Source organism: Lycorma delicatula, chromosome 11 (genome assembly GCF_047948215.1).
Source record: "Lycorma delicatula isolate Av1 chromosome 11, ASM4794821v1, whole genome shotgun sequence".
NCBI lineage: Eukaryota > Metazoa > Arthropoda > Insecta > Hemiptera > Fulgoridae > Lycorma > Lycorma delicatula.
This window is the reverse complement of record NC_134465.1, coordinates 79,428,865-79,500,953: the sequence shown is the minus strand read 5'-3', so window position 1 is coordinate 79,500,953 and position 72,089 is coordinate 79,428,865. Positions and strand designations below refer to the sequence as shown.

Below are 72,089 nucleotides of genomic sequence, written 5' to 3'. Positions count from 1 at the left end.
AATTCAAATCGTGTACGTATTTGGCGTTAAAAAACCAATCGTAAAAAGTACTACACACGATAGCGAGTTACATTTTATCGACTTGAAGAAGGTTTTTCATAGGGTAACCGTATGGAAATTTCCAAAAACTGTGCCTTATGGATGTCTATTATCTCCGGCTCTCTTTAACATGTATATTAATTATTTTTTGCAAGCTGAAGAGAGAAAATGTAGAACATACGATAAGAAAGGTTATTGAGGAGTACGATATACAAGCGGACTGGAGGTGAATTCAGGACAAAAAAACAAAATATATGATAGTCGGAGGTAAATGACAGGAGAAAAATTTATTTGGCGGGTTTAAATATCCGTGTTCTAACATCGGATGGAAGTGCAGATAGTGATATTTTGAGAATAGCGCGTAAAAGTAGATAACCGGCTCTTAAATAGCTGGTAAATCTTAAATTTACGGAATTCTCGAATATCAAATAATACAACGAAACGGCCCTTCAGTTCTTTCATTGAAAGCTGTACAAAATACGGGTACGAATTATGAATCCGTACATTAAAAAACAGAATGACCGCTAAGGGGTTAAGTTCTTGGGGAAGTTATCGATCGATTACCTTAGACCGAGTAAGAAATGACGATATCTTAAAGAAAACGGTAAGAAAATCATTTTTAGCGGATAGAAAGAGAAAAACACAAATAATACGAAAGATATTTGCGACCTATGATCGTATCGATTCTGAGAGATCCGATCCTGGATCGTTGCTACAAGGAGAAAGTAGGGCCGCCAAGGATGCGCGATGTGATCGTTACGGGTAAACGAGAACTGGGAGATTAGGGAAGAAGCTTACGGTGAAATTGGTGTCTTTACACGGAAAACGACCTTGGCTTACTGCAAACCGCTAAAGAAGAAGAAGAAAAAGAAGAAGAATTAAATATATATTTGCTTGATTTGTTAAGTCGTTAATAAAATAAATATTTATTTTCGTTACACCGGCGATATATTGATACGTACTACGATACGCACGACAGGTACTTAGTATTTTACTAGCGAAACTCAAAAATGTTTATAACTTTTTTTTTGTTTATTTTTAAAATATATTTCGTCACAAAAGAAATGCTGAAACGCTCGTCTTTTGTTCTTTTTAGTCGAAGGAATATAAATCGCGCATAAATTCGACGAATCGCGTTAATAAATCAAAAAGGTTTTTACGTACACGTCGGTTAGCGCGTTAATATAAGGTGTGTTGTGCGTAATAAATTGTGAGGTAGAATGTTTTGCCGATGATCTCATAACGTAGATAAGAAAAGGTTGAAGGTTAAAGAACAGAGGGAGTGAAAGCGACACAGCGACGACGAAAGATTTCGAGAGAGATAATACGATAAAGCAGAGAAGAACAGAAGGAGCGAGCGTGTTACTCGCCGGGTAGGGATTGCGGTTTAAATTTGGGAGCGAGAACACAAGGCATTGTCTTGTGTTGCGCCTGCCAAGGGCAGAATGAGCTTTTCGTCATACCGTTATTAATAATAATAATAATAATAATAATAATAACGTAGCAGAACTGTCTCCGTTATTACCGAGTTCTGTGCCAGCTGGCCGAGCCGACCTGCGTCTTTTCTATGTAAATTCCCCTCTTGCCTACAATTACCGCTTCACCATCCATTAAGTCTTCCTTCGATAACCCCTCCCGCATTTTTAACTTAAAACTATAAGAAATTTAAAAAAATAAGTCCGCGAGAAATACCGAACTATCTCGCGCTATCGAATTTTTTTATTTAGACTTTATCTCTCGGTAATATTAATAATTTCCGTAGGAATGTTTTCAACAAACCTCTTCGTCGTACCATCTCGTGATTTATTTTTGTACGTTTCTTTTTTTATCTTCATCTTTTTCTATTAAGAATTTATCCTTACTCCGTTTTCTTTTTTTGGAAAGAAGTCCGTTACAAAATAAAATTAAAAAAATAATAATAAATATATCTACTGTAAGCGAGCCAGATTTTAATACGCATGCTAATACATAAGGAATGCAGAAAAACAGAACTCTTTCAATCCTTTCCCTCCCCTGTCCGCCTATTCCACGACTAAACGTAAAACAAGCCGATTCATTTTAATCGGTTATTTCCACGCAGGTTATTCCAATTTTTTTTTTTACGAAATATATATACAGGAACGATTTCAAAAGTATACAAAAAAAACCAAACGCGTTTGATAAGAGTATAAGAGTGTACGATAGAAAGGCTGCACTGCACCGATTTTTTTCATAAAATACCTATCAAATATTCGTTTTAATTATAAAAGTAATATTATAGGTATCGTAATAGATAATATTAACATCGATAAGGCCACACGTACGTTAAACGAGCTGAACTACTCACCGACTGAAATACGTTTATCGATTTTTAGATTTTAAATTACAACATAATTTTTAAGGTAGTAATAATTTTGCTATATTTATTTCCGAACGATAAGTTGTAACACGTATCGACCGATAAGACCGGTCCGGCCTAATTTTAGCTTACTAGCAAGAATACAAAGAATTTATATAAAACAAAAATATATTAATAAATGGACAATTATATCCTTACAAATAATTTATTCGTTGTTTAAATAATAAAATAAAACCTGAAAAAACATTTGTAAAACTGAGATTTTCCAAGTATTAGCGAAGTACGGCAGATCCTTAAATGAAATTTAGCAAATGTCGCTACCTTTAAACGATCATTTTCGGTAGGAATGTTTGATGTAATGCGTTATTTTATGTTTAACTGTCGAAAAATCACTAAAGTGTTTCCGTACTTTAATAGTTGTATATAAATACTGAATAATTTGTATGAACAATGATATACTTTTTTTTAATACAGTGTAATAATTTTTTTATTAGTTGTAATAAGACATCAGAAAATTAAAACAAAAATTAGGCATTAAGTTAAAACGTACACTAATTAACAAGGGAAATAGTAAAATAAAACTAAAAAATACTTCCATAATAGTCATTTGTTTTTAAATTTCACATTTAACAAGAAAACAAAAATTAAAAGAATATTCAGATAACAAAAATAATTACTTATCACGTAGTATAAAATAAACAAAAAATAATAATAATCTGGCAGGGTAGACAAAAAAATAGAAGAAAATAAAAAATTACAGAACTATAAAAATAAATAAAAAAGTCATAAATTATATAAATATTATTTATTGTTATAATACAAATATACAAGTAACGATTTTATTTATTCTGAAAAAAGTAAGCAAACCTAAATAAAAATGCTAACAAAAAGACAAATAGAAATCATTTGTAAAAAAAAAAATGGAATTAAATTAAAATTAAAATTAAAATTAAAAAAAAAATTATATAAAACTACACACGCTTAAACAACAGACCTCGTATTTATTTATTTTTTTGTAGCGAATTTAACAAATTTAACTCGACAACAAAACTTAATAAATACATTGAATAATGATTAAAAACCGAAATAGTCATCCGAAGTCGACTGTAACAGGTTTAGCGATACCAAAAAGTAATTCTAACGTATTAACGATATCGTTAGCATTTTTCCAGCGATATAGGATATCGTAGATCAGTTGCTGTCACTGCAGTATTTTCACTATCGCCTCGAATTATTTTCTTTCTTTTAAACGATTAAGTATTTAATAACGAGCTGAAAAAACTACGACGCGGTATTGTAATAGTATGTAAAATCGTTACGTACAAACTTTGGACTTAAGTGAAACAGAATATGAAAAAAAAAAAGTATCTAACGCGTAGCCGTTTGCCACGCTTTGGAAAAAATATACGTTAACAAAAGTACAGGAAAGATAACCTGTTTTTTTTTGTTTTATTTTTATTTTTAACTATTAAAAACACTGGTAAATACGCGGGTCTTAACGACGGAACCTTATTTTACTATACCTTTATTTAACCTCACCCGATAGCCAATTACCAGTTTCAAACGGAAACGTATATGAAAAATCATGATAATATGTCGTCTCGCATAACTGCGCGGAACCTTATTAAAAAATGTCAGAACGGCTATCGGGCGAAACCGTATCATAAACAAATCCGTCGTTCATACTGAAGCGTCACAAGATGGTAAGAAGAATCCGTGAATTAACATAGTTTGCAGTAAATGCTGACGACAAAGTTCACGGTTACTGACTCTTACCGACCCCCCCTAGAATTTGTCGATACGGGTCTAGGGCGATACGAGCCTTTACTGTTTTCTCCCGCGATGGTTTTTTACGTTACATATTATACTTTATATTTTTTTCCAAATCACTGAGAAGAGGTATTTGCAGAGAAACGATAAACAATATCTAACCAAACCAAACCTAACCTACGCTCGCTAAACTTGATTAGCGAACGAAGGTTAAGTTTGGTTAATTTTATTTAACCTCCGATTACCCACTGATTTGAAAGAAAAAATTGAAATAAAGTGGCTACCGGATTCCGAAAAAGTAACACAGGATATTAAATAAGTTGATATTAAAACATAAAATTGTTTTGTTATCTAATTTATAATGTCAATATGAAGCTGAGTTACTAAAAAATGAAATTATTATTTTCTTCGTGAATTTAAATAGTTATTCTTTAAAAAAACATAGTGCAGGAGAAACAGAAAAGACCAAGCGATACACTAGATTTAACATCACGGAGTTTTTCATCGACAGCTGACATTCAAATCCTACTTAAAGTAGTTACTTTTATAAGGATTTGAATACCGGATATTTAAATACTAGATTGTGAATACCGGTATTTTTTGGTAGTTGGGTTTCAATCAACCATCTCAGAAACGGTCGACCTTTTCATTCTTTATTTTTCCTGTTTAGCCTCTGGAAATCACCGTTCAGTTATTACTTCAGAAGATGAATGAGGATGATACGTCTGAGTATAAATGAAGTACAGTCTCAGTTCACCGTTCCTGAGATGTGCGGTTAATTGAAACCCGACCGTCAAAGAACACCGGCATCCACAATCTAGTATTTAAATCCGTATAAAAGTAACTTCCTTTACTAGGACTTGGACGCTGCAACTCTTGACTTCCGAATCACCTGATATGGAGAAACGTCGACCTCAGACTGTACAAGACTACACTTCACTTACACTCATAACTATCTTCCTCATTCATCCTCTGAAAAAGGTGATTCCACGCATTCTGCCACGATATTTTTCAGTTACGTAGGGCGAACTGCCTTTAGACTATTTTTGATAAACCGTGTACAGATAGAATGAATACCGTTTTTCACGAAAATTGGCTGACCGATTTACTTTAGAGGCCGTCATTTTTTTTATTTTAGATTATTACGCGGCTAGAAAACTCAGCAGAAACTGATACGCATACGGGAAAAAAAATATTTGACTGTCCGTAATTATTATTCGGGTAGGCATTTCTGTTCCTTCGACGTCGTTATAGGTTTAGTCTATTCGGTCTTGTTTAAGAACCGAATGATGTGATTCGTTTGAGTTCCCCGTACGCAGTAGTACACCGATGAAAATATCGCTTGCGGCTTTCGCATCGGCGGCATCCTGGCTGAGGCGGACTGAAATATGTCATATTTCGAGGTTTGAAGAAGACCTCCTGTAAAGCCCATAAGGTCGGAGGGGGTTAGTGGAGGGAGTCTTCCTCTATGGGGTCAGGATATCCGTAATTATTTTTTTTTTTTACCTCGTTCTAAAATATATGTTATAATCATTTTTTATATTATAAATAACCTAATGATTTAAAGATAATCTGGATAGATACGTTATCAGACAATTCTAGAATATTAGACTTTTAAGCAAATTTAAAATAGTTAAAAAAAAACTACTTTTTTTACTACCGATTATTTAAATTACATTAAAACTTAATTTTTCACCAAGAAAACTCGAATCTAACTTTAATATTAAATATTTTAATTAAGAACACTTAATCTATATAATTAAATTTATGGAAATTTTTAAGAAAAAAGAAATCTACAAGAAAATTATTACCTACTATCAAGTTTTATACTTTGTGCACATTAAGTGGTGTGTTATACGGGACGTCCATTAATTACATATGCATAAAAGGTCGTGAGGCAAGGATTAAGTAAAATCTTAAGAGGAGGCAAGGATTAAGAAATGGTGAAGAGGTAAACAACGTTTTTACCTGAAATCCACGGTAAAAATCCGTAGAGCATCCACTTATTTAAAAAAATTCAAATCAAAAGACAAAAAACATTATTTTACAGCAAATAATTTTACAATAATAGTAAGGTAAATAGTTGAAGTTCAAATTCAATTTAAAAATCATTTCCTTTGATTTCTACTTTTATTTACCAAAAGTGTACGACGTAATTTAATAGGGATATTAAATTCCCAACTTCATATATATAAAATATTCTGCGTAATGTATTTTAAATGGGCTACCTGATTTGAGTCACAAATCTCTTCCGAAAATGGTAAATCAATTATCAAGTTAATAAGCATAAAATTTCAGACTTAAAACTGAGGAATGTTCCCTTTGCCTTGTTCACAAAGATAAATACACTAACGGTATGATGACACATTCACTAGTTAATTGTAGAAACTTGCTACATAGTGAACATCATTAGTCTCATATAAAACAACGATTAGTGACCGATCGTATAAACTGCTTCACCTCAGAAAGTAAATCCTTGCGTATAAACTGTAAAATATAAAATCGATTATGTTTAAATATTTTTACTAGAACCTAATGAAAAAAAAAACCAGATAACGTTTTACTAAAAAGAATAATGCTAAAATTAACAAAATTATAGTACGAGTATATTTATAAAAAATTCAATATTTTGGAGCATTAATTGCATAACTCAAAAATGAAAATATCCTTGTAATGTTCATGTAAACTAATAAATAACAAGAAATCTTGAAATAATTCAAATAGATACATAAAATTATTGAAATAATATTACGTAATTAATAATTTTATATATATATATATATATATATATATAACAACACATACGTTACGTTTATATATAAATGTTACTTTCCCATCTAGATACAGCTATAACAGAGCTACAGCTGCAGAAGGGAAAATATTGTAATCGGTCCATTTGAACATATGCGGTTTTCACCGGCTCTTGACAAATAAGGAACCCAAAAAAGGGGATAGAAATATTCCGGATGTTAATGTTCGTGTTTACGTTTGTGTTCGGTATCCTCTAAATCACCTTATATCTCCATAACTACTGGACCGACATTGACCAAACTTGGTCAGATTACCTATTCATATGGAGCACTGATTACATTAAATTTTCAACTTAAAAGCTGTAGAGCAAGGTCACCCTCAGTATTTCGAAATTTCGCCTAATTAAGGTCATACTTTTCTTAGGCACATCCTGTTAACAATTAAAAAAGTAAAAATATTTGAAAAAAAACAAAATCGCAACTCCACCTCAAAAGATGCTCTCAATTAATGACTATGTGGGTATACTGCGTCAATATTACACCCTGTCACCATAAGAAGCAGCACTGTCGCAGTCCACCATCTTGAAATTTCCCTTATTCCCTGTGGAACATTCCCTTTTCCCTCGTCCTCTTGGGCCGAGATATTTAAATAAAATAAATAATTAATATTTAAAATATAACAAATAATTTGTTGCCAATCCTGTGAAATTTCAAATATCTCGGCCCAAGAGGACGAGGGAAAAGGGAATGTTCCAGGAATTTCACAGGATTGGCAACAAATTATTTGTTACATTTTAAATATTAATTATTTATTTTATTTAATTTAGTTAATATTTCAAAGGTCGGTAGCATTGACGTACAGCTGTTGTAGTCGTTTTCAATGTTATGACGTCACGGGTGAGCGACAGAGCCCACCGGGTTGGTCGAGTGGTGAACGCGTCTTCGCAAATCGGCTGATTACGAAGTCGAGAGTTCCAACGTTCAAATCCTAGTACAGGCAGTTACTTTTACACGGATTTGATTACTAGATCGTGGATACCGGTGTTCTGTGGTGGTTGGGTTTCAATTAACCACACGTCTCAGGAATGGACGACCTAAGACTGTAGAATACTACACTTCACACATTCATATATATCATCCTCTGAAGTAATACCTGAGGGTGATTGCCGGAAGCTACACAGGAAAAAAACAATATTTAAAGTATAAAAAAGTAACTCGGTCTGGCCGGGTCTCGGAACTCGATCGCCCGGTTCACTGGGTACCTGGTGCATGAAGCCTCCCGGCTACACCAGCCAGCCGACCGCACGAGCGCAATTTGTTCAATGTAAGTGTGAAATACCATTAGTCTAGTTAGTGCCGACCGTCGCCGCTAGTACCGCCACACCCGCGCGAATGAATTACGGTAAGGGCGCGCACTTTAGTAAGAATCATTGAATTAAATAAAAGAAATATTATATTTAAATAAAATGATAAATATTTTAACTTAAGTTGTGTATGTGTGTGTGTTTGTAAGCCGTCCATCGGAAACATTCCACAGTTGTAGTATTTTACCGGAAAGCGGCTTTACCCGCGTGACGGGAAGTAGTACCACTGTTGTCAGATTTTTTGTATATATAATTTATTTTAATGATTGTGTTAAAATATTGATTATTATCAGATGATGTTTCAAATGTTAATTTATTAATAAAGTACGAGAAAAGTTTACAATATTAAATAACGAATCGAATAACAAATGAACGACAGATTTTTTTACAGAAAAATAAACTAGCGTAAAAAATTAAGGTAAAAAACGTCAAAAAAAGAGATAATATATAATAATCGAATTTTGAATTTCATTTGATGAATTAGTTTTAGCCCACGTACAAATACATCGGAATGGAATTTACAATATGAAAAATACGAGAGAACTAAAACCCGATTGTTTTAATTAAATTTTCATTTAAGAAGTACATTATACAGAATCGTAAAATAATATTCAATATTAAAAATTAGTCATTTTATTCAGAATAAAAAGTCATATATTTCAGTTTCAATTAGATAGAACACGACGGTAAATTCATAAATGTCATTCTAGAAATGATCTTGTAAGCGATGAAATGAATAGAAGACGAGAAAAACAGGGGAACGGTTAACGCGGCGGGGAGGGTGGCAGATTCGGTGGGGTTAAAACGACAAAGACGGGAGTTAAATAAAAGAGAGGAAGATTTAACGCCATCAAGACGCCGAAGGCAGCGGTGGCGTCTCAGTTAACATCATTATTTATACTGTCAAGAATATAAAGGACTGGAACATTTACGAGTAAGTTAATAGTTCAACAGTCATATTAGGCTATCTTGTTCACGAGCCTATCGTCACGGATGTGTCCTATAGTTTGGCTAACGAAAGAAAACACCTTACTTTTCAGAGATATAATTTTATATAAAAAACCGTTATAAATCAAACTAAAGTCTGTTCTTTTCACCAGTATTGTATAAAGAACTCGTAAGTACGTGAAGATATCGTTTTTAATTTAAAAAATGAAATAAAATACGATTTTTAAACTTTTTTTTGGATACATATACCACTTCCAGATCAAATCGTTACCCGTAAAAGAAATTGGACCGTTTATAAAGTAATCCCCATTAATTTCAAATAATTTCAGGGGCGGTAAGCTTTAAAAAAATTATATCTCAATTTCCAGATTTATTTTTTACGGGACCTGAATGTCCATTATTGTGTCTGCCAAGAACAGCAGCATTACGACGAAAAGAGCGGTAATTAGCACATACTTATAAGCAGTACGATTTAATGAAACTACGTCGACTCCACGCGGACGGCTAAATCTTGATCGCAACACCTCTTATTTTGGACAGCGACCAAAACGGACGCGATTAGTCATTTCTCTAGGCAAGAGACAGTATTCTTACGACTAAATATTCCTATGAGACGTGACAGATTATTAAGAGATTGTATTTAAAAACAACCCTAGCTCGACAATAATACCGCTAAAATGGAACGATATTATTTTACTGCAAAAAAAACGTAAATTTTCTAAAGTTTTATCCAGTGTCTTTGTGGAATTAATATTTTCGATCGCCCAAAATAAAATAAAAATCGACTGAAATTAACATGGTATTAATAAGAAATTAGAATATTTTTACATTTTGTATTTACAGGTCGAGGAAAAAAATAAAATGAACTACAAAATCGGTTTGTTAGATCGAGCCCAAAATAAAGCATTAAAGAGAATTCATTCGCCTATAAAAAAAAAAAAAAAAAAAAACCAGCAAAATGTATGTAAACTCAGAACTGTACGTTATGCTGCCACGTCTCTAATCCCAGAAGGCGGCTTTATCCGCGTGATGGGAAAGTAGTACAACTATGTTATCAGCTTTTTACTTAGGAAGTATTACGATCGCGAAAAAATTTCGGTTTCAGAATTTCAACGGAAATATCCATTTTGACCATCCCTGAATCCATTTTGACTAGTTTCGGTGTGATGTCTGTACGTACGTATCTCGCATAACTCAAAAACGATTAGCCGTAGGATGTTGAAATTTTGGATTTAGGAGTGTTGTAATATCTAGTTGTAAATTTCCCCTTTGATTGTAATCGACTGAACCAAAAGTGTCCTAAAAAGCCCAAAACCAAAAAAAAAAAATGATTTTTGACTTTTAAGCACTCATCCAAAGCTTTTCAATGATACATTATAAGCGGTGCTTATTTTCATCGGTTCCAGAGTTTAGGCAAATAACATTTTAATTATTGAAATATTTGGGTCTTAGGGGAAAGCACATCGGATCGAATCCGAATTCATCTCTTTTTAATTTTTTTTTTTTTTAATTTAAATATATCGATTTATAATTTATTTATTAACCTCTCGTTGTAAAAATATTTTTACGGTGAATAATTCAATAATAACAAAAATAAAAACACTAAAAATATCAGAAAGTTTTTAATGAAATAAAGCGTTATATACTTTAAAAAATGCGTATATGTAATTTAATAGGCGTACAAGGATCGTATGCTGTTCGCATCAGATTTTTATGTATATAGTTTATTTTAACGTTTATGTTAATATATCGATGATTATCGAATAAGCTATTAATTATTAATTTATTAATAAAATACGAGAACGGTTAAACATATTAAATAACGAGTCTAACTACCTTCAAAACATACATCCCAGGGACTAGCGATTAAACCTTCGCAATATTCGATGGATATCAACCGAAAGGAACGGATTATACACGCGGCGTACACGGACTAAATATTATCACTAGGCTTCGGCACCGTCGACCCGACTTAATCGAAATTACTCCACACGTCGCGAACGGCAAACCCGCTAGGCCGATGAACAAACCGATGATCACGTTTTTTAAAGCTCGACCTTTGTTCCTATCCGCAACGATTAGGACAACATATCACTACGCAATTCCATACCCCGATCCGCCGATAGAATGGTCTGTGTGGCGTACGGTAAACTCCACTAAGTTCCGGCTAAGACCATCGACACACACACAGTATTTATCGAATCGATAATAATCGATTCGATACATCGTTCGGTCGTTTTGCATTAAACGAAACGGTCGACGCGTTTACTAAAAATACATCTTCATTAAGACGGGTAAATATGAATTCCCGGGTCGATCGTCAATGCTTTAAAGATCTGTGGATGCATCGCACTAGATTTTTCCCATCAGACGCAGGACTTTTTTTTATTATTTCAGTTACCTCTTTCTGTTATACGTTTAGTTATTTTTAATAGATATTTTGTAATTAAATCGGAGGGAACGTTTTTTTATTTAAATTAAATTTTTAAAATAATGAAAATTTACAACGGTAATAAAAATATTTTTGCTTCAGTGTCATCGTACATTCTATATTTACTTCCTTGTACGAAGTAAACTAAGTACTGTGATTGCGAAAAATTTCCGTATTCTCATTTCAACGGATATATCCATTTTGACCATCCTTAACACATTTTGACTACTTTCGGCGAGATGTCTGTACGTATGTATTCCGTATAACACAGTAACATCTACTTGTGCACCTCCTCTTTGATTACAATTGACCGATCGACTGAGCCCTTATTGAGAGCTTTTCAACGATATAATTGGTGCTTATTTTCATCGGTTGCAGAGTTACAGCCAAATAAAATTTTAATTAATGAAATATTTGGATAACGGGAAGGCACATCGGTTTGGAGACTTCTTCTACGTTACGTTAACTTTTTTCTTTTTTTTAAATTTAATTATATCGATTTATTAATAATTATTAACTTCTGACATTAAAAAAAATTCACGATAAATAATAATTCATAATAAAAAAAAAATATGAAGAAATATCAGTAAATAAAGTTATTAATGAAATAAAAATTTTATGTACTTTTCATTAAAAAAAAAAGTGTATATGTAATTTAACAGGCGTACAAGGAAGTCATGTGGTGTCCACATCAGTTATTTTTTTACTCTACACGCCTAATTTCCTTTCGCGGTCAGAGCGGCAGTCTGATCGTCGAAGGAAATATAAACGATACATCTGTCACCGCTAAAGAACGAATCGATAAACGCTTCGGTTTACACAGCTGTGTATGTCATTTACCCTACATCGGTTTGTAATACCAGATATTTTGGTTAATTAGCGTTCATTTACGGTCGTACAACGCCCGGTCACGTGTTCTTTGAATTTACACGTTTGAACGGATCTTACTTCAGTCGCAACGAGTCCTCGAAAGGTAAAAAAAATACATCGATGTATATTATAAACGTGAAAACATAAAACTGTTCATCTTATAGCGTTTACTAAACGTAAATTTGTTTGAAATTAATTACTAATCTACGTTAAATACATAATTATAACTAATAATGTATAAAAAAAAAAATTCCATTAAATAATTGTCGAACAGCTATAATTTTATTAGTATATTATAATCAACACTTAGGAATTTCTAAAGAAAATTACTTTTATATATAAAATTGCAAAATCCTCAAAATTAAAAAATAAATACAATTTGACCGTGAAAAGTGTAAAGTGAAAGTAAAAGTTCAATTTACAACACGATCTACAAATCTAGACTTTCTACGTTAACGACAGTATATTAAAAGGTTTAGTGGTGGACAGTCAAGGTAGTGTGAGTTTTAGACGTACTGTTTATTTTCAACCTGTTCTCCTAAAGAACATGTTACCTTTTGATTAATGCTTTACGACTTAGTAGTAGCTACCGTATCGGAGTAAACTTAAAACCGGTTAAGTCATAGCTTATTGACTGTAAACCGGTAGTTAAAATTTTTATCTTTCGATAAGAATCCAACGTAAAATTTAGGTCCTTACTTCAAGATATAGACCGTGGAACGCCTCAAATAAGTGATAAGTGTTTTAGGTAAATCGCATAAGAAATCTACCTACTGTAACGGGTACCATGATTCGACTTATGAAAATTTCGACATATCTTCGCGTTTCACATCCCCCAGGCCCCAAAACCACCGTCAGCTCAAAAGTTTACATGTACATTTATATGTATATGTATATATATATTTCACTTTCTTGTGGACACGATAACCGCCGTAATTTTGTGCCAATCACTTTCCCTAAAAAATTGTTCCCTTTAAAAATTACTCGAAACAAAATCTGGGGGGAATTCGTTAACGGCCAAAATCAGACCATGGCGGTGGATATGGGGTGGTTTTTCGAAAAAACAAAATATTGCTATAACATTTTTATTAAGTGAAACATTGAATTCGTTTAAAGTTCCTACGATTCTTTGGATAAGGGCCTAAAACGTATTTCAATGAAGTTATTTTATATCACCAACCGCTGGCTCAGAGGCAGGAAAAAGGGGGTTCTGAAGCCAAAAAAATCATATCTCCCTTAATAGGCACAGTATCGCATCGGTTTAAAGTGTTCGGTAATCCTCTAAACATTACGTGAATCTTTTGTCTGAAGTAATTTTTGATACGACCACGGCAAGCAACGACCAGAATGTTGCTGGAATTCTAAGATGGGGCTTGTTGTATGCTAAACGTGTGAAATTTTTTTCAGATGCAAACATTATCGTATCGAGTAAATTTGAAGTTTTTCTTAACTTTAAGGTGGAAATATTTTTACCTCCTCCTTAGCACCGGTGAATTTTTTTAAAAATTTAATTATATTGATTTATAGATAATTATTAACCTCTGATTGTAAAATAGGTTTTACGATAAATAATAATTTAATAATAGCAATAAAAAAAATATATGAAAACAAATTATTAGTGAAATAAAAATTTCATTTCAAAAAAAAAGTAAATGAAGTCGGATTCGAACCGATTACCTTCCCCTTGTAAGAGCCAAATATTTAACTAATTAAAATTTGATTTGACTATAACTCAGAAACCGATGAAAATAAGTACCACTTATGATATAAAATTGAAAAGCACTCTATGAGGGCTTACTACTGCAATTAAGAAAAATTTCAAAATCAAAATGATTTGGATTTTGAATTTCTTTAAGACACCAATCAAAATTGGTCGATTGCAATCAAAAGAAGAAGTGAACAATCAGGTGTTACAACAGTCTTAAATCCAAAATGTCAACGTTTTACGCGGAACTGTTTTTGTGTTATACGAAATACATACGTACAGACATCGCGCCGAGAATAGTCAAAATGGATTCAGGAATGGTCAAATGGAAATTTCCGATCAAATCTGAAAACCAAAGTTTTCGTAATCACAATACTTCCTTTACTTCGTACAAGGATGTAAAAATCAATATTTATAAATAACAGTTCATTATTTTGATCGGTCCCAAATTATTCTTACCGGTAACTAGTTTCAGGTTATTGAATTCACTTCTGTAACAATTCCATTTCACAGATCTTGAAGAGAGCGGGCTTAATTGGTAAACCCACCGCGTTGGTCTAGTGGTTAACTCGCCGTCGTAAATCAGCTGATTTCGAAGTCGGTTCTAAGGTTCAAATCCTAGCAAACGCAAGAGTAACGTTTTTACGGATTTGAATAGTAGATAGTGGATACCAGTATTCTTTGGTGGTCGGAATTCAATTAACCACACTCCTCAGGAACGATCGACCTGACACTGTACTAGACTACACTTCATTTACATTCATACATATCATCCTCATTCATCCTCTGAAGTAATACCTTACGGTAGTTCTGGAGGTTAATCAGAAAAAAGATGACAACCCTGAAGTAAAAGGTTACATATATATATATATGTGTTTGTTGTTTATATTCTAATATCGATATATTACAAATTAGAATTATAAAAGAGTGTTACAGTCTAAATAATAAAAATATTGTTACACTTGCTATTTAAAAATTAAATCTGCTATATTAATATTAAAGAGATAAAACAATTCATTTAATAGCACGTAATAATATTAAAAATGCCTATCTTATAAAAACAAAATTTATAAAATAGTAAAATTAATATACGTGTTATACGCTTATAATAAATTATAATACGAAAAAAAAACAAGTTAAAATTTAATATTGCATTATAATACAATACAATTATGATAGGGCAGCGTACACTTTAACTTTAAATGACTTGTAAATTGAGGTGGTATTTAATAATTAAAGCTCCATCACTCTATCTCTCTCTATTGAAAGAAGATGAAAATAATGAAGTGGTATTTAAAAATTAAATACCCGATGTTTATTCTAATATAAACGATGTGATGGATTTAAATGGACTTTTATTTAAAATCAGTAAGAGATAGATATTTAATAATTAAAAATAAATTATCGTTTTTATTTTTACGTAAAATATTTAAGAACTTCAATAATTAAAAATAATTATTGTTTTTACTTTTACGTAAAATATCTATTTTTTAAACCGATTAAACTATCTAATTTTAAGGGGTTGAAAATGGGTAAAACCCCGCAAATTACAAAATAGTTTATTTCATTATATTTTTGACAATCTAATGTTTTAGGCAGATTCATAAGAAAGCTACCTTTCTAATGGCCACGATTCGACTTCCGGAAAATTTCGACATATTTTTACGTTTCACATCTCCTAGACTCCTAAACCTCCCTCTAAAGCTCAAAAGTTTATATATATATATATATATATATATATATATATATATATATATATATATATATATAATTTTCTTGTGGACACGAAAACTTCCGTAATTTTGCGTCAATCATTTTCAAACTGTTCCTTAAAAATAACTCGTCCCAAAATCTCGGTCGAGTTCGTTAACGGCTAAAATAGGTCCATGGGTATGGATAAGGGGGAGGGGGGCATTTTGTAAAAAAAACAAATATCGCTATAACTTTCTTATTAAGTAAAATATCGAATTCGTTTAAAGTTCTTAATATTCTTTGCATACGGGCCTAAAACTTATGTAAGTAAAGTTTTTTGATATCACCAAGCATTGGCCCAGGGGTTGAAGAAAATGGGGTTTTGAAAACGAAAAACATCATACCCCCCTTAATAGGCACAGTATCGAATCGGTTTAAAGCGGTCGTTAGTCTTCTAAAAATGACCTAAAACCTTTTTCTGAAACAATTTTTGATATGATCAACAGTTACGGCAAGGGCAAAATAATGTTGCTGTAATTGTAAGAAGATGGGGCTTGTCGTACGCTAAACATGTGAAACTTTTTTCACGTGCAATTATTGTTGTATCGAGTAAATATGAAGTTTTTCTTAACTTTAAGGTGGAAAAATCTTTTTTGTCCCCTACTTAGCACCGGTGAAATCTACCTCCGCCTTCCGACGTGTCGAAAGGGATTTTTTTTATTGCTTATTAATGCCCTTCAAACTTTTAAGCATTCGTTGTCCTTACTTTTTTCGCAGACGACACAACCGTATCTACTTCAAAACGTAATTGTTTACAAATAATTGCAAAATTGTACGATATCAGCTCGGAAAATTATTCACATGACGGATTATAACCGTTTAACTTTAAATACGGATAAAACCGTTACATAGTATATGCGATGCTCTCTGTCTTGTATATGGTGTAATATCTTCACCGGTAGATATTTCATCACTGATAGCGCGGATAGAATTTCCCATTAATGAAACCGATTTTATTTCTATTACTCGCAGAACGAAATTTCTGGATGTTTTATAAGATGAGAAATTCTCTTGGTATGGTCCGATTGATTTTGTCTGTAACAAATTCACATCGTACTATTTATAATTTATCTTATAATGACGCGATCTATTTACTGAATTATTATGTTACGATCGGAATACAGATTTATTTAATTTATTTATTAAACTGAAGTAAAATGCTACTATTTTTATTTTTTTTTTGGTTTTTTGGTATTTTGTATTACGCATTAAAAACAAAATCTGTTTAACAGAACTTTATATATATATATATATATATATATATATATATATATATATATAGCGTATAGAGGTTATAAAAAAGAAAAACTAAAACAATTAAGTTATTCATGAAAAGAGGAAAGAGGATTTATAAAAATAATCGGAAAAGAGGTAATCGTGATTACGGTGACGTTAATATAAGGGGATGGACTATCATATGCATATATATGTCATAAGAAAATATTTAAAAGCATCTAAATAATTACGTACTAAAAATTCGAACCTTATATAAGACGAAACGAAACGGATAACGGTAATTTCATTATGCAGTATTAAAATCAAATTGCCATTTGACATTTAGCCAATTTGAGTAACTGACAAGAAAAAAGAAACAGAAATGACGATCTGTTGACAACGGACATAAATATAAATAACCCTTGATGCGTATACTTATGTTAATGTATCCGTCAACTAAGACGTCGAGATTCATTTAAATATTTACTGCATCCTCTATAATGCGCTTAAAAAAACATAAAAATTTAAATTAAATAAATAAAAGTACGCAAATTTTCTTGAAACCGCATCAACAATAACTTTGAAAAAGAAATTACATGAACGTAACTTTCCAATAGAGAGATTACTTTATATATATGCAAATGTTATAATTACAAACGATTTCTTAATTAGACATATATATATATATATTAACGATTTAAAAAAAATCGGTAAAAAGGCGCTTTCATTCCACCAATATCACATCGATATCGACAACAGCAACGGATCTTTATTGATTTCAGAATAAGGGAGAAATATATGAACCGTAAATTTAAGATGCTGTACTCTCTGTTCATTGCAAGAAGGAGATATCACATAAACAAACTACAGACGACAGAGCGCTGTGGACAAGTATGCTTAAAAAATAATGCGTACAAAACTTACAGTTTTTTGCCATTCCTCACAGTTTTATACTCGCTTTACACTTAATTTCATTTATATACTTAATTATAATTCTAATTACTATTATAATTTATTTTATTTACTTTACAGTTAATTTTATACTAAACGTGTAACTTTTTAATCCGTCCTAGGAAAACAATGATATCCCAAACAAAAACTACCGCATTATTAAAAATAATTTAATAAGTAAAATATATAACTTGAACAAAACCTTACCGGTTCGAAACGTTAAGAAAATTGTTTACCTTATTCTCTGTCAGTGTCCGACAAACACACTGGATCCTTCAATTATATCCGATTCTTCATCACGCCAAGAAGTTGGCGTTGACGACGAATCACCTCTCACATTAATTATTAGTTCATCGACCACAACACCCAGAAAATTATCCGAGTCCCTCGTTTTCTTTTCTTCTTCTGCAACATGCTTCGCGCACCGTTTCCACTTATCAGTTGATAGCTCGTTCGCGCCTTTTTCAAGCAGGATTTTAACGTCTTTCATTTTATATGTATTATTATTTCGGGCAACATAACCTACACCGTATGACTTTTCGTTTCAGCCAAATCATCGATTAAAAATTCATTAAATTTATCGCGATTGTGTTTTACGTTCAAGGAGTTCTGGTTTTTAGCTGTTTTTTTTTTTTTTTGCAAATATGATTATTTTTAAATCGCTAACAAATGTACTTAAGAAAAATAACACCTTAATTACACGAAATCTAGACAGTGAGGGTGACCTTGCTGTACCTCACCCTTTGACATTCTAAGTTGAAAATTTAACGCCATCAATATAGAGGTATATACTCTAAATAAGAGGCAGTTTCGTCAAAATCGGTCCGGTAGTTCTGGAGATATATGGTGATTTAGAGAATGACACCTAACGCACACACCCACACGCGCGCGCGCGCGCGTACATACGAACATCCGGAAAATCTCCATCCGGTTTTTTGGGTTTCTTAGAGGTCTAAACGTAAAGATCCGGTGTAAACCGCATACACCCAAATTGGACCGATCGCAATATTTTCCTTTCTAAAGCTGCAGCTCTGGTATAGCGCTAGACAGGAAATTAATCATGGAATAACGAAGACTGTTGATTATACTTATAATAAATTAGTTGGAGATCAGAATAGTACTCGGTATATTATTTTGGATTTTTACCAAATGTTGGATTCGGGGGGTGAAAATGCAACATTCAGTGTAATTTCATAAATCGATTTTCAGAACGGCGAGAATGTTCTGCGTCGCGTAAAAATACATTTTATTTAAACCGAAAACAAATTTATTCTTAGAAATATTCACATAAACGACATAAAAAATTTATTTGTATAAAATAATTAAAGGTTATTTTATTTAAAAAAATATAATTACAAATAAGGTCGCAGGATTTTTCTTAACGGTAAACGTATGGGACCTGAGGTTAGAAAATAGGTAGAGGATGTATAAGTCACAAGATTTAAAGGTGAATTTCGTCGGTCGGTGAATGAGTTACTGGAAAACGTTATAGAATGTGCAAACGGTAAACCGGGAAAGAGGTCGGGAGCAGAAAATAGAAGTAGTATAAAAAGGAAAGTCGCTTCGGGCGCGCTCAGTTAAGGCAGTTAGGTACGGCGCGAAAGACATTTCACAGCCGGCTGGTCTGATGAGATCCGGTAGCTGTTTGCCTGGTTGCCTTATGCCGCCCCTAGGCACAAATCACTGCAACAAACGTACTTTCTTCCCTCTCGCTCTTTCTTTTTCACTCTCGTACCGCCGATCCACAACTCCTTAACTATTAGCCTTCCTCCGTTCCACACATATATACTCTTTCAACCCTTCTCGTACCATCCCCCTGCCGACATCATCCATAAGTCTTTTCTTACCCTTGTTGCAAAACGTACGCTCTGTCGACCACGAGGAAAACGGTTAACCCTCAACATAACTTCCCTATCCTTCTAGATCGCTTTTGCATATATATATAAATCTTTACGTAGGTGTACGGGTGTTACATCAAATCAAAGCTACTTCTAGTAACCGTATTAGAATTAACCGTATTCTAGAACCGTATTAGTCTCATGATTGTAGAATTTGGTAAATTTGTAACAGCAAACTATTAATACTTGTATCATCACGTTGACTTCTTAATTAACATCTCGTTTATTTCCTTATACGAATAATTTATACCAACGTGTTTATTCATTTATCATTCGTTATTTTTTGTTTTAATAAGCGTAACAAAACGAATAAAAAATAAAACTGAAGATAAGATTTATAACAAACTATTATCATCGCTACGAAGATTAGTAATAACAATTCTACGAACAATCGACCTCACTCGTTTTTTACTGAATTTAGTAAATCGAACTGTACAACAAAATAACGAAAATTTAAAAAGTAAAAAGAGAAATATCCGTTGTTCAAGGACCTGAAGATCACCGACTGAAGACAGGTAAGCAGATATTTCCTCTATACTTCGATGGTTTTTTCTCTGTTATACAAATAATATTTTGTATTTTGAAAATTATTCTGCCTGAAGGAGGAAACTATAAGGAAAAACAGTTTTAAGAGAAATCCAACGACCTAACAATACGTATTTAATCCTGTATTAACAGAACCACGGTGGTATACGACACATTGAAAACGGTTTTTAAACGCAAACGTAACGGTTGAACACGGAGTAAAAATGTAAAAGGATGAAGCATCTTACGCTAATCCGATGAAAGACGCGTTGGAAATTACGTTTGAAGATAGGAGAATAGACGAGACGACGCGTTCGGTTTGCGATGCCGCATACTATCGTGATGAGCAGTGCGATACAATTTAAATAAATCTAATAAAATATATAAGAATAAGGAAGCTAAATCGAAGAATGTAAACCACCGATAAAGAAAATAATAAGCTAAAGGTTTAGTTTATGTATATCTCACATTCAGAACCACAAATTTCCAAAACTACATACGTATAAAAAACCCGTTATGCGAGTAGGCTTAACCTACAAACATGAAATATAAGTTAGTTCGTCGATTAAGAGAACGGATTTTATATTTTCAAACGTTATGTGAAACAACTAATACTTATTTTTACGCGGAGACTGGTTTTTTGTTATAAATTGATAGCAGCATATCGCAATTCAAAGTTTTGTTTTAATATTAAAATATCCTTTAAAATATTTCTAAACGAGGAAATAAAACAAAGAGCAAAGAGTTGGTATCTACGACAAACGAGGGATTCGTCCTGAACAGATTACTTCCAAGGAAGTAGCGCGAAGACCCTTTACGCTAATTATGAAATTATTAGCTTACCTTCTTTGCAAATCCGCATGCGCTCCACGTCCGGTTCTTCATCCATAACAGCATATCAGAGATGATCGTTTCAAATGCTGAACGATGGCGAATACAAGTGCGTTCACTGTCGAAGAACGGTTGTCGGCTTGTCAGGAGGGCCGCGAACGTATACACATCGGTAAAACACTGGACGTTCACAGTTAGGCATTTCAAGATCGACAATGCGAAACCGTATGCGGAAAGACTTAAGTCAAATGTTTTCGTCCGGCCACAGTTAACGAGTCGAGCGACATTGACCTTGATCGTCGCGTTTATGCATTTAAGTTGTCGTTAGAACGCTTTTCGATAGCAAAGGATAAAAAGAACGTCATATTCTCCGACGAGCGTGCGATTTATCGAAGCTCTCATAACAAAAATTTTTTTCTGGGCGAAAGACAATCCTCATTTTTTTAGGAAGTCGAACACCATCCTAACCTCGTGTTACAATTTGACTTTTATATTAGAACGATCGACGAGCGGTCGATTTCAGAATTAACGGCAAAAAGGATCGCTGACATCATTACGTTTCAGCAAGACGGTGCTCCAGCGCATTTTACTTTGAATGTCCGCAGACGCCTCCGTGAAATTTTTCCGAGTCGCCGGATCGGACGCATGCCAGAAGAGTTGCCGGCTCCATCGCTTCGGCCGGCAAGAAGCCTTGATCTCGCCGCACTTGACGATGCACTCTAGGCTTTGTAAAACAAGAAATCCGAAAACGCAAATATTTCAACAACGAGCGTTTCAGAGACGCTTTTCGGTCAGAATTTTAACGATCACTCCTGATTGCTACTGCGGCTGAACAACCGGATATGGAAGCGCATAAAGCTGGGTTTTGAATACGATGGAACCCGCACGACGTTTTAGGTTCGTCGAAAGTAAGCTGCACCTATCTAATAATTTCATAACTAGTGTAAAGCGACTTTCCGCCCGCCTAGTACTTATTAAGAAAACTAAGTGGAACATTAAGAATGTAAATATGCAAGTAAAGAATTATTCTACTCTTAATAAAATTTTGAGATAGAGAACCCACGGTGACCTCCTTCTACCCCTTTCACATAACAGATACCCTTCAGAAACCGTCGAATAAAATTTCATAAAAATCGGTTAATCCAGTCTGGAAGAAAACAAACAAAACGATAACCGACAAAAACAATTACGCTTATTAACCTCCAACCGTGAATTAAATCATCCGGATACATAAATTATGTTATGTACTAAATAATTGAATCATCTAATTAGTATAAGGATGTTATCACCGCTTTGTGGAGATTTGATCAAGGCAGAACACCATCAGATTGTATCTTGGCTACCTAAGGGGAATTATATTATGTGAAAATATTTTCCTACGCTTTGAGTAAAATTTTTAGATTCGAGACCTATGATATCGGTATCTGTAACAAGCCCTCATCGAGAGCTTTTCAGCGATATATAAGCGGTTCTTATTTTCATTAGTTCCAAAGTTTTAGCCAAATAAAATTTTAATTAATGAAGTATTTGGATGTTACAAAGAGAAGGCACTTCTGTTTGTAACATTTATTAATAATTATTAACCTCCGATTGAAAAAAAAAATTACGACAAATAATAATTCAATAATAATAACAAAAATATGAAAAAATAGCAGAAGTCATTAATGAAATAACATTTTATGTACTTTTAAAAATGAGTATATGTAATTTAATAGGCGTACAAGGAAGTCATGTGGAGTCCACATTAGATTTAAGAATAAGTTCTTAAGGTGATAATGTAGAAAGGATAATATTCCTTTAAGTATTTTATTGTCCCAAAGTATAATTAATTTACGAAGATCGTATACTTCAGCGACATACGTGTATGTGCACGTATATTCATACAAGGAATTTTTGAATGCTAAAATTTTTATCTTTTTTATCTGTGTTGTTTTTTATGTATGTATCTTATTTATTTCACATGCAAAATGCGATCCGATTTTCATACTTCCCTTATGCAGAATAAAGCATAGGTATTATGCAGTCCAGTAAGTTACTTAACTACACAGACGAAAAAGTAAAACTAATAATGAGGTAAAAATATTTAAAAAAATAAATAAAGTTTAATAAGTGGGAGAGGGCATATTTTATACTCTTTATTAAAATACCGGGGGGGAAAAACCGTTATCAGTCTAATTTGCAGATCATTTTAGGTTCAGTAACCATCCTGCAGTGCGATAGCCCGGTTAGAGAGTATGATGTATCAGTATTAAAAAAGCCACTCTTCCATTTACTACATCATAAACGACAGAAAAGAATATATATATATAGAAGAAATTACAAGCGACGTACTCTACAGCACAGACATCTATCTAATTAATAATTAATTTACAAATACCTCACGGAATTGGGACACGTAGTGAGGTACCCGTATAACGGATATTACATTATATACAGCAATTATGATCCCCCGTCCTAAATGTAACCGACAGAGAAATAGGAAGAGAAGCGTCCCATATGGTAACATTTGCGCATGCAGAAAACAACCCTTCCCACACACACACACACACACACACACACGCGCGCGCGCGCGCGCCCGACGCAAACAGAAAACATGAAATATCACCTGAACGTAATTTTATATTATTTTATTTTAGGCAGATATAATAAATTGCAACCAATTTATTTTATAAAATACGCGCTAAATTCATTTTGTAAATTGTTGTTAATTTACTCTTGTTTTTTTATATAAAAAAAAAAATTGGTAAATATGATTTTATATATAAAGGGTTATAAAAAATAAACTCCTATATGTCTACGTGGAGAAGTAATAGCGAGTTTGCCTAAGTTCAAAAGTTCCGGCTTCGAATGCCGATCAAGCGTAGCATTCATTTTTTCACATGTACGAAACTCATTATCATTTATTATTTTAACTGCTATAGTACGTCAGTCGGTTGTTAAACGAACGAGCAAAAATTTCTATAAGGAAACACATAATTAAATTATAATTGAACCAAAAGATGAAGAATTAAATACAACTCATATTTACCTCCCCGTTTCTTTTTAATGAAATAAAATTTATCATTTATTTACATGAATTAATTCATGTAAATACTTTTTCAATTCGTTTTTAAATTCAATTTTTTTAAAGTCGGGGCCAAATTTAAAAAAAAAACTTAAAAAACAAATTATAAAACCTTAATTTTGTTCAGGTTTCAAACTTTAAAGTTAAAAGAAAAAAAAATTGGATATTTTAGAATCAACTTTATTTATTTATTGCTTTTAAAAATCGACTTTTATTTCAAATATGGACAAACTTACAATAAAGGCCATATGAAAAAAGACGTTTCCAACATAATTATTAAAAGGAAGACATCAGGATTTTAATAAAATTCAGAGGCAACCGAGCTGTTTTTATAAAATGTGTGTGTGTGTGTGTGTGTGTGTATATGTGTATATATATATATATATATATATACACACGTATATAATAACATGGCGCTAGTGAATCATAATGAAAGACCAACTGAAACATTTGAAAATAAAGTTATAGAAATTTGTATACATACACGTTCTTCTTAGGGTGTAAGTGCCCACTAAAAAAGGGTTTTTGAAATTCCGAGTTTAAAGGGTTAAAATGGATTTAATTGTTTTTTTTGAAACCAGGCTATTTTTTTAAGTTCTCAGAAACAAATGAAGCATCAACTTGATTTCTGCTGTGAATAATCATCATACGAATTTGTAAAAATCTAACTTGTAGATTTTTCGATACACAATAAAAGTGAATCTCTAATAATGTGCGAATAAAATATCTTTTAGCTGACGGCTGTTCAATACAATGGTATATTCCGAAAGCGATCAAAGATGAGCAAATTTAAATTAGGTAAAAGCAATTTCTGCTGTTTTTCTTTATATAACAACAAAAAAATCGATTATTGATTATTGTCATTTAAAACCTCGTGAATACGCGATTCACGAGTCTTTACTAACGAGGCTTAATTAAACATTATTTGCTCTTTAATACAGCAATATGCTGTATTAAACAGCATATTTTTTAATATGCTGTTTGCAATATTAAACGTTAAAAAACACCTTGGGTTTTCCTCAAAAATTCAGTTTTCATGATAAAACTACGGGTTTGGCGCCCAAAAGAACGAATTTTGTACATTGATATCTAGAAAACTAAAACTTTTAACTTAAACTTGAGTTTACAATTTAAAATTTACAACCTTTGCTAAAAATAAGTCATTAATTCTTAAAAAAATAATAATACCAGACCAGAAAACGGAACAGTTTTCGTATAAACAATACTAACTACGCTTCTGTTGCCGTTTTTAATAAATTTCCGAACCGTTTCAAAAATCGTTTCGTTAATTTATTCTATATACTAGCCACAACGGACAGCCGAAGGTGGAGCTCATGCTCGTTCGTGCTTGCGTGGATCGGCAGAGAGGTGAAGAAACCTGAGGACTCCGTGGCTTAAGTTTTAAACTAATCGATTGGGTTGGTATGATATCGTATAAAAAAAAGAGAGAGATTAAAGAATAGGGGTGACTTTTGCTGAGAGAACAAGGGTGGTGGACTCTCAGTAATCAGTGTATGATGAATATCTATAAAATAAATAAAAGAGCTAACCGGTGAACTGACCTGCCGTGCCGGACATACAGCCGGCGGGCGGGGAGGCGAGCTAGAGTAAAGGACACTCCTCTGGCGCGAGTCAAACTTGATTGTAGATCCGTTCCAGAGGAGTAGGTGGGAATATAAAAAAATATACTAGCCGCAGGGGTGCCTACTGCACGCCTCCGTAGCTAGGCCCTCCGGGCGGGTTGCCCTGGTGGGCGGCGTCTCGGAGTGGGATTATTATGTGTCCAAAATTGATTACCTCTTGTGTAAAAATATTTTTTTTTGGAATGATGAAAATCGATAAGGTGAAAGTTAAATTAAAAATTTAACTCTAGAAATTGATGCTAAAGAATCGGGATTTTCCGCTACTGATCGGTACATTCCGGTGCCTACTTCTATAGTTCATATGTTATGAAGAAAAATAACCGCATAAATAAATAAAAAAATATTTAAAAAATTAAAACACCACAATTAAATTAAACATACTGTTCCGTTCCACGTCGAGCCGTCCAATGCTGCTATCTAGTGGGTGCTAGCGCTCACCGGCGAGTTAGGCCGTACGATCATTCTACGTCAGAATCCCGCGCAGTGCGGTCGTGTTTTCATTTCAGTCCAAGGGGACTTATAGTTTCTTGATAATGTTCAAGTTCAATTATGACTAAAGCGTCATATATTCTTAAGTTTAATGTAAATATTGTAATTCAATGAAAATGTCAAGGGCGACAAGAAATTAAATATAACGATTCAAGAAGAACATAGCGTTGCTTCGTTTCGTACCATCTCATCAAAAATACAGTCCACACTAGGTTTAAATTCTACCACACACTAAAATGTAAAAAATAGTTTTAGGATGGTATCTCAGAATGGAATTGACAGCAAGCTTTGGTGATGATATGTAAGATTACGTAAAAGTCATAGCTTCAAATTAAAAATTGATGTTTTTGCCAATTTTTTTCATATGCGTGATTTGTGGCCTAAAAAGTTGGGTGCCACGGCGCACTTTAAAATATCATCATGCGATAGGTACCACTGGAAGCGGATAGGGTGTCGTCAAGGGTGGGTCTAAAAAATTTTTCAGAGCGGTAGGACCAACCGTTTTCGAGATATTTGCATTTTGCGTCCGAAAATTCGGATCCGGTTAAAAAGTGCTAAATTTTTCCAAAAAATCGAGATATATATGTATACGGCATATCGATATATAGTAATATAAAAAGTATACACCTGACCATCACGAGACGTGTACTAAGGAATCGGGATTTTCCGCTAGCGATCGTTACATTCCGGTGCTAAACTAAGGGGTACGCGCCCACAGACATACATACAAATGTCGTTTAGTACGGTAGGATAATTAATATATTTTATTTTACAGAAATAATATTACTTTATCCAAAACTAAAAACAAAAAAAAAAAACATTAAATTTTCTGTATCCCGTTCAACATGTACATATATACGTGTACAAATAATAGTACACGTATAGTTACTCAAATAGTATAATAGTACACAAAGAATAGTAGTTATTTTTCCCCGTAAATTTCGAATTTTTTTTCCAATCAACGTAGCATAAACGGTAAACAGTGCATCAAGCGACGGGTACTATAAGCTATAAAATTCACAATTAAACGCATCGATGACGACAAAAATAGTGAAATTATACATTTAGGCCGCCGAACAAAATTATAACTATTATTTTGTAAAGACATAAACGTCCGACATAACCTTTAAAAAAAGGTATTAAATTTTCTCAGAAAGAAGTAAATCGAAAATCAAGTTTAAACGTTCACGAACAAATACAGTACCGGCTTTTCTTAATACCGTGAAATTACGAATATTTTTTTTTTTAAATGTACGGATAAATACGGTTTTACTTATAACAACATACAAATAAAAATTTTCGTTAAAAAAGTACTTTTTAAGTATTTTTTTTTTTTGAAAAAAATCTTCAAATAAAAAAAAAAAAAAAAAAAAAAAAAAAAAAAAAAAAAAAAACGGGTTTCCGTTCACTCGTAACTATTTTATTTTATTTGAAGATTTTTAAAAGTATTTAAAAATCTTTTTTTAAAAGAACGGTGCCTTAAAAAATTTAGATGAAATAAATGAAATGTTAAGAAGGTTAGTGACACAAAATAAATAAAGATTAAAAAAAAACTTATAACTGTTTGCTATATAATGTATAATAGTAGCTGTTTAAAGAAGGTCAAGTATTCGATAGGAGCGAAAAAAAAATCGGGAGGGGGTAAACAAAGTTAGAATGTTCAGTGTGTGTGTATAAAACAAAAAATAAATAGATAACCAACAAAAAAAGAGAATGAAAAAGATGGAGAGCTAAACAATTAAAATTGCAACCGATAGATGAGAAAATAGCTAGAATATTAACCAAGCCAAGTTTTGTTTAAATACAAATTTAACTAATAAGTAAAGCTAAGGACCAAATTAGAACATTAGACGAGGATATATAAAACGAATAAAAAAGATTATGGAGGAAGAAGAAGAAGAGAGAACAGCGTATAAAAAAAACAGAGAAGGATATAAAATTGTTAAACAAAGAAAGAGCAACAGTTAAAAAAAAGGTCATGTATGTATCTGGGCCTACAACAACTAAACATTAAGTGGGGAGGTGTAGTCTAGTCAAAACGTAACAAGAACACCGCAAACAGCTGTTTGCGGTGTTCAATCTATAGTAATAATAATAGTAACAAACGAGTCGCTGTCTACCGCAACCTAAGCAGTTTAAATACGAGACGGTTACGGGCAACAATCGTCTTAAGACCATCCGTATATAAATTATAACACTTATTTAAATCAAAACAGGATCGACCTGTTTGTGCGTAACACGGAAGATATAAAATAATCAACAGTCAACATGGTCGCCATGGTCAGTAGAACTTAATTTTTATATAAACATAAAATATACTTGTTTCGGCTAAAAACAAACCTCGACATTTAAAGTGATGCAAAATACTCTCTTTTTTCTTCGTTGTATAACACGTAAATTTTTCACTAGAATTTATGCAAATTGTAACAATATTTCATTAAAGGAAAACTTAACCTAAAAAATTTAGAAGTAAAGGAAAAAAACAATACACAAAAACATAACTTCTAAAAAAAAATTAAAAATTTAATAACTGAATTTAATAAAATTTTTGTACTTTTTTCAGAGGAATTTTGTCAAAAACTTTTACCGCAGGTGATAACCTCCACACTCGTGAAATTTGTAAAACGTAAAAAAAATTGATAATAATTAAAATATTACTTATTTAAATTTATACATTTTTACGGGTAAATTCTAAAACTAGAATTTTTTTTGTTACACTTAAAATTTAAAAGTAGATTTAAAATTAAAAAAGAAAAGAAATTACAACGAATAATTATAAATACCTATGTCAATTTACGCTTGGTTGTTAAAATGTTTTCCCTCCTTTTTTTAACGCTTATTAAGCATTTTCTAGGTTTTTGTGTTTACTTAATCTAACAGTAATAATTAATTATAAATTTGGAAATTAAAAAAATTATGAAATAGAAAAAAATTACATTAAGTAAAGTTTTATTTTATTTTAGATATAATTACAAAGTAATTTCAATTTATTGGAAAAATTGTAAAAAAAAAAATAATTTAATTTATTACGAAACATATTTTATTTTAACTTTAAATATATTACTCTTATTACTATATAAATATTATACAAAAACATCTAAAAAAAGAAGCAATTTTTTAATTTTTTCAACCGGATTTCTAATTATTTTATTGAAAATTTATAAATAAAATACAAATCTATATATTTTTTTAATTTAAGAAAAATTACCGATTCATCAAGGGGTAAATAATTTTGCGAGACAAAATATCATTTAAAAAAAAGTACGTATACAAAATAATTCCGAAATTCCCAGTAATCTGAAAGACGTAAAAGAAAAAGGGTTTTTCTTTTTAACTTCCTTAAACGAAATAGCTTCATTATAATTAATCGGCCTACGAAATAAATCACGTAAAATAATTACCTAACGCATCAATTAGACAACTAAATTTATTTAAATACTACAGATTAACTTATTTAATATTTATTTATGTTAAATTAAAATTTAATCGCGAGTAAATGAAAAAAGCAAACATAATTACAGTTGTTCTTTATCGCGTAAAAAACCCAGTCCTATTTATAAAAAAAAAAAAAAAAAAACTATTAGAAGAGCGAACGAAGCGAAAATATTACTACAAAGATTTTTATATTTCGCGGGTTTACGGTCAACATTTCTAGGTTATCAATTTTTGATCCGTCAGTATGCCAAATTATCAGCTCATAGTTTTCGTTATAATATATTACCGGGTTTCCTCGCTATAAATCAAAGATTTTAAAATAAGTTTATTTCCTATTATCTTAAACATCAATCGCGCTACGAATTAACTTTTATTACTAAAATTCTCAAAAGGCTGTTTTGCTAGACTCAAGAGTATATCGGTCATACGTTCATTAGATTGTTCGTTTAGATTAAATTAATTGTAATTTCCGTTTATTTACATCGGTTTTTTTTTATTATATCAAATTTCACATTATTCCAATACCTGACCACCCGGTACTTGAAATTTGATGATTTTTTTTTACTTATAAAATATTTTTACGATTATCTCTAATCGCCGTGAAAAATAAATTCCAGTAAAGCTATCGATATAAAAAGTGTATTACGCTACCGAATTTTCTTTCCTATAATACGATTAACATTTTTGGTCTCGATTGTGTTTGGATTACAGATTTTTTACAATATATATATAATTTGTTTTTCAACTCGGTAAGCTTCTGTAGGCCTGTAAATAACAAAAATAACAACGCCATAAGCCGGCAACGATGTTAATTAATTTTACGACGATTATATACAGCTAGAATATATATTAAACATTCTACAAAGGGGAAATAAAAAAACGATTGGTACTCTAAATATCTAAATTATTTATGCGTTTTCATTTATTTATTTATTTTTTATATAAGAAAAATAGTAACTATTATATACAGTTTGTTCAGCTATGAGGAAGCAATAATTCAATTTCATACTAAGACGGTTATTAAACGCGACGGTCGAGCACTGTACTCCTGAAAAAACATAGATCAAAACATTTAAAATTACAATTTTTGAGTTATCTTTTTATTTATTTTCCGAACGTGTACATTGCAATCCGTTCAACTAGTGAAAAGTAAGCGACCACCCCACAGTCCGATGAGATCCCGATGTACGACAAGCGAACGAGGTGTAGTTTTGAACTTACTCAGGCGGACCGTTCGTGACATATATGGTCGGTTAAATGAACCTCGACCGCCAAAGAATACCGGTATCCACAGTCTAGTAATCAAATCTATATAAAAGCAACTTTCTCTTATTAGGATTTTAACATCAAAACCTTCGATTTTGGGTTATTTGAACTACGAATTTTATTTTTAAACGGCTTAAATATAGGACAAAAATGAGGTGGTTTTGAATTCGACCCGTTTGTAAATTATTTATTAGTTCGATTCTTGCTTTGTAACAGACGACCGATTTTGATAACTCCCGTTCGATTATCAACATATTAGATCGTTTCAGACAGGTTTAGCTTACATTCAGTAATATCTCGGCATAATTTTTTCTTTTTAACAAAACGTAGGTTTCTCTCCTTGACGTTTCACGCGAATAATGTTTTGAAAAACACGCAACAATTTTAAAAATATATTTAAAAAAATCAATTTTGTAAGCTTAATCGTATTTTATTTAAATAATAATAAAATTAAAAGAAAAAGTAGGTAAATAAATAAAAATTAAATATACTAACAATAATTTGTTTAAACTTTACTCTGAGTTTTTATGTCGGAACTAAATTATAAAATAGTAAATTGTACGTAGTTGTATGTTTTTAATCTGCCACGTTTCAGAGAATTTCAATTTAAAGAATTGAAAAATATTTTTTCGGCTCTTTAGAGCGATTTGTTTTTTAAATCGGATTTACATTTTTCTTTCGACGAAATAAAAAAAAAGTTTTAATTTTGACGACAGATTGAAAGCCGTAAATAAAAATTATATTTTTTGATCTAGAGCAGAATTTAAATAAATAATCATTTTTTTCTTTATCTACTCCCTTCTATGTATAGCACACCCGTGCGATTAATAAAAATAATAACAAAATCCATTCGAGTGATATGCAAATTACCACACCAAATATGATTTTCGCTGAAATTAATCATTACGTACTAAAGTAGCACCCAGTGAGACACTGCGCGCATGCGCAAGCACACAAACCGAAAGTAATATACTTAAACAGCCGCGAAAGTTATACCGATCTGCTGCTTATCATGAGAATTGCTTTCTTTCAATACAAAAAATATAATTTGTACTGTTAGTTTCACAATTTTTTAGTAGTAGCTTACCTGAAAAAATGTACATTATAAAAATAATAAAAGCCATAACGTTGAACATTTTTTGTAGAACGTAAACAATTAAATTAATTAAAAAGATAATAAAACTTAAAAGAAAAAATTAAAAAACGATTCCCTTCAATTTTTTTAATTTCTGAATTATTTTTTTTTAATTCTGAAGTTGGCGAAAAGTAAAAAATAAAAAGTATACTAAAACTTAATTTGTTTCAAACTTCAAAAATGACAAAAATTAAAAATGTACTGAAAAGTTTTTTTTCTTTCTTTTGCTTTTAAATGATTTTTAAAAAGCTTCTGTTTTATATATATATATATGAATTTTGTTTTATTTAAATCTTTTTTTTTAATTAAAAATAAATGTGCTTGGATGTACGGAAAAAATATTAGAGAAAAATACCGTTCATAAGAAATGTAAAGTTTAAATGTAAATGATGGATTCAACGAGAATAAAAAAAAATCTTTAAAATTTTAAGAGAAGAAATTCATTTAACTGTTAAAATTTATTAAAGTAATTTAATTTTTAAAAATAATTTTTTCCCGAATCAGATTAATTTATTTAAATTTATAACACTAACCGTTCGCCCGATCGTCAAACCAAAGGCCTCCGCCACCTGGACCCCTTTGACGACCCCCTGGACACGTTCATTATTTTCAGAGTTGTGAGATTGTTAAATATTTTAGAGATATTCATCAAAGAAACAAAAATTAATCGGGTTACATTATTATATTTCTGTAGCCAAGGTGACACAAATATAACGAAGGATTAATTTTTGATTCTTTAACGAATATCTTTAATATCTTAACCTACAAAGGGACTAGGGCCTCGATATACGGCTTAAAATCTTCCCCTGGATAACACAAACGTATCCTAAAAATTTAAAAGGAATCGGTCGGTCGGTTCTCGCGCGATGCTTTTGTAAATAGACGAACTTTAGCATTTATAGAAAACGTATATTTTTAAATATATTTTTTGTTTAAAAATTAACAACTCTACAAAAATATTTGCCGCAAGAAAGAAGATCCGTTCTAAAAAAACTGAAAAGCGTGTAGTATGCGTTTGTTAAGCGTGGAAAAAGGATTATTAAGCAAAAAAAAAAAAACCAGAGAAATGACGTAGAAACACGTCTAACGAGCGTAAATTAAAGATATGTGTAACGCAGAGATATATATTATTTTTTATCCTAAATTTTCTCGAATTTTTCCGCAAAAATACTTTATTAAAATGAAAAAGAAGAAGAAGAAATAAATAATTACGTAAAAAAACTTGCAGTTGGGAATCATAAGAGGAAATTCCTCAAAAAATGTTAAAAAGAATCTCGAAAACAGTCCGCTGTAAAAAATAGAAGACGGAGGGAAAAAATACTTTCGTTGTAAACGGATGAAAATAACCGCAACAGTACGCAGCGATCGAGAAAATATAAGAATAATTTATTTATTATTAACAAAATTTCATAGAATATAATCGAGTAGAAACATTTAATTAATAAACCCGAAAGATTATCTCCTCAGGCGTAATCCTTGATGCCGACATTCGTGCGAGATTATCCGGCTAGGAGCGATCGGTTAATTCTTAAAATGAACTGCCACGAAGACAAGTTGACGGCCGCTCTCTATCGCAAAGTACATTCTCCCGCACCGCGATCGAACGCGCACACAAACACACCTGGATATACTTACCGGTACGTACTTATAAATCGATCGTTTACGCACGCGATCCAAATTTACTCGGGATCGGACCGCTTAACAAGTTTACAATGTACTCTTCCTCGCTTCCTCGGCCGTTAAAAACCAAATTTATTTCTAATCGGTACAGCAAAACTACCTCCGTACACGTTTATCATTATATCTTTATCCCTTTACACCCGTGTACAAAGTTAGAAGAGAAAAAGAAAATTAAAAATAAAACCGCTGTACGTATGCGAACGCTTTATTCAAAATTAAACTTAAAAAAAATCAGAATAAGGGAACGTGTTACTACTTTTTATCCGACTAAACCGCGAGGGTGAAATATATCACCCTCATATATTCGGGTAGTATATCCTCGTAACTCAGAAAGGCTGCATATATTTTTACGAAACGGGTACCGAATAATTCCTTTCATCCGTACCGGCGATATCGGATGAATGTAAAATCAAATTAGCGACTTTATCAATTTATATTTTAAATTACGTAACAATCACGCTCACGTATACGCAAATTCAATTTCGAAAAATAAATAAACGTAGTAAAACGATTAGTGAAGAGGGGTAAAAAGAGCTAAAAAAGTCTTGCTTCGTTTTATTGGAAAAATTGAAAATCACGCGCGCGCGCGCACACACGCACACAATGTAACAAAACGTTGCTAGTAATACCACAAATTTTTGTGAAAGTTTTCTCAAAGTTTTAGTGTAGTTACACTAAACACAACTGTTTGTATCTAAATTTAATTTATTTTATTATTTAATAGATAATTATTAATTAAATTTACTATATACTATTTTAATAATTCTACGGTGGTAATTTTTTACCAGTAGTGGAGATGAAATCCGTCTGAAAATTAGGTCACCGATTTTTTGAAATAACTCTGCTGTTTTGTCGACCGAGTTAAAAAAGGTATATCGTCATTTTGTTCACAATCATAGACGTTTTGATTAATAAAACGTATTTTTAATAAAATTAACAGTTACGGAGGTATAAAAAATTAAAAAATCGATGTAACCGCCATTTTGAAATTTATGAATGCGTTTGCCCCGGAATTTTTATTTGTTATAGAAAGTTAGCGGAAACATACGCGCTAAACATTATATGTGAAACTTCTATCAGATTTTCAGATATAAATTTTCTTTAAAAAACACAGAATTTCTAGCAGACGGAAAAAAGGGGAAATTTATCATTATTTTACATCGAACATTTTTTTTAATCGCGATAAGTAGAATACGAAAACGACATTTTTTTTTGTTACACCTCGGGTATACAGGATGATTAAAAAAAACTATTAACAAAAAGGTTTTTTTAGGTTAGCCGCAAATTAGGTTTGTTAAATTTCTAATAAACAAATACAAATGTCTAACAAAGCCTGTATAGAATTTAATTGCGAGAAACTTTATTTACGTAACATCGATATAAAACAAATATAAAATTTAAGAATCAACTCTATCAGAATTATATCGATATATTGTTTAACAAACAAATAAGCATAATAAAAATATAAAAAAAATAAGAGGAAATGGAAATTTAGGCAAAACAACAATAAATAACATTTGAAAGTTTTTTCACGTATCGAGAATAAAGTATCCTCGTTCGTAAAATCTAAAACAAAAAATTAATTTTATAAAATTTAAATACGGTATTATTTATCGTTACAGCAAAATACTTTTATTCCGCATCCGATCGAATTTCAATCTACAAATAACTTTGCCGATGCGTTTAAGCGCATAAGAGGTTTACAGGAACGCTTAAATATAAATCTAAAATTAAAAAGAAGTTTAAAAATTTTCAATAGAAAAAAAAAATATTGAGCCGGCATTTCAAACAAGAAATAGCATACAGAGTAAATTTTTGAAAGGGACGTTTGCAAAATTTTTTACATTATAGAACAAGACGCTAATCTTAGATCTGCCAAATTCAATTTAAGTAGGTTACCCGTACCTGAAAAATAATTTTTTTGCTGAGAATCACAAAATAACGTCCAGAAGGAAAACAAAGCAAAATAGGACTTACGTCGATATGAACGTCATCGCTCGTTTTGGGGTCCTGAGGTTCGGCGAATACGTCCTGGAACACTCTGTATTCGACGTTATATAACCTGATCGTTAACAGTAATATATTTATTCTCAAAACCGACGCTTACTACTTAAAAAAATATTTCTTAATTCCTTGGAAAACGGTCGGTAAAGCGTGAAAAAGAGAAAAGTTTTAATTATTAGAGGACTTTTTCTTTAGAAAAAGAAAGTAGTATAGTTTATTTTTTAAGACAAGTATTACAAAATAGGATTTACTAATTTCGTATGTCAATATAAAACCGACTAGGGAATAAAATAATTTTTTTTATCGTTATAATGAAGCGAGTTGCGGAGGTTTACGTTCACCCGACCGATCTACGTATATGCCGGAACCTGGCACAGCTGTGGAGTTTGCAAACACTAAAACTTGTTTCAAGAATTATCAATTTCCAATAAAAATAATTCGACAGCTCAATCCTAATTAGGACAAGAATACAAATTAAGCATTACACATATTATTAAATTCTATTTTTATGATATTTATTTTTTCATGGTGATTGTGAGAAAGAACATTTGTATTAAAAATCTTATTTATCGGCAAAGTATCGGAAAAATTGGTGTTTGTGTGTATTATGTATATATATATATATATATAAACATTGAAAAAACAGAAAAGTGAATGTTGAAAATTAATTTACAATTCAAACTTCCCGGGAATTGAATTTTATATATATATATATATATCGATTTATATATATATATATATATATATAACCATACATACATGAATAATAAAATATTTAATTTAAAAGATTAGATTGAACATTTGAAACAAAATACGTCATAAGACAAGAAGTCAGTTTCAAATTGACTGAGACTTAGTAGGGTGTAGAGTTCTATTGTACCGATTTACTTAAAATACAAGAAGCATAGTTACAGTTAGCTAGGAACGAACGATACGGTGAATTTCAACAACGATTGTACTCTTGAATTGAAAAGATCGCAACAAAAGGGATAAGGAATAGTTAAAGAAGCTGAAGAGTATAGGATGTGCGAGAGGGAGGTTAGCGCGTGTTTCTAATGATGAAAAGCGCTGTATAACAAAACTACACGGCAACTTAATATCGGCATTCAAATCACACGATCTGTTACCGCATCTTCATCTCTCTCACACGTTCGCTTCCTTCCCGCCTTTCTCGCGCTCACAAACACTCTCTCTTTCTTATATCGTTATCATTAACGACGCACAGAACCCAAAAGAAAAAGACAAGCATATAATGGAGAGATCAAGAGATCTGACGATGAAACTGTAGATAATAGTTCAACACCAACAAATGCGGAGAAAGACAATAAATAAATATATATATATATATATATATATATCCATTCCATTCTATACACTCGCCTACGATATTTATGTATATTTCAATACATTATATATACATTCAATACATTATTATATGTAAATGTCGCAGGCATATTCCTTTGATAAATTACGGGGCAAAATTTGATATGGATTTTTGACCTTAAAAGCGTTATAAAAGCTGTTATCTACAATATTTTCTGATAAAATTGTAAAAAAATCCTAACAAAACTTTACTAGAACACATACAAAAGAATTTTTTTTTAAATCCTCACTAATTATTTAAAAATCACGGAACCAAACATTTTTTCCTTCTACCTGTCCTTCCAATATTAAAGCGACTATTCCAGGATGCCTTAGTATGTGGCCTATAAGTCTGTCTCTTCTTTTAACTATATTTTTAATTATTCTAAAATCACCTGACCAAAAGTCGCCTTCCTCTTCCCACCGAACCTCAATAATTACTACTACATCCACATTTATCCTATCCATTTCCCTTTTTAGATTTTCTAGCCTACCGACCTTTTTTAAACTTCTAACATTCCACGCTCCGACTCGTAGAATGTTATTTTTTAATTTTCTGGTGACCCCTTCCTTAGTAGTCCCCACCCGGAGATCCGAACGGGGGACTAGTTTACCTCCGGAATATTTTACCAAGGAAGGCGCCTCCATTATTTATTTTGAAAATGCAGAGAGCCACATTTTCTTGGAGAAAAAAAACAGCTGTAGTTTTCCATCGCTTTCAGCTGCGCAGTACTCAGAGGACCGAGTGATGTTGAAATGGCCGTTTAAGTCATTGTGACTCACGCCCCCACAACTACTGAAAGAGCTGCTGCCCTCTTTCAGGAATTATTCCTTGGTCTGGCTCTCAACAGATACCTCTCCGATACGGTTGCACCTTCGGTCCAGCTACTCCGTATCCCTGAGCACTCAAGCCCCCTCACCGACGGCAAGGTCTCATGATTCATAGAGGAGGAATAAAACACTATTCGTACAAAAAAAAGTAATTTATAAAACCTACGTCTTATAAAAATTAAATAGCTGCGGGTTGTTTCTGATGCACAGTTTACACACATAACTTAATTTAAAATAGTTATTTTATCTAAGTATAATATATTTTCGTTTAATTCAATGATTCTAAAAAAGCGCGCGCGAATACCGTATTTAATTCGCGAGGGAGTGGCAGTACTAGCGGCGACGGGCGGAATTAATAAAACTAATGTTATTTTACAGCTTACATAGATCAAAATTCGCTTGTATGGTCGGCTGACTGGTGTAATCGCGAGGCTCTTTCTTTTTTTTTCTTCTTTCAAATGCCGCATGGAAACCTTTACAATAAAGCTTATTTTTCTCTTTTCAATACATTTTTGTCAACGACATCGGTAATAATAACAAATAAAAAAAAAAATCTTTAAATCTATAAGACGAACAAAATTTCATATTTTAAACATTTTAAATTACTTACTCAAAACGTTTTCGGTCGTCTCTGCAATCATCTTCTGTGATTGAATTTTATTATGAGCATACTTATTATTATTTCCAATTATTTTATACGTTTCTTAAATTCAAGTTATCCAAACGAGCAGCGGCTCAAAAAAATTTCATCTTTTATAAATAACCAAACCGTTATTCCCTTTCGCTAAAAGAGGGAATGCAGAAAATGGGGTTAGCGTTCAACTTAAAATGAAATCTATATAATAAAAAATCGCTTTTCCATAATGCTGTGTTTTTATTAAAAAATTCACGCAAATTAAAATCAGTAAGTTTTATTTAATACCGGATAAATGTATATTACATTTTTAATTAAATTACTTAGCAACAAACAAACTTATTGAAATATTTTTAAATCTCTAACATAAACTTCATTCTTATCCTCTACCGGTAACGATATAGGACATTAAGAATATATTTAAAAATGATAGATGATTGGGTTATTTATTACTTTGATTTAATATATTTATTTAATAATTATATTACTTATTACGTGCTCGTAATTTTACTAAAACTTTTGAAACCTTTATTCAATTTGTTTTCTATCCTATTAATAGGAATGAAAATAAATTTAATAAAGTCTGAAACTTTAATTATTTCGGCTATTGAATTTTTAGATCTTTTTAACAGGTACGTATTGTTCTACCCGATTGTAATGCTTCTCGAATGCTTATTAGCAACCGGAAAAATTGCAATTAGAAACGTACCATTAATATTTGAAATAATAACACCAACACGTTTGCTCGTGTGGGTGTTATTGTTGACAATATATATGCGATGGCTTATCAGTGAATGCGTTTGACTTCTGATCTAACGTCATTAAATCTCCAGAGGTTTAATGAAGTTCTATCGGAAGTCAAACCTAGGGTAAAATTAGGTTAGACTTCTGATCTAACGTCATTAAATCTCTAGAGGTTTAATGAAGTTCTATCGGAAGTCAAACCTAGGGCAAAATTTGGTTTGATTTCTAATCTAACGTCATTAAATCTCTAGAGGTTTAATGAAGTTCTATCGGAAGCCAAACTAGGGCAAAATTTATCCCATATGATGCTGTTTTTTCGGCATCATGTGATGAGGGGGAGGGGGTCGGTGAAAGCCCGACACTACCGTATATACGAGCGTACGGTGACCGGTAGAGGTTCCCCTCCTCCGTTAAAAAAAAAAACGCAACTTATTATAATATAATATAATATTATTATTGATTCTAAAACGTTAATTAAGTAATAAAGTACGCATTTGGATAAAATATAATCAACGAATTATTTATTTACACGATACAATAACTACGGTAACAGCCTTTTTTTATTCTCAATAATAACCGACAAAAAATTTTAAAATGTAAAAAAGTTAAATATTAAATATGAAGTGACTACGCCGTGTTTTTAATAAAAGATTATCGCAAATTAAATACATTAAGTTTTACTTAATACCGGATAAATGTATTATATTTTTAATTAAATTATCTAGCAATATACAAACCTACTGAAATATTTTTAAATTTCTAAGATAAACTTCATTCTTTTGTTACTCGTATACCGGTAACGATAAAGGAGGTAAAAGAATATTTAAAAATGATCGAAAAATTGGTTATTTTTTTGTTCTATTATCTGTATAGATATTTAGATTTACGATCGAGTGATAAAAATATATTTATTAAATAGATATATTTTTTAGCGCTTGATCGTAAGTTTACTAAAAGTTTTTATATTAATAGGAAGAACAATATATTTAATAATGTTTGAAATTTTACTTACTTTAGTTATTGAATATTTACATCTTGTTTATATATATATATACCCGATTGTAATTTCTTTGAAATTTATAATGATAATTTGACAAATTACATTCAGAAGCGTGGTGCCCTTACTTGTAATAATACCAATACTTTTGGTGTTTGTCTTATTATTAAATAATGTGCAACGGGTTATCCGTCAAAGCCACTGATTTCAGCTAACCTTTTGCCTAATCTTACTTCATCAAACATCTCGGATTTGATGAAGTAAGATTAGATAAAAAGGTAGTTCAAAATCGGGTTCAAAATTTGGTTTGAAATCCAATTATCACCCGTACGATTCTGTTATACCTTAATGGTGGTCTCGGTATCGTGTTTTGAAGAGGGGGGTTTTAGTCGGTGAAAGCTCGACACACTACCGTACGTACGGGCATACGGTGGCTTGTAGAGCTTTCCCCTTCTACACGCAAAAAAAAAAAAAAACAAAGTAAATCTAAATCCGGTGGAGTCAAATACGAAGACGTCAAATCTGATGACATAAAAATTCGATGAGATTTACATTTTTTTTTTGGTATTTATACTGAATGAGCGAAAATAGATTAACAAAACTAGTATTTAACTTGTATTAAAACTAGTCGATTTAAAGAAATAGAAAACTATCTTAAAACTTTTCAAATCTCCAAAGAAACCTGTTTGAATAACGACCGATTTAGAAAATTAATCAAAGAATCTAATTTTTCAGAGAAGGATAAGGGGAATAACGAAAGAAAGTTGACTCAGGAAGAAAAAAAACAGAGTAAAAAGATATCGGGTAAAGTTCGAAACTATTATGTAAACATATCCTTGGTGGTCCGGACGAACAAAAAAAAAATAAACCATTCCTGACCGGAATAGAACTTAATTAAAAACGATGGCCGGTAACTTGAAGTATTTTTAAATAGAAAAAACCCACTCAAATGTGTGAAGACGATGCAAAAAAAAAATAGATAGCCATTAACCATCAAAATTTGTAATCATTGCTATATGAAAATGCAGAGAGCCACATTTTCTTGCAAAAAAAGCAGCTGTAGTTTTCCATCGCTTTCAGCTGCGCAGTACTCAGAGGACCGAGTGATGTTGATACGGCCGTATAAGTCATTCTGACTCACGCTCTTAACAACTACTGAAAGAGCTGCTGCCCTCTTTCAGGAATCATTCCTTAGTCTGGCTCTCAACAGATACCTCTCCGATACGGTTGCACCTTCGGTCCAGCTACTCTGTATCCCTGAGCACTCAAGCCCCCTCACCGACGGCAAGGTCTCATGATTCATAGAGGAGGCTCCCTTGCGCTCAAATAATAGCAATGAATCTGAAAATAGACAAGCTCATTTAGCCGACTCTAATAGGTCTTCTAACTTTTTACAAAGTTTCCTTTATGTAGAAATAATAATGCAATTTGGCAATATGATATGCCCCGGAGCGCGCTGGATTCGATTATTTCCGTCGAATCAAACAAACCGGATAAGATTAATAAACCAACAGTGATCTTTCATTTATGTAATGCCATGTTCGTATCTTTTTCAATTACGCCCCTTTTTTTCTTCTTCTTCTTTGGTGCCCGGTGGTTCTCCACCCTTATTCGCCTGTTTGTGACTTCATCTTGCAAGTCAAAATAGTCATTTTATTTCACGTTTTTTTCTACCTTTCCTTGGATATAGGCATTTTTAAATATACGCCTATTCGAGAGAATGTTTCTTTCTCTTATTACTTTCATAAAGAATAACTTCTACTCTTCCTTAAAGCCCTTTGAACTTACATTCTCGCTACATTTTTCCATATTATTTTTCAACGCGTTCTACTCGTACGTAAACCCTTTTAACGGAATATACATACAAGAAACAGAAAGTAACGAAACCTTTTTTCAAATTCTGTTGGGATTCTCGCAGGAGAATAAACCCTTTCTTTTCAGAATTAACTCTGCTTATTATTACCGCCGTTCGACTTCCACGTTACAGAATATTAAATATTTAAGAACGTTCAAGACTTTTCCTTCTGACCGTACATTTACTCCTCCATCCGCAGTCAAATTCCTCACTCGATTCAAAATTAATTAAAAAATTATCGAAAATTAAAAAACGTCCGACCCGATCTAAACATCATTTTTATTCGTTCATACCTCTTAAGTATATTTTTACTTAGTTAACTTTAAAAAAAAATGTTTGTTATCGACACGATTTTTTCCACGGGATATTCTTGTGTTTTGATTGCAACCGCGTCAACTATATCGGCAAACGTAAAAGTTAATAAATAAAATATTGGTTTTCAAAGAAAAAAGAAGAAAATAACAAAAAACGAAGACGATACGAAGCGAGCGGTTGAAAAAGGAGAAGGAAATTTAAAGATGAAATAGAAATGAAAATAAAGAGAGAGAGAGTGTGTGTGAGAGAAATACAGAAAAAGGAGATTAACAAGAGATCATCCGACTCTCGTAGTTTGCTACTCGCGTACTTCGTGTATAAAGAGGGATAGAGGACGGTGAGAGAGTGAAACAGAGGAAAGTGAAATTAGTAAGAGAGAGAAGGATGAAAATAGAATAAACTAAGCCTACGGAATATATTCGTAATACGGTACGAACAACCCGCCGTCACCGTCGTACGGTACACCGTGAACTACACCCGTTGAATTTCATTAACTCATTAATATACCACCGACGAATCCCTCAATGTACCACCGTTCCATATATATCTTCGTACATAAAATCCACCTGTCCGCAATCCTAAACCACCCCTATTTACCTCGTGTTATCCGTAATACTTCGTTATATAAATTACGTATAAAACTCTCATATACTGAAAAATTTTTAATTATTTTCCGAAGTAATCTTATATCTTTTATTTCACGTAACGTTTTTTCGATACTAAAGGGCTAAATTTAAAAAAAAAGAAAGGGCGCTAAAATTCTTCAACGAGATTATTTTTAGAGAGAAAACAAAATACGATTTAAACGAAATAGTAAATTACAAAAATTCATTACAGATTACAAAGAAAGAAATTAATTAGTTAAACGGTAAAACGGCAGACCGATTGCGTTATAAAACTAAAAGTTACAAACTTTTATTATAAAATTAAAAACAAAACAAAGTCCTACAACTGCGGATCGTTTGTGATGTACAGTTTACGCACGTAAACAGACAACTTAATTTAAAATATTTATAATTTTATTTAAATATAATATTTTTTCCTTAATTTAATTCGACGATTCTATTAAAGCGCGCGCGCATATCGTATTTAATTCGCGCGGGTGTGACTGTAATGGCGATAACGGTCGGCCCTAAATAATCTTACGTAGAAAAAATTTAGCTTGTACGGTCGGCAGGTGGTGTAGCCGCGAGGCTTAACGACCGGGCGACCGAGTTCAAGATAAATATTATTCGTATATTTAATTCTACCGCTCACCTGTGACGTCACAACATAGCCGTCACTACAACAGCATTTTTTTTCTGGTGGGGGTGCGAGTTTTCAAAAACCTTTTTTGCTAATATTATTTTTTTAATCGTTAACAAGTGTGCCTAAGAAAAATATGATGTTAATCGGGCGAAATCTCCACGTACTGAGGTTGACCCTACTCTACAGTTGAAAATTTAAAGGGAAAATGCCAATATACAGATGTAATATGACCAAGTTTGGTCAAACTCGGTGCAGTAGTTCTGGAGATGTAAGGTGATTTAGATTGCGTCACCGAACACACACACACGAATATACCGAGACATTAACATCCGGAAAATTTCGATCCGATTTTTGGTATTTAGAGTCGCTTTGGTGTCAAAACGTAAAGATCTCGTGCAAACCGCGTATTCCCAAATCGTACCGACTACTTTCCCTTCTAGAGCTACAGCTGTGGTATAGGGTTATGTAGACGGGTAAGTAAAAGATATCCGACGGTCTGGTTACGATATTCTGACTAATTTTAAATAAAAATTAAAATATCGATCACTTTTACAAGAATATCGGCTAGTTATAGATGAATTGTGCGCATACTTGTTTAAGGCGTGTATTTTAATGTACGAACATTAAATACCAAAACCGTAACTGTTATACTCGACCGAAAGAGTTACAAGTCATACAAAGAAAACTTTTTTTGTCAGAAGTAATTCACGCCAGCCTATTATCAATTAAAGCGGAGAATAAGCGGATTCCCGTTGCCTTCTTCGGCTAGCCAAATATGCATCTGCTTATTAAGACGCCAAGCTCATAAAAATGCACACGAGCGCTACAAACTCCGTTCTATTCACTAGTTAACGTGCGGTGATCGTATCGTTCGTTATTAACGTCATCATTAAGCGAGGATAAAAGTAAAAACAGTAAAGAAGATATAAAGGTTAGAATACACAAAATGAAACAGGATACTAAAGGTATTCTGAAATTACGTACTACATCCGAGGAACGGAGAAGACACTTAAACCGATCAAATTATTTCATTTTTTACATTTTTTTTTACATTATATATTTGTACATGCGTAATCGGACAAACAGAAGAACAGACATACGCTTTCTACGCCTGGGAAAAGTATTAATAAACGGTAAAATGCATGTTAGAAATAATTTATAGACGTAACTTTAGAGTTATATTTCATTAATCAAGCAGAATTTCCTACGAAAAAATCACATGTTTAATCGCTTAATAAAATTATAGCGCAAGAAAATTTTCTATTGACCCGGAAATATCGTGAGAACAGTTCATCCGATTTTGATAAATTTTCTACACTTAGATAGTATTTTTTTGAAATTCCCTTTAGAAATTTTTTCATACAACGAGATTAAATAGTCGACTAAAACATTAATAGATAAAAATGTATGCAGTAAAACACGACGGGCAGTCTGTTTAATTTTTACTGCTCCTTTGCGGCCGGATTTACGAAGGGGCATCTTACGAACTCTAATATTTTTTAAAGTTAAAATTTGTTTTTTTAAATTTTAATGATTTAGAGTCGATGCGTAATAGAAAAATAATTTAAATCTTTTTATCGATTTATAATTTTAAAAAAAATAAAATTCACAACTCTTTATAGAGGGTATTTATTAAAGATACAAAAAGATTAAGCGCTTAATAAAAACCGATTAATTTCAAATGTATATCATGTTTTTTTAAATACCTTAACGCTACGACTTCGAGTTAATTAACGTCCATTATAATTCTCAATAACTTATTTAACGTTAATCGAATACAGTAATGCACGCTAACCCTGTTGTTCATGTACCGTACGCGAGGTAAATAAAAAGAAGAACTAAAATTTCTTTCTTTGAAAGTAATGATATCCACTGTACAATCGATTGCTGTTGCGAGATGAAAGAAAAGGTACTATTTGCCAGGCCGAAAAACACGCGAATTTTGCTTAAATTTAAATTCGGTACAACATACTTACACCGGCGAAAAAGGCGATGGCAAAGCATTTTACACTTCATAATTCAAAGTAAAGAGGTACTTTTTCGTTCTACGCACCCCACTTTTTTCGAATTTTTTCACGTAAGAAATACTAATATAATTTATTTTAAAATAATTGATGAATAAAACATTAGAGAAAATAAAATAAAATGGTGTTTTATACCGGTAATTTTAGACATATTAACGTATTAGTCAAGGTTTGCGAAAGAAGCGAACGTAGGTTAATGTTAACTGAAGCGATAACGGATTGGAAAATGTACCTGAGGTGTGTGTGTGTTGATCATTTATTAAAAATGTGTTCCACGAATGTCGGTAGAATTAGACATAACCTCGTTTTCAAAGAGAAAGGGCAGTAGACGCAGAATCCTTCCAAATCAGGGGGTATTTGGAGGTATTTGCACATAAATTATAATCTAACCGAACTCAACCTACGCTCGCTTTGATCGCTAACGTTGAATAATTAACAGTAATGTTTTGACTATTTAAATATTAAATAATTGCAATAATTACTGAATTTATTATTTAAACGATCAAAACATTACCGTTAATTAGTCAAGGTTAGCGAGCGAAGCAAGCGTACGTTAAGTTTGGTTAGATTATATTTATAATTATTAGCAATAATGATTATATTTTTAATATGTAAAGTACGTTAATATGGAGAATGTTTAAAATGACCGGTATAAAACAGCACGTTTTCTGTTTTCTCTAAGTTATTATTGAGTATTTTTATCGAGTTATAGGGTTACTGCAGTATTTCTGTAACGTTTTATTCATTTATTATTACAAAATATGTAATATTAAGTAAAATTTTTATGTGAAAAAATCTGATGTGAACACCAAATGACTTCCTTGTACGCCTATTAAATTACACATTTTTAAAAGTATATAAAATTTTATTTCATCAATAACTTTTGATATTTTTCATATATATATTTTTTTTATTGTTATATTGAATTATTATTAATTGTAAAACGTTTTTACAATCAGAGGTTTTAAAAAAAAGTTAAAAAACTAAAAAAGGAGATGAAGTCTGATTCAAACCGTGTGCCTTTCCCTTAAATCATCCAAATATTTCATTAGTTAAACTTTCATTTGGCTGTAACTCTGGAACGAAGAAAATAAGTACCGGTTATGATATATCGTTAAAAAGCCCTCAATCGGGGTTTAATACTGCAGTTAAGAAAAAGGCTTTTTTGGAAACTTTTAGTTCAGTCGATTGCAATCACAAAGGGAGGTGCACAACTAGATGTTACAACAGTCCTAAATCCAAAATTTCAACATCCTACGTCTAATCGTTTTTGAGTCGTGCGAGATACCTACGTACGAAAGTAGACGTCATGCCGAAACTAGTGAATATGGATATTTCCGTTGAAATCTATAAACTGAAATTTTTTGCGATCACAATACGTCCTTTACTTCGTACAAGGAAGTAAAAATACAAAAAAGTAGGGGGCGTAAAATGAAGAAGTACCGTGTAAACCTGTACGATAAGATTGTTACTCTTAAGAATTTACCGGTAGAAAGCGGCTTATACCGCTCTCAAATCTTGCTTCAACTATTTTTCTTATCGTACCAAATAGCGATATTTATTACTTCTAAATGAAAAATATTATTAAATGCCGTTTCAAAAAACAGATACTTTAATAATCCAATTTTTCAGTAATTTTCAAGGATAATTATTTGCAAACTTAATCACTTCCTCTTTCGTTATTATGACTGCCTAAGGACCACGTACAATTTTATTTCCTTCTCCTTTGTTGTTTTCTTATCTACCGGTACTCTTTCGTCTTTCCTTACGCGTTTTTTTTCCTTTCCTCGGACCGCTATTTCTTAAATAATTTTTTTGACGCCCGTCTATATTTTGAATTTCAAAAGGCTTATTGATTTTTCGTCTTGGAAAAAACGGGTCCGCCATGTTATTTATTTATTTCATAGTCGTATCTTCTCGTACGCCCGGTGTCAAACGCTTGACCGAGACGAATTATTTTAATTAATATCGGATTCGGTTCACGAGAAAAAGTCGTTAAATATATATACTTTCGGGCAAAAAAAAACCTCCGTTGTGTGACGCATTGAAGGCAGAAATAAATAACGATTAAACCAATCTGTACAAATAAAACAGAAAAGGATTTTAAAATAAAGAAATTAATCTTAAATAAGAAGCAGTAAAGGAAGAAAAAGGAAAAAATATTTAACTTTTTTTTAACGAGAAAATACCTAACACTTCATTAAAATAATAATTCTAACGAGCATGTTTATGACGTTTAAAAAATATATATATAAGAGAAAAACGGTATTCTCTGTTACTTCGTAAAATTATATTTTTATAATTAAACTAATACAGTATGATATTTTGTATTCTATATTCTTTTCGTTAACGTAAAGAAAATTTAAAAGAACAAGTAATCTCACTTAAATAAGACTGAGATTACTTTAATAAACGAGCAATATTAATTAAAATTTATGAAACAAACGTAAATGCGAAAGAAAAATCCAAAATTAATTCTAAAAAAGTAAACAGTTCCCTTTTCAACCGATACAAAATTAATTAAAAAAAATAATAATAAAAAAAATCTCATACCGAGTTCATTTTCATTTTTTATTTTTCGTGAATAAAATAAAACCTTAGGTAAAAGCTACCCTAATTTTCAATAGCTTACATTCAATTAAATATGAGAAAAAAGTTTAGAAAAAAAATTTTCATCAAAACATTCGGTAATTAATATTAAGAAGATAACGTTGTTGTTTTTTTTTATGTAATAAACAAATAATAATAAAAATGTCTTCAGCTTGCGGTTTTACTAATTAAAAGTAAACAGTTTTACATTTCTAATAGAAGCGAATAGACCGAAATAAAAAAAGAGAATACGTTATTTTTTAGAAGAAAGAAAAACCTGTAGTAATAAATTCGTTAATTTTTTCTAGTTAACAAGTCTGCTCCGGGTTCATATTTATACATGATAACGATAAAATTAAGGTCGATAAATAATAAAAAAGCAATAATAAAAATAAAACCTTAAATTTTTGTGCGTTTACTGATATATGGTTTTTTCTTTGATTTTTTCTGAAGATTTATTTCGGCAAAACGATATGAGTTTTAAAATCTTTAAGCTAGATCCTTAAACTAGATTCCCATCGATTAACTAACTGTTAACTTGTATAATTGAGGTACTTTTCCTTTTTTTCTGTAAATAACAAAAATTTAGAAATACGAATAATTATCCGGGTGCATGTCGTATGAGCAATATTGCACAATACCGGCTTGCAATCGGTACTGAAATGTATTCGTTACAGTACTTTTTCTTCGCCACACCGATCATTAAAAAACATTTTTAAGCGACATATTCCCTTACCCTTCATTAAAAAAAAACCAGTAATAAAAAAGAGATACACGATACGTTTTTAAGAGAGGAAATTATACGGAAGAAAAGGTATTTTAAGTAGCAATTTGTTTGTTTGTTTAAAAATTAATACGGGGGTTTTAAAGCTTAGTAATATTTCTCAAGTTTTACGTAGGTTGATTAAATATACGTAAAATGAAAGAGGAACACAAACGGTTTTTCCTATAAGCGTTCAATGCGACTACCGTTCGTCACACGGGCGCATCCAGCCGATCGGAGAATTTATCCCGTACTTCGATAGGTAAGTCCGGAGTAATCGATGCGACAGCTTTTTCAATCCTGTATCTCAAGTCGGGTAGGTCAGCCGGAACCGATGGCACAAACACTCGATTCTTTATAAACCCCGAATAAAAAATCGCACGGGGTCAGATCGGGTCAGTATGCGACGGCAAACAAGCCCTGTCAACCGGTCCTCGGCCGATCCCATCCGGCGGTCCGGGAGAGTCGCATTCAACCGATCGCGTACAGGATTACGCCGGCGACGAGACGCAACATCTTGTGCCAAATAAAGTTCTGCGGTTTGTATTGCGGTCGACAAAAGAGCTATTTGTAGCACATCAAGATACTTCATTACAGACACAAAAACAACGGCCCGTAAACTTGCCGTCGGGATAAGGTTAAAAAACGATTCAGTTTCGGGGAGTCTCGTTCACACTGCAATATTTCACTTATGTTATTTTTCGGTCTAGATGAACCGGTCGGATCCTGAAACGTAAAGATTTAAAAAATAACCCGATACCCCATTTTTGACACGATGACCGTACTTTTTCCTTTAATATATGTATTCTAGTTATATTAGCCGGGAAAGTAAAAGAAGATGCAATTATCTCTCATAAATTTAGTCGTTTTCCACGGACCAGAATTTCCGCTTAAAATAATAGTCGCTTCATCATCGCGCTTTACGTTACTTTAACGATCGATTAATTTATTGCCTTAATAGTAAATATTTTTAGATATTACATTAGAGAATAAGCAATATTTTTATAATTTTATTTATAAATAATACTTTTTTTTCTTACAGGAGGATCTTGACAAGGATCAAATCGCCCGTAAGTATTAAGCAAAGTACTGTCATTTACTAAAAACACAGCAAACATCTAAAAGAAACCGTACGAATAATTTTATTTAACGTGATGTTCAAATATTTTAAATTATAATGCGCCACAGAAAACCTACAAAAGGTCTCAAATTTACGTAATTAATAGTTATTAATTACGTTACGTAAGCGTTTACGTTAAGTTGAATTTTATATAAATCGAATTGTTAAATTTAATAATTTTATTAAATCGATTAGTTACTAAATTTCATACACAGTATCGGTTTCAAATCGAAAAATATCTTATTATCGATGCAGAAATAGCAATAACTACAAAAAAAAGAAAAAAAAAACGATATTGGAAATTTTTTTCGAGTTCTTATATTGTGCACAGAACCTTCAGATTTTGCTTCAAAGAGCTTTTTGATCCGACAAAGCAACACGCAAATTTCACCAAAATCAGCCGGACAGCTTTTGCACAAGAATTTTGTAATCCATATTTAAGAAAAAAAAATGCGATTTTTCCAAACCGTATATAACCTGAAATAAAGTCTCTAGATACCTGAAAATTTAATCGCATATAAGAAAGCACTCAAACTTTCAAACGCATTTGAAAAATTGAAATCTGTTAATTAGGAGAGCCTAAGGAATTTTTCAAATATATTTTGCAATTTCTTTGCTTTTAAACAAATGGAATATCTTCACGAATTTTTATACGATTTAATTTTAAAAAGCACAGCTTAAAAGCACTCGGAAAGACTCTTCCTTTCTAATCAAAAAAAAAAAAGTTGCGATTCGTTAATTATCTCTGGAGATAAAACCGATCAAAATCGATCGCCATTCTGCAAATTTTAGAATAATGTATTATCTCGATAAATTAATAGACCCATATTTAGCAATAATTCGCGTCTGCCAGTATATTTGAAGATATCAGTTGCAGAAAAAAAAAAACAATTTTGCTTGTTAAAATTGAAATTTTATTAAAATTGCAAGTACGTTTGAAAAGTTTCCTAGGCTCTCCTTATTAACCGATTTACATTTTTCAAAATGCATTTGAAAGCGAGTGCTCTTTTATATACGATTAAATTTTTAAGTATCTAGAAACCGTATTTCAGACTCACACAATACGGTAAAATCCACGTTTTTTTAAATCCGGATTGCAAAATTAATCTGCAAAATCTGTCGCACCGATTTTGTTGAAATTTGCGTGTTGCTTTATCATATAAAAAAGATATTTGAAGAAAACCCTAAAGGTGCTGCGTATAAGAACGCGAAAGAGATTCCCAAAAAAATCTTGCTTTTTTCATTTTTGACGGTTATTGCTATTTTTGAATCGATAATGACGTATTTTTAGATTTGTAACCTACGATATTGAATCTAAAATTTAATAAAAAAACTTTTTTCTGTAGATATTTTCTCAAAAATGAACAATTATCGAGTTATCTGGTGAAATAGGAGGAAAAAATGGACATTTTTGCGATTTTTTTTACATTTTGTTTAATAATAATAATAATAATAATTTAAGCACACCTTTTTCAACCTGCGCATAACGAAATAATCATTTCTGATGATATTCCAGACGCATTAATGCAAAAATCAGCGATCACATAGAAAAAGGCCGACCCAAAACAGATACTGCCTGGACTATTAAGCGTACTCGACTCCATAACAAAGGCGACTAACGGAGAATGAGAGGTGTGGTCAACGAGGTTTGGCATGTTAGCGGTAGGGAAGTAAAATACAAGATGGAGCACCTATCGCTTTGCGGGATAGCTTGTTTTTCCCTTACATTCTAGTGCGCATTAAATTTCAGCCGCATCAAAGTTATTCAACTTATCGCGTCATTTTTAAAGCTACTTTATATTTTTAAATCTATTTACCACTAAAATAAGTCTAAACTAGTTTTAAATAAAAACACTATTTGTGTGTGTGTGTGTGTGTGTGTTTACATGTATATATATATATATATATATATATATATAATAATAAAAAGCATGTTTTTTTAATTCATTAATATTTTCTAATAAAACATTTATTTTGCTAATTCACTTCGTAAAATATACACATTTTACTAAAATTTTGAATTGTTTTTTTCCAGTTTTAAAAAGGGCGTTTGATGCCTTCGCACAGAACAAAGGTTACATTGAGGCCAACACTGTGGGTACAATTCTACAGATGTTAGGACATGAAGTATCTGATAAACAACTAAAAGAAATTATCGAAGAAGTTGACGCCGATGGTAAGTGATAAAATAAAATTAAAAAGAGAACTCCTGCTTAAAAATGAAAACCAAAATTAATTTCTATCTTTATTTGGAATATACATACATATATATATATATATATATATATATATATTTAAAGATCACGTCCAATAATCCTAAAATTATTATTTCTCTTATAGCTAAAACAATTTTTAAATTCTTTTGTACAAAAAATAAACTTTTTAAAAAAATAATACAAAAGACACAACTTTCAGAGATGAATATTTAATTTTCGGAGACAAGCGAATTAATTATTCAAAAAATCGATTTAATTTTTAAATTATAATTATATACCAAACGTTCCGGTTACTATAATAAAATAAATATAAAAAATAAACAGTCCAAACATATTTGCCCGACTACTGGTGTATCAAATAGACCTTAATGATATAGTACGCAAATAACGTCGTTCCTACTACAAAAAGTTATTAACTTATGCAAGGGGATTTGACTACTTATTTTTTGAAAATACGGGTATATAATTAAATCTACAAAAAAAGCTGACAACACAGCAGTATCTGATGCACGTCTTACACACACAACACACACACACTCTCTCGCTCTCTCTCTGTCTCTCTCTCAGGCTAAAGCGCACGCATATACCGTATTTAAATCGCGCGGGTTTGGCGGTGGTAGCGGCGACGGTCGGCACTAACTAAAGCGATACAATTTAACGACTTACATAGAAGAAATTTCGCTTATACAGTCAGCAGACTGGTGTAACCGCGAGGCTTAACGCACCAAGTACCGAGTTAGAGGTCCGGTCAGACAGAGTAACCTTTTTAAACTTTAAATTTAATTCATTTATTTAATTCTACCGCTCACCTGTGATGTCGCAACATAGCAGCAGTCTGCAGCATTTTATGGAGTGGGGGTGCGATTTCGCAAATATTGTTATTTCTCAATCGTTAGTAAATGCGCCTTAAAAAAAAATATGGCCTTAATTAGGCGAAATCTGGTGATACAGAGGGTGTCCTTGCTCTACAGCCTCACACTGTTGACCTTTTAAATTGTCAATTTAATGGCATCAATGCCTTATATACAGATTTAATCTGACCAGATTCGGTCAAAATCGGTCCAGTAGTTTTGGAGACGTAAGGTAGTTCAGAGGCCGACGCTGAACATTAACATTAAGAAAATTTCCATCCGGTTTTTTGGGTTCCTTATTTGTCAAAACTTCAAGATCCGGTGCAAACCGCATATATCTAAATCAGACCGATTACAATACTTTCCCTGCTAGAGCTATAGCTCTGCTACAGCGCTATCTAGACGGGAAAATAAAAAGCGATGGCGATTCAAATCGAAAAAATTAAAAATAATATCGATTTTCAGATCGTAACAACGATACGTAATAGAGATTTCTTCGTTGCAGTGATATCGACGTAACATTTTTTCGAACAAACAATATTATTTATTATAACGTACATAAAAAAAAATGTAAATGTTCGTTTGTTAAAAATCTTAAATCTCCGAAAGTTCTTCACCGATCGCTTTGAAAATTTTACACAACGTCGCATTCGAATACGGCGGGTTTTTATATACTTACTGTTCATGTACCTAAGATGTCACACCTGTGACGGGTAAAAATCTGTTTCTTTAAAAAACAGCGCTATCTGTTGGACGTAAATGCATGCAAAACACGTTATACTAAATATTTTGCGATTACATTTCAATGTTTCCGATATGTGTGTCCGCTATAAACTAAAAAACTACCGGTCCGATTAAGCGCGCGGGTAAAAAGAGAGAGGGGAAAAATCGAAAAAGGTAAAAGAGAAGAAAGGGAAAATGGAAAAAAGAAAAAAGGGAAAACGGGGAGAAGGAAATAGAAAGGGAAAAGGAGGAAAAAGAAAACATGAAAGCGAAAGGCGAAAACAAAAATAAGGGAAAGAGAAAGAAGGAAGGAAAGGGAAAGCGGGAGGAAGAGGAAAAAGGGAATATATAAAAAGGGGGACAAGGTGAAGGGGAAAAGGAGAGGGCAATGAGAAAACGGAAAAAGGTAAACGTTAAATTTTGTGAAGTTCCGTAATGTTCATTTTGTTAATATTTTATCAAACTTTCAATTCCGTTCATTTAACCTATAAATATACATATATATATATATATATATATATATATATATACACTAAATCTAGCAACAGCAAAGCATTGCCAGGTGTGCTAGTATTATATATATATATATATACACACACACACACACACACACACACACATACACATTGCAACAAAATGATGAAAATGTACGATCACAGAAAATATTTTATAATTATCCGATTCTAAATTATTTGAAAACTACTAGTCAACATCCTAATAATTCTATAAACTAATTTACCTGGACGCTGATCGCTGAAAGGAACATTTGTACTATAAATAACATTATTTTATTACGTTTCGGAATTTATGACGTAGCCTTTTTCTTCAATGACGTAGAGGAAAGTTTGAGAATTACACCACGACGTAAACCTCACTCTTTGTAACCGTTTCATAGCAGCCGCAAAGGAGTCGGATGCAATTTAGATTTACATAGCAGAAAAGGTTTTCTCCAAACTAGAAAAACTTAATAAACCCGAAGTTAAAGAAAAATAAAATTTTAGTACTCGTACGAGAAGATAAATGTGCGTATTTATACAACGCAAAAATTAATTTAAAAAAAATAATAACTGTAATAAATAAGCGGTACATTAGTTTAATTATTGTCTAACATCTTTATAGCTTTTTCTTTAAAATTTGAACTTTTTTTTTAAATTCCGGTGCAAAAGTTGTCAGATTCTATTAAAGATATCGGGTGAAAAATTTGAGAATGCGGTTAGTCGCGTACACCGCTAATTACTTATACTAGATTTTTGGAATTCATCCACAAAGAACGGTAGAATTTCTTATTTTTTAGGGAGGATAAAACATAAACTCTCTCAAATGAATTTATTTTTTATAATAAATTTTTATAAATAAAAAAATAATAAATCCGGTTGAAAAACTAAAGAAAGGAGTGCTCATTCAACAAAAAAAGAAGGAAGATACACAGGCACCTCTATTAGAACTGAGAATTAGCAAATAGTTAAAATTATGTAAAATCAGAATAAGCGCTGCCCTTAAAGAAATACTTGTTTGAATATTTAACAATCAGATGGATATCTACATCCGATAATTTTGCATCTTAACGATCTGCAACACCCAAAAACAAAATGTACGTCGAAAATTCAAAATAAAATGGAAACGTTCTGAATGCGGTTATGTGAAAACTATAAAGAACGGAGAAAAACAATAACAACCGTTAGAAAGTCACCTTAATTTAATGTATACCGTTTATCAGTTCAATAAGATTAAATAGAATCTGCATAGTATATATACACACACGAATGGATTCATTTTCTCTGAAAATGTGTGTATGTGTAAAGAACATTAACTCATAGCTAAATTATAAATACGATTAAATCATCCTCATACATCGCATATACATATACTATTTTAATTCTAGGAATACAGCATATAGAAAGATGTGTTATAGATTTCTATGAATAAAATACATATATAATGTAATGACAACCTGATATTAAACTATATTCGGTATTTTAGTTTATCGATGAATATTTTTATAATCTAGACGATTAAAAGTTTATCAATCTTCTAAACAACTAAACGATAAATTTTTCAACAACACTTTACGTATGTACTTTTACTAAAGAAGGATTTATTAAAAAAATAACTATGTATACAATATCAAAGAGAATTTTACTTTAAACAAATAAAGCGCATCTTGAAATGTAACATATTATAGTTAAGTTATTAAAAAAAAAAAAAAAAAAAAAAACAGAAATAAAAATAATAAATAAAACAACACGACTAAAAACTAATCGATACATATAATAACTGAAGAACCGATAAGTTATGTACTTTTTTATCTGACTGCAGGCCACGAGGAAGCCGCTGTTTTTAGAATATGTTTGTCCCTTTTTAATTATCTCCACCAGAAATCAATACTAATATTACCACGAGTAAAACAGAAATCAAATAGTTAGTTAATTTTAATTGTAGCACAATCGTTAGATTACATTACTACGAAATAATAAAACTACGGAAGTAAATTTAATTTAATAAAAAAGAAAGTAACAACACAATAGTAGGACTTTCCCGTCCCGTTTTGCAAAATTTTGTTTTTAAATATTGTTAATTTTTAATCGTTAATAAATGCGCCTAAGAAAAATATGTCCTTAATTAGGCGAAATCTCGACACACCGAGGGTGACTTTGCTCCTTTACCTCCTTGACATTTTACGTTAAAAATTTAACGTCATCAATGCCCCATAAAAGGAACTAACCTGATCAAAATCGGTCCAGCGGTTCTGCATATATAAGTCGATTTAGAGGCCGACCCGAACACACACACACACACGCGTACATTAACATCCGGAAAATTTCCATCCGGTTCTTTCGGTTCGTTAGGTATAAAAACGTCAAGATCCGGAGAAAATCGCATATGTCCACGCTGGACCGATTACAATACTTTCCTGTCTAGAGCTATACATCAGTTATAGCGCAGACTAGACGGGAAAGTAATAATCATTAAAATATAAAAATACAAATATTAAGGGCCGATGCCGAACGTTTATCGAGACGATATTCCAAAAACGTAACCGCAAAATCTTAACGAGATATAAAAATCCATTTATCATAAGGCTTCCTTAGGATATACTGCTATTTAATGTACACCCTTTTATACAAGGCGTGGATTAGACCACAGAGACCGATTCGAGCGGAAGTTAAAATTTTATTATAAGCTAACCTTTTACTATGTAATCTTGATTTATCCAAACCGACATCGTGTAAAAATTTTATTTAACACTTCTTTTTATTTATTTATGTTTTATACATACATTTTTTTAAGTATCGGTTTATTTATTCGCGGCTATTATTACTTTGAGTTTCTTTTTTTTGTATTTATAATTACTTTTTCTCCGGTATCTATCTACAAAGACTATCGTCAAACAATCGAAACGGGGATCTAGTTTCATAAACTATCGATTTCTAAATCGCTTTCAAACGTTGCAATTTGTAACATTTTATTTAAAAAAGAGTTTCAAGAGCGATTAACAAATATAAAAACTACACGAAAAAACAAGAACGGGTACAAATTTAATCGGTAGAAATTCTTTCACAAATAATTCCACATTGTTTTTGAAAAAATTTGAGATGGTACATATCTAAGGAGATAAATCAAGTAGCTAATATAAGTTTTAATATTCTTCCCCGAACTTTTACGATTTCTCATCGGTTTAAAAAACTCCGTCAAATAGCAAGAGTAACTCTCTGTTACAGCAAAAGCGGCTCCGCTAAAGCAGCCAGAATTAAGCGACAATGGCTACCGAAAGCTTGGCCCTAAATAGGCTACCGCTTAGGAGGAAAACTAAAAACTGAAAGTAGGCAAGAAGAAAAGAGGTAAACCGAGTAAAATTTTTAAATACGGGACCCGCGTGATAGTATCTCGCCATCTATATGACCGATTGTAACCCGACTTAAACGGCATCAACGAACCGCATTTACCCCGACACCCTTCCTAGGGGAAGACACTCGCCATGTGACGATCCCGGTCGCCACACCTCCCCGCGGTTCCTAGCTTTGATGGGCTTTACTGTAGGCCGTCTTTTAGACTCTCTAAACTTGTTAACATAATACCGTCATCGGTTTAGTCTTGTCAGGATGCCACCGATATAAGTGTCTCGGCAGATATTTTGTGTATTTACACATCGCATTCGTACGGCCAACTACGACCATCTACCGTAACTTACAACCCTCAACTATCAAATTAAACTATTCGCGTAAGCGCGATCCCCGCGCCTTCCTCTAACACCGAAGGTTTCACACAAAAAATCTTCCTATATTTAAGTTCAATTAGATTACGCGTTCAGATCATTACTGAAAAAAAAAAACCATTAGGCTTACTATCTCCTCTACCTCTGAATATGAAATTATCCAAATACTTAAAAAGACATTAATAATAAGAATGTGCCATCCGGTCTATAAACGATAAAATAGGGAGGGTTCGAATAAGACCAAATAGCATCAAAAGATGTTAGTTAATATCGAATCCTAAGAGCCGTATTTCCCAAACCCTTGGACAAATATTAAATAAATAAATCGCGACTAAAATAAAAAGAATCATTGCTCTATAGAGTGTTTCTAAAATGGGATGTCTATACTTTTTCGCGTTCTGCAATAAATTAAATAAAATTAACAATTTAAAATTTTAAATATTACTCAATTTGTAATAGAATTACCACCGGCAACGTTACTCTTAATGATGGACCTTACAAATTAAAAATATATAATATTTTTATGGCGATTATTTTTTTAAAATTCTAATTAGGGAAGCTTCAGTTTTTTACCGATAGTTATGAACGGTTAATCGAAACAATAAATGTGTACTGTTGTAAATTAGCGTTCTACATTTAATAAATTAAATAAAGATGATAACTTTTATTGAATTTACGATTAAAATAAATTAAATTAGTCGCACCAAACAGACTCAACTGAATATTTAAAAAGCTTTGCTTAAGTATTAGCAACAGATATATAAAAAAGAGATGTTTGCTCGGACTAACTTTTACTAAAAGATTCACGTGAGTTTTGGCAAAACGCCGACTAGACTCGACAACAGTTTCTTTTAGTGTACATTTAAAACAGTCGTATAAAGAAAGTAAAACAAACTCGACTCGCACGCGACCACAAAACCGCATTAAAATAGAATTACAGTAAAATGTAAGGGTAACAATTTGAGTACTGAAAATCGCTTTCTTACTGACTGCATAATTAACACGACAAAAAAACGAACTTGAACTGGTATTACAAGAATGTTTCACTAAAAACATTATTTTTTTCCCGCTCACTCTCTCTCTCTCTCTCTCTCTCTCTCTCTATATATATATATATATATATATATATATATATATATATATATATATATATATATATATATATATATATATATATATAATATTTCTGTTTTTTTTAGCACTGGGTTTTTATTTTCGACATACTAAAAGTGAATTAATTAATAAATTGATGACTTAATGTTTAGTAAAAGCTCCGAATTCATCAACAAAGAAATATTATAGTCGATCTAGTATAACAGTACACCGTTGGGAAAAAATAGTGTGAAAATATACACCTGGATCAAGTTATAGTATATATATATAATGCGATTGTGTGCGTGCACGCGGGCGATTTACATACTATTAGAGCTTAAAAATTAAAATTAATTTAAGAGCTTTCGAACAAAGTATCTTTAGAAATGTCTATAATTATATACGATACAATTTTATCATTAACACACTTATATCGTACAACAATAAATACGGTAAATTATAAAATAAAAATAAACAAAGACTATAGTCGCATATAAAATTTAAAACAGTAGATTGTAAACTAGGATTAAGCTACAAGTATAAACCTCTTATCATCACCAGAGAGTGAAAAACTCATTATATTCAAAATAATTAGAAAAAACTAAGAGAAGTAGAAAATAAACAAACAAAAATAAAAGAAAAAGAAAAACAAGTAAAAAGTAAAAATAAAGGAATATGTAGCACACGTAATAGCTAGCAGCTAAAAAAAATGACAGGGAGAAAACAAGAGAACAGTGAAGCTGGCAACCCCAATTAACGTCACAGTAACACTCCACAAATTCTTGCTACTCCGTGTACAAGCATCTTCTTTTTATTATTATTATTATTATTATTATTTTTACTAAACCTTCTTTTTTACAAGTATGTGAAAAAAAACTAACAAAAGAATATATTGAGAAAAATTTTTTATTCGCAAAATGTGAAGAAAAAGAACTAGAAAAAGAACATAACATTGTAATAATTAAAGAAAAAGTTCTTTTATTTGTCACTATATTTAGAGTATATGAATAACTAAAACTCTTCAAAGCTATTTTCTTGACTGTACAAAATTTAAGAATTTGTTAAAAAAAAAATTAATTCATTAAAAGAAAAATATAAAAATATATTTTTAATTCGTATAATATGAATATAAATATGGAAAAACACATATACAAAACAAAATAGCTTGCATTATACGTTTGTCGATGTGTTTGAATCTTAAATCGATTAAAATAGCGTGTAAAATCCAGGAACCGTTTAGATTTCCAAGGTTTGATATTGCCGAAATCAAAACATCTTGATACTGATTTACCCCGCTATTATCGGCTTGACAATTAATCGTAATTAATATTACTTTATCGATAACGTTTTAATCCCGAGTTCGAATCCCGGTCAGGCACGGCGTTTTCAGACGCGCCACAAATCATTCATCTCATCCTCTGAAGAATGCCTAACGGTGGATCCGGAGGTTAACAAATAAAAGGCAGTGCAAAACGGCGGAGAGAGAGCCATTGAGAGCATTTTTTTTTTTTTTTGAACCTATAAAAAATGTTTGAGTCGCGACACGAGAATGTTTTTTTCGTTTACGCTATAAGTTCATATTCATTTACGTTCTTACCGTAACAACGGCAAGCGTATACGGGCGGTACATTAAATGTTATGAAAACTAATAGGTAGCTCGCGTTACGCGTACGACACAACGCTCTCCACCTCTGGACAGACGTTGCTTAGACAACAGTACCCGCCTATAGATAACTCGGCAAATAAGGGTACACCCCGATAGTTCAAAGTAATTCAGGCGGCTTTTCTATCGTGAATTGCGGGGTTTTCAATCTTTTTGATTAGAAGGTCATCGTTACAAGTTGCACGATAACATTCGTCGGTTTTATTTACGTACGTAAAAACTGTGTATTATATACATAAGCGTACGTAATAAGTAAACATATCACGGTTACTTATCTATGTTTTATTTATAATCGTACATACACATATACATGTACGTTTATATTATAGGTAAAGAAAAATATCATAGTCAGGGATGCCGTAACGAGTTACCAGAATAGAGGTGATAATAATTACTCTATGAGGTCTCATCTCATCTCCTCTTGCAATTTGGTCGCATCTGACCGACCACTTTCACGTTATTTCTAATTCTTTCAAGTAACCGTTATTTGAAACAGCAAATTTATTATCATTAAACGATTAAACGATAAAAAAACCGCGTTATATACAAATTATTAATTTGATTAAGAAAATGTATAGAATAAATCAAAAACAAACCGTTATACTGCGACGAGATCGAAGTAATATATGAAATAAAAATTCTAAACTACTGCGAAGAAAAAGTACTGTTCGAAATTACATTATTTCACTATTCGTTATTAGGACACTACCTTTATAATTACTACCTACTATTTTACACCGTTAGCAAAAGACAATCCCGGTTGCCCATTTTCATTTTAAATATTTACTCGTGACTCTATTTTCAATATCGTATGAATTCAAACATACTCGTAATAAAAAAGGTTTTTTTTTAATATATTGTAATAAAAAAACCTTCTTTTTTTTACATGTTTTAATTTTTTTTAAATAACCATCTCTGAACGAAATAGATTGTATTAAAAAAGTGACCGATAGGCGAACAAATGCTGGTCTAGTAGTCGAACAAATTTATAAAAATCAGTAATAATTTTTTTCGGTAGGAAGGCCCTGACAATTTTCCTAGTTTATAAACACGACCCTTCCAGATAAATTTAAACGGGTATGAAATGAAAAGATTTTCGTAGCTTTTATCGCATCAAATATTATTTATAATAAGAAAGAAATCATTTTTTTTTTTTAATATTTAATTCTAGGTTCCGGACAACTGGAATTTGAAGAATTCGTAACATTGGCCGCAGGATTCCTAGGTGAAGATGAACAAGAAGATGCTGCAGCGATGCAAGAAGAATTACGTGAAGCATTCCGGTTGTACGATAAGGAAGGTTAGTTATAGTTAATTAATTAAAGATAAAACACTACGAGGTCTGTTAAGAAAATAACCGAAATTAATTTTTTTAATCTTTATTATTAATTTGGCAGATTATAGGTCCTTGTCTCCTTCAAAGTATTCCCCTTCCCTATTCACACACGTTACAGCAGTGTTTCTATTTATTTGTCCTGGATAGCTTCATTTGAAATGGCCTTCTTTAAGGTCTGTGACGAATTTACTTCAACATCAACAGTCTCAAAGCGGTATCCTTTCATCGCCGATTTTAATTTCGGAAATACGAAAAATCGCAAGGAGGGAGGACAGTCATCTGATTTTTGGCACAAAACTGACGATTTGACAAAGCTGCTCCGGGTGCATTGTCGTGGTGAAGTTGTCTCGCCACAATTCTGGTCTCTTTCTGCGGATTTTTTCACGTAACTGTTGCCTTGATAGCACGAACGGTTTACCGTTTCACCTTGAGGCAGTAATTCAAAGCGCACAATTCCATTAAAATCCCAAAAAAAGAGAAAGCATCACACCGACATCGGATCGAGATTGATGTGCTTTCTTGGTGCGTTGAGATCCTTTGTCGATCCACTGTGACGACTGAAATTTTGTCTCGATGTCGTAGCCGTAAACCCGGCTTTCATCTCCCGTTATGATCCTTCGCATAAGCGTTTCATCGTCATCGATTTGTTCAAGAAGTTACCGTCAAACATCCACTTGATGTTTTTTCCTGATGTTCGGTCATTAAAAGAGGAACAAACTTTGCTGCAACTCGACGTTTCCTTCAAAATGTCATGGGATGATCCATTGGAGATGCTAACCTTTTCTGCAAGTTCTGTGAGAGTCAATCGGCTGTTTGCACCCACCAGATCGTTGATTTTCCGAACTTAGGTGTCGTCAGTCGAAGTCGAAGGCCTTCCTAGACGAGAGTCATCTTCGATTTTTAAATCGTGAAAACCACTCGTAATATTTCGTAAGACCCATAACATCACCTCCGTAAGCTTTGTTTCAAAAGTTGAAACGTTTCGGAGAAATGTTTCCCCGGTTTTACCCAAAAGTTTACCTTGTATCGTCGCCCCCGAAAAATCGCACATTACAAAAGACGTTGCGCTCAAAATAACAATAACACGAAAACTAAACCGGCATATCAACAAACCAAGAACATGTGGTTTGCAGAGGAGGTTATCTGGAACAATATGCTGTCAACCGCAAGTCACTAAATATCTCTGCTGGCGCGTAATTAAAAATGTTCGATTATTTTCTGAACCTACCTCGAATATTTATACGCAGAATTTAAAAATCATATAACGTAATAAATTTCTGTGTCCTGATTTGTCTTTTGACAGATATCAACAGCATATTATTAAGTTTTCTCGAACGTAAACATGTTCCTTCTTTTTATTAATAAACCTTCTTTTTAATCATCCTCTTTTAACATCGTCATCCTAGTCTGTCAGCAGTTCTTTTGTAAATAGTATCTCGCATAAATGTAGATGTGAATTACGGATGGTCAAAAAGAAAACGGATGTGAAGAAGAAAACAGAAAGCATTTTCGATAGAGAAAGTGAGAAACGTGGAAGTATTAAAAATGAGTAGAGTATAATGAATAAAAGAAGAAAAACATTTTTGTTGACATAGACATTGTCTTCAGTGAAGGATCATTTATGAAAATACGGGGGGGGGGGGGAAGGAAAGAAGAAGACAAACTCATTAGAAAGGGAAGTAGTTCCTCGGGATTGAAGCTCTACAGAAGAAAGGGAAGATGCACACGACCGTGAAAAATGGAAAGTCTTCGCTTGAAACCTGTCAAAATCAAATTTATTACAGAAGACGTAACCAAACCGAGATTGTTTCCTCTTTTTTATACTCCTCAACTGATCTTTTTCCTCTCTCGGTTAGCTTTTTACTTCCTCGCTTTGAGTATATTTTATTTTCTGGATTATACCTTAGTGAACGATATATTGAAAATTCGTATGATTAATCCATTTTATTAAAATTATCGTTAAAATTTTAACGCGTGAAAATACAAAATATTTTTTATATTAAGAAAAAAAATGCATTACTAGACTGTACTAAAATTAAGCTTAAATTGTTTTTGATCTGTTTAGGAAACGGTTACATAACGACAGATGTGTTGAGAGAAATATTAAAAGAATTAGATGACAAAATTACATCAGACGATTTGGATATGATGATCGCTGAAATCGATTCTGACGGATCAGGAACTGTTGACTTTGATGGTGAGTACGCAGAAAAAAATTACTATTATTTTTACATCCCCACACAAATCTGTAAATAAACAATAAATAGCTAATTTATACAAAGAACTACAACTAAATTTAAATCATTTACACAGATTTATTACGTTATAAAGGCGCGATTCTCTTCCTAAATAACTCGGTTTAAAATCTTTTACGATACCTCCTATCATTCTAAACTTAAAAACTCGTAAAACAGATGCGAGTCGAGTGTAGAGAGCCGAAGTTTCTAAGATAATTTCTGAACATACTCTCATCGGTTACATAAATAATCAAAAATAATAAACTTTTTAATCTGACTGTACATAATACATCAAGCCGTGCATGAGGATCTACATAAAACCTGCTCTCGACGAAAGAAAAGGAATTTCCTGGATAGATCAAAGAAAACCACGGTTGGAACTGCTCCAAAATAAACAAATTATTACGAAACTAAAAGCGGTTTACGTTCATATTAATGATCGATAATATTAAATAAATAAAATATATAACAAACACAACAGACGGCGTCTGAAATTCAGACGGCGCTGAACACATATTTATGAAAACAAAACTGAAGAAAATGTAATTTCATATTTCTATTTTTATTAATATTATTTAAAAACTCATCGACAAAAAATTTTGTAAATGATATCGTTTAATATTGTTATTTTTTTTTTAATTTGCGAAAAAGTTTTTAAAAGGTTCAGTAATTTATTAAAGAATAATAATAAGATCCTTCTCGTAAGCTCAAGTACTGTGTCAATAAAAAAACTGTGGATGATATTATTTTTGTTTTGTTTTAGGTCAACCGATTACAAACCGGACTTTTGTTTTTAACATTTATTAGTACAGAATAAATATACAAAACAAATTTATTGCTTTCTACACGGTCTTCCTCAAGTTCTACAAATTTTTCCCAAACTTTAATCCCATCTACATAATAAGCTTGAGGACGTGTTACGAACCGATGTCGAAGAACTTTACTACTTAGTTGTTCTGGAATCCATTTCCTCCCAGTCAATCCTTCAACGGCCCAAACAAAAGAGAATCGCATCTCTGATCGGCTAAATGCGTCTTTTGTCCGTATAGGCGGTTTTCACTTTGTTCAAGAGCTTGCTGTAAAACGCAGTATTCACAGTGCGACGATCGTACGGAAAATCGACCGGCCATACGCCTTTTCAGTCGCGAGCTTTCCAGCTGAAGGACGCATTTTTGTCTTTATGAAGCACGGCTCGTACTTGCGATTTTGGACACGGGGTAATTTATCGATGGACTTATCTTTTATCAAACGTGAATTCCATACGTGCAGTTTTGTACACGGGGGAATTTATCCTCGGACATCTCTCATCAAACACGAGTGAGTATTCGAAGCGAAAAACTTCCTCTCGTCGAAATCGATTGAGAAGGCTGTAAAAAATTTCCTAACGACCTTGTTTTTGATTTCTGGTCGAAACCAGAGTTTCCGCTCGCACAAACTTTGAGGAATCCGAGGTGCTTCACGGTGACAGAACGGGAACTTCCATGACCGATAGGTATTCACTTAAGAAGCGGTTTCATCAACCGTCTTTAGCGAGGTCACAGATCGACCTCACACTTATCGTCACCGTCACGCTTATCCATCAACGCCGATTGTGACTCACCATTTACAGCTTCCCGTTCTCCACTAAACTTATCGACTCGTAGTCTCGTAGGCGTAGTCTCGGGTACGTGACATCACATCTCAATGTGCACACGCGGTCATCAAAATTTCGAAAAGTTTATCGTCCTCGTTCGTAAGAAATTTCACGATAACACGTTGCGCAACCGACGATAGAACCTCTTGCTTTGACACAACCCTATCGACCAGACAGAACTGCGAAGACAAAAATCCGGTTTATATTTGACTGACCCTCGTAGATTGAAAATCTAGTTTTAGATCGTCAAAATACAAAAAATATTAATACAATTTATTTATATAATAGTTTCCACTTACCAGCGATCTTTAATAGTATATTCGAGCGCTTTCGGATTAGTAATCCATCCTCAGAACATTGATGTGTTATAATTATAATTGTTTACTTCACATAACATTAATTATACTTGAATTTTAAAAACTAAAATTATAAATATAACAATTGAGACCTTGATACTGACATGGGGATAACGTTGACATTATTTTACCTTTTGGCAATCGACTGTGCATTTTATTTCATTATATTTCTGCTGCCATGATGACAGAGACGTAATATAAGAGTTAACTTTTGTTGATATTTTGAGGGATAACAGGAATTTATCCTGAAAATTTGAAAGCAGTCGTTTGGTTATCGTGTGATGCTGTTCTAAATCCATCTCTTTCAAATTTAAAAAAATAATAAATCAATTCCGTGTTAAAAAATCAACGAGGAACGTTACCACTTTCATTATTTATTTTTAAAAACGTAATAACTATTTTTACTGGAATTTAAAAATAACAATCGGTCATAATTTATATTTGCGTTCTAATTTGGGGTTCAAAAGCTAAAAGAATCCAACAATTGAGCATACGCTTTTAAATTTTTTTTATAAAAAAAAAATATATGCACAATTTGTAATTGAAATTTATATAACGCTGGTTCTATTTATATTTTAATTAATATTTTTTCAACGTTTAGCAGGAAACAATATTTCTAAAATTAATTTCGAAATTTTGGATTTCATTTTTTTTTTAAATCCTTTAAAAAAACCTTTTAAACGGGAATTCCATACGCAGAATTACGCTTATAATACGAAATCTAAACTAGTATTTACATACAAATTTTTTACTTTTCAATGACTATGTAATTTTTTTTGTGCACGCCTTTCGTTCCAAAAGAAAATAACTCACGAAGAATAACAATTTTCTTTTTATCTGATTTCAGAATTTATGGAAGTTATGACCGGAGGCGATGATTAATTTTAAGACCGAACGAGCAGCAGCAAAACAAAGATAAATAAAGAAATTTAAACAAACCGTTCATCTGACAGCCATTTATCATAATCAATTCCCAGAGCACCAATGAAGTAATAACGTGTGGACGTCAGACGTGTAGGCCTATCGGATCATAATTCATCATCTAATAAGTAAATAAACCGATAGACATAAAAGCTCAAAGTGAAATAAAATCGCCGACGTTATAAACGCTTATGAACTACAAATACCTGAAAAAAACTTAATTTAAAACGCACTATATATTAAAAATAAACTTTTTGTAATACAGTTAATAAAATCATATAAAAAATAATTATGGAAAATTGTTTTTCCCGTAAAATGTTCATACTTCAAAAAATACGTTAACAACGAACGTATATTTTATAACCGTATAATATTTCTGCATACTACCTACTAATACATACAGTTTCCGACCGAAAAAACACATTGATTTATTACTTCGCACTACCGAGACGATCTTTTCACAGCTGTGACGCGATTACTAGCGCCGATAGTAAGTGTAACTTAATCTGAGAATAATGATGATCATTATACAGCCGGTACCAACGGCGAACAGAAGAGGGCGGGAGGCCGAGGTATTTGGGATGCGGTTTCGAGCCGGGCCAGTACCGGAACGGAACAGCAATTACAATAAGCCGGATCTAAGTTTCGTTCAGTTGCCCATCTCCCGCCTTCGAAAGAGGCTACAGAGTCTCCCGATGGACGCACGGCAGCTGGAACGGGACACCACGACTAAGGAAAGATTCCTGTACAAGTTTATAGAGATCTGGGGGGATGGTATCAGGGCGACGGGTGCCCAGGTGCTCACCAACCGTGTTCGTTTGAACCGATATTTGTTTCGGTTCCGCCTGGCAACTGATGTGCGTCTGCGGGGAGGTCCAGTCAAATGAACACCTCATGTTTGACTGCTCTGCTCGTGAGGGGGACCAGAGCCCGGGCCACCCTTGAACTTAGAGGCCAAGAGGAAAATTGGCCACTTACAAGCGGCGAGTCAATGTGGCGAGAGCCGCTTTGTCGGACCGTGTAGGACTTCTTGATGCGGTTGCTTTGTTCGACCGACATCAGTAGTTTACCTAAGGGAAATGATTCCTACCGTACTGCTGTGTGAAGCTAACCTAGATATATATATATGGCTGACCACCAGCCGATTAAGGCTACAAGCGCTTTAATATGATGGACAGGTACTTGCTGGCATTCAGCGACCTAGGCGTGGCAGCGAATTGCTGTCTAGACGAAGTAAATTTTGATTTATGGGTGTCATATATATTTTTAGTAGTTGACGGGGTGCGCCTACCCATTTTAGTAAATATATGACAAGCGAGCGGTTGGGACACGTAAGTCGATGGTGTATAGCACAGCGTTTAGTTCGCTCACGCTGTTAGGTAAGCTCTACGAGCTATTTAGGACACCGGTCGCTAAACTGTTTCGAGGCTTAGTAGCCGTTTGCGGCACAGACATTCGGGCGACCGAATGAGGTGGTGGCGGGAGAAATGCCAAGCAAACCGATTCCATCTCCGTACACCTCGCAAAGTTGCCGATGAATTTCAATTTGTTTGAGGTTTTTTGCCAGTAAAAACTAATCGCTGGACGCACCTCACGACTTGCGAAATTTTCCGTTGAAGCGTACAATTCTACAATTCACAAAGAACAAAATAGAAAAATCGCAATCCACACGCTACGACAGCTTGATGCGTACCGAGTGCAGAAACGTTTTCACGCCAAGATGGCGGCTCTATCCCCACCCACTTCCACGCTAGATACAAACGCCCTCGCCTTCTGGACCGCCATCGTATATAATAAAATAGCTCAATTTAATAGCCGATATCTTGATAACAGGTAACAGGTATTCGGTCGGTGAAATAATAAAGTAAATCTTGATTCGTTTGTTTTTATAATTTGAGAACGATACGCATAATATGTAACAGAAAGTGATTATTCAGCGACTTAAAATGTTACTACACGAAGAATTACTTTTTGAAATGTAAGATGATGTTTGTTTAAGCTCACCATCTAACCGGTAACGGTGCACGTATTTGTTCCTAAACACATCATCAAATACCAATAAAAAAGTCAACGACATCGGGCCAGTGGTTTTTGAATTTTAAACGAACGTAGCTATAAACATAAAAAAATTTGATGTGGACACCACGTGACTTCTTTGTACGCCTATTAAATTACTTATACACATTTTTTGCTGCACTTCATTTAAACTTATTTGAAAGTGAGATACGATCCTTCAATTCTTTAATAAAGTGGAAAGTTACACAATCGCATTGTGATCGAACCACATTGCATCACATTTTTTTGAGGTGTCCGTATCAGCATTTTATATTAGTTAATATATTAATTTTGTTTCGCGTCGCTAAAGTAATTATTTGGTGTAAGTGAGAACGTGCGGGATCCATAACCATGCACATATCGGTTCGAATCCGACTTCATATTTTTTTTTTTTTTAAACTGAAACATACTGATTTATTAATAATTATTAAAAAAAGTTTTACAATAAATAATAATTCAATAATAAAAATAAAAAAGAATATATCAATAAAATCAGAAGTTATTAGTGAAATAAAATTTTATGTACTTATAAAAATGTGTACGTGTAATTTAATAAGCATAAAAGGAAGTCATATGGTGTACACATCAGAGTTTTTTTTTAATGTAAAGCGCATAAAATTTTATTTCATTAATAACGTCTGATATGTTTTCAAATTTTTTTTATTATTATTGAATTATTATTTATCGTAAAAATCTTTTTACTATCAGAGGTAAATAATTATTAATAAATCAATATATTTATATTTAAAAAAAAAAGTTAAAAAAATACGAAGTCGGATTTGAACCGATGTGCCTTCCCCGTGATATATCGTTGAAAAGCTCTCAATAAGGGCTTATTATTGCAGTTAAGAAAAAGTCAAAATTCCAATTTTTATTTTTACTTTTGGGCTTTTTTGGGAACTTTTGGTTCGGCCGATCGCAATCAAAAGGAGAGATGCACAACTAGTCCTATTACACCAGTCCTAAATCCAAAATTTCAATATCCTACGGCGAATCGTTTTTCAGTTATGCGAGATACATACGTACGTACAGACGTCACGCCGAAACTAGTCAAAATGGATTCAAGGATGGTGAAAATGGATATTTCCGTTGAAATCTGAAAACCGACATTTTTAGCGATCACAATACTTCTTTTACTTCGTACAAGGAAGTAAAAAGAAACACTATATATATATATATATATATATATATATATATATAATTTTAAAGCGGCATAGTCGTAAACCCAAGAAAGTCATATAAGTAAATCATCTACCGGGATTTTTTATTACTTACTAACGGATATTTTTTTCACTAAATAGCTTTCTGAACAGCTAATACTTTCACGCATCGGTTAAAACTTAACCTACCTGCATTCATCTGTACTAAATGTCTAATCTATCTTTGTACGCGAGACGGTTTCTGACGTAATCATCGGACCGTTTATTTCAAATGTGACGGAACGTACTTTAGAAGAGTCCGCTGCCGCTATACGTTTACAAAGATTTACGATAAAAAGCGTTTCACTTCTACGATTCATCGACTGAAATCAAATAAATATTAATTTTGTAAAATTTGAATCGTTAACTGTTCTTAGTTATTCAAAGAATTTTGACTCGTACTCGGTATATAGACGACACCCGTTAATTCTTTCAACGGACCGTCCATTAATTACGTAACCGGTGCGGAGAGGAGAGTTCATACTTCATTTCACGATCCAAATAGGTATCCAATAGTAAAACAGACCTAAATAAATGCGTACGACTTCGACTAATACAGAGTAAGCGCGCCGTGGACAAATTTTAAAACGCACATCCGCACTTTACACGGCTTTAAAAAAACGTCCTTTGTATTAAACTCATTTCCAAGAGTAAATTCGTTACTTATTTCGACCGCCCTTCCGTTTTTTCTCATTAATTAGTCGTTTCCATCTGTCGATTTGAATATTTACGGAAAATTGAAAAAAAAAAATTACTGAAAATGTCGTAACTAGATTACGTTTATGAATGATAAATACCCGATAAGTTACGAACGATAAAGACTTTCTTGCGATCGAGAAAGTAAGACGTAACATCTAAGGTATTACGCGTCTCTTATCTCGATCCCCTAACAAAGACGTTTAAGTTCGTAGATCGTTTACGGATAGATAATGCTCAAATTACTCAAAAAGGCGTAGTCTTCTATTTGTCCTTTGGTTATTTGTTACAATATAAACTCCTGTAACGTAAT

General features: G+C 32.3%; 1 protein-coding gene across 1 annotated transcript; it reads left to right on the top strand.

Moving 5' to 3' along the window:
• The first annotated feature begins 28,597 nt into the window (after window positions 1-28,597).
• On the top strand, window positions 28,598-68,115 carry LOC142332006 (troponin C, isoallergen Bla g 6.0101-like). Its single transcript, XM_075378063.1, has 6 exons — window positions 28,598-28,863; window positions 50,508-50,535; window positions 52,621-52,761; window positions 62,515-62,643; window positions 64,745-64,876; window positions 67,753-68,115. Exons 1-6 carry the CDS (start codon window positions 28,852-28,854, stop codon window positions 67,785-67,787), a joined length of 477 nt encoding a protein of 158 aa, XP_075234178.1. The 5' UTR covers window positions 28,598-28,851; the 3' UTR covers window positions 67,788-68,115.
• Window positions 68,116-72,089: the final 3,974 nt, after the last annotated feature.

Coding starts and splice junctions, on each gene's coding strand:
- LOC142332006 (XM_075378063.1), top strand. Junction 52,762..62,514: donor CGAAGAAGTTGACGCCGATG/GTAAGTGATAAA, acceptor ATTTAATTCTAG/GTTCCGGACAACTGGAATTT. Junction 64,877..67,752: donor AGGAACTGTTGACTTTGATG/GTGAGTACGCAG, acceptor ATCTGATTTCAG/AATTTATGGAAGTTATGACC.